This window comes from Apodemus sylvaticus, chromosome 12, assembly GCF_947179515.1.
Source record: "Apodemus sylvaticus chromosome 12, mApoSyl1.1, whole genome shotgun sequence".
Lineage (NCBI taxonomy): Eukaryota > Metazoa > Chordata > Mammalia > Rodentia > Muridae > Apodemus > Apodemus sylvaticus.
The window spans coordinates 31607018-31679106 of record NC_067483.1 but is presented as its reverse complement, the minus strand read 5'-3'; positions in this window follow the sequence as shown (position 1 = coordinate 31679106).

The following is a 72089-nucleotide window of genomic DNA, read 5'->3' as shown; positions in this document are numbered from 1 at the left end:
CTGAGGAAATTCAGCTTCTGAATCTGTATAGTGGGCTTTACTGAAGCTGAATGAGAGAGCTTAGGTGTGAAGTAAATGGCACCTTTGTTTTGGTCCCTGTCTTCTTCCAGATCTCATCAGTGGGTTCAGTTGCTGGGAAGTGCAGACATCAATGAGGCACCAGAGTAAGCTTTAATGGGTAGCTCTGCTTGACCTAGAATCACCTGGGTAGAGTATTGATGAGGTATTATCTACATTGGGTTGCCCAGTGGGCCAATTGTCTCAGTTAAGTTAATCAACATAGGAAGCCAAGACTACTGTGGGGGGACACTTTTTCCTGGACATGGGGTTCTGAGCTGTTTGAATGGGGCCTGCATAAGGAAGCAGGTGCACATGTGACTCATTCCTTTTGCTCTACTCTTGACTGTAGATGTGATGTCCCTAGCTGTGTGAAGCCTCTGCTGTGACTTCTCAACAATGATAGGTCCTGGACTTCTCAGTTGGCTTTTGTAAAAATAGAGCATGGGCAATCCTAGAAGTCTAGATTTCCCGGTCAGTCCTTCACGCTATCACAAGGGTTGCATGCACCTTGTAAGTCCACTTCCCCAGGATCAACCTCCACCAAAATCCAGCAGCACATTCACTCACTGTGGATGCATTGCTTCCTCTGAACTCATACTCAGCACATTAGAATTTCTCTGGGGCTGGTGGGATGTCTCAGTGAGTAAGAGCCCCTGGCTGAGCATTCAGGACATAAGTTTGAGTCCTCAGCATCCATGGTTTAGTAAGATGTTGGTCATGACTACCACACAGCAGTGTAGTGTGCATGGCTAGATTTCTGTAGTGCTATGTACATTGTTACAGTGCTGCAGTGCAGTGTGCATGACTACTGTGCAGCAGTACAATGTGCATGGCTACAGTGCTACAGAGCTGTGTGTGTGGTTACAGTGTGGCAGTGCAGTGTGCATGGCTACAGTGTGGCAGTGCAGTGTGCATGGCTACAGTGCTGCAGAGCTATGTGTATGGATACAGTGCTGCAGTGCAGTGTGCATGACTACTGTGCATCAGTACAATGTGCATGGCTACAGTGCTGCAGAGCTGTGTGTGTGGTTACAGTGTGGCAGTGCAGTGTACATGGCTACAGTGTGGCAGTGCAGTGTGCATGGCTACAGTGTAGTTGTGCTGTGTGCATGGATACAGTGTTATAGAGCTGTGTGCATGGCTACAGTGCTACATTGCAGTGTACATGGCTGCAGTGCTACAGTGCTGCAGTGCATGGCTACAATGCTGCAGAGCTGTGTGTATGGCTACAGTGCTGCAGTGCAATGTGCATGGCTGCAGTGCTGCAGTGCTGCAGAGCTGTGTGCATGACTGCAGTGCTTCAGTGCAGTGTGCATGGCTACAGTGCTGCAGTGCAATGTGCATGGCTGCAGTGCTGTAGAACTGTGTGCATGGCTACAGTGCCGCAGTGTGGTGTGCATGGCTATAGTGCAGCAGTGCTGTGTTTGTCGTTATGGAGACTGGTTTGCACTTGCTAGCTGCTAGCATAGCCCCAGGTTCAATGAAAGACCCTGTCCCAAGGGAATATGAGAGAATGTGTTAGAGAAGGACACATGGTGTTGTTTTCTGGGTTCTGCATGCATGGGTTCATACATTCTCATACATGTGCACACACACACAGGATTTGTTCAATTCATACATTTATGATACATGAATACATGTATAACACATGAGTAATAAACCCACCTGGGGTATCTGAAGACTCCAGCAAGTTTTTATTAAGTAGGGAATAAAGAGTAATTTGGTGCAAAGCATTCTTCTCCCTTTGCCAATATTTCTCAGCTTTTGTTAGCTCCATTGAGCATAAAATGTCCAGAACCTACCTGTACCCCACTGGTGGCTTCAAGATGGTGCCTCCGATGCTTCATGTGCCAGGAGTGTATAGTATATAACACTTTCTTCTCAAAACAGTCATGAGTATCTCGTTGTGATATGATGTATGCAAGATACTGATAAAGCACAGAGAGGGTGATTTGTATTTCTCCATCAATACTTTCTTAGCATGTGGCATTTTTCTCTTGCAAAATCTTTTTTTCAAATGCCACCTTCCAACTCTCAAAATAAATCCTCTTCACCTCAATGTCTACCTAGAGTCAATTCATAGACTTCTTTGAGAAGCTCTAGCCTTTGTCTACAGAAAACTTCTTTTCCAAAGATTTTTATTAAAAAAAAACAAATGTGTATATGTGTGTCTCTGTGTGGGGTTACAGACCCATGTGTACAGTTGTCTGTAGAATGATGAAACTCTCAGATGAAGGTGTCAGAGCATCTGGAGCTGAAGTTATGGGTGATTGTTGTGAGGTATTCACGAGAGAAGACTATTCAGACATGATTTCAAGCCAATAGAAAGTTTTTCATTATCCACTGGCAACTACAGTGGGTGCCTGGAACCCCGGTGCTGTCCACAGTCTTTCTTATGGTGGACTTTTAGGCACAAAACCACATCCTTGGTTGACATGTCTCAGCATGAATAGTTAGCTAGACACAGACCTACAGAGACCAAGAAGAAAAATTAGTACATTTAGAGACTTTCCTAAAACTACGAACTTCGATGGACTAGGCCTTTATTTTGGCATATGGTGCTGTTTTGGTCCTGAGTTCAGTGGTCCATCATGGTATCAGTTGTGCTAAGGTCTGAGTGTCTCTACCAGTTGTGAAACATACTTATTTGGCCCTGGGAACCAAACTCAAGTCCTCTGGAAGAGCAGGATGGTGCTCTTAGTCACTAAGCCATCTCTCCAGCCCCTGCATCACATTTTCTGATCTTGCAGTATTTTACACTTGTCCTTTTTTATTTGTATATTGCTCTTTTCCCCCTTAAAGTAGACTGTCAAGTCTCTGAGTGAAAACCATACCTTCTCCCTCTTTCTATTGCGCAAATTACACACTTTTGCATTAACGATTCTGACCGGTTGCATGGAACATCTCATGATTTTTCTCTCGGTTTCTGGTGGTTTCTGACAGTTCCTGGCTTGTGACTGCATCCTTCCAATCTGCCTCTGTTACTATAAGACTGTAATCTTATGTGTATCTCTGAGTGTCCTCTATTCTTTTTGCAAGAACGTCAGTCATTGTACTTGCAATCCATTCTAATCCATCATTTAATGGTCACATTTCTTAAGTCTGCAAACACTCTTTTTCTAAACAGGGACGCGTCCACTTTGAGAGTCCAGGCAGACAGAGGGTTCCAAATGTCGGGAACCATAATTCAACCCAGCATAGTAGTGAAAGGCTGGGCTGTAGTATGACACCCTCCATCATAACTGGCCAGACACCTGCCTCTGCACAGACCTAGTGACATAATATCATAACCAGCTTAGACATTGGTGGTTATTTATTTTTTCCTTAGAGTCCTCTAAAACTGAAATTACAAAATCATGCTAAGGGCCATTCTAAAATGATCCTATATACCACCTCTGTTTATTTATCTAATGGGAAACTTGTGGCCAAAGGCTAAATATACCATCAAATATTATATATATATATATATATATATATATATATATATATATATATATATATATATTCTTTCTGGCTATCTAAAAAGATTGACTTCAAAAGGACTTGCATTGCCAGATGAGAATCTGACTTTGTATTTTACTTGAGATGACAGTCATTTTTGAAACATTACCAGTTCATTGTTTTTTATATATCATTTTTGTATTTGGGATGATTTTGTGTTTGGGAAGACTGATAATAATTTTTGCAAATATTAATAATTTTTTCCTTCCACGAAAATCTACTGAGAATTCACAATAATGATTTATCACTTTAATGATTTATATCTAATGTGAATAAAATTAACATGTATAGAGAAGGTGAATATGATTAAAATCTGAATTTTATGTATTATATTTCTTTGTGTGTGTGCATGCACATGTATGTGTGTGTGTGTGCACGCACACACACAGGCATGCCAGAGACAATCTCAGGTCTTCATTCTCAGGTGCCAGTCTACCTTGTCTTTGAGACACTGGCCTGGGACTCCCCAGTTGGATAAGCTGACCATAGTGCCCCAGAGATCCTGCTGTCTCTGCCTCCCTAGCCCTGGCAACTGCTGACTGTTACTTTCACCTAGGAACTCAGGCCTTCATGCTAGTGCAAGAAGCACTTAACTGACTGAGGCAACACCCAACCAAGGATAACCATATTTTTAGAACAATATGATATGGCTCTTCAGAATCCTGTGTGTCCCTCTGGATTATTCTTTCTGATCTCTGTGCTGTCTAGGAGATATACAAGGCTTATTCTATTTTGCCACCACCAAGACTATGTGTGTTTTTCCAAATTCAATAAAAATATGCCAGCATGATTGTAGATTCCTAAATAATTATGCAGAGGTTCTGTGTAACTTTACTCAGATCCCCATAAATTATAGCACTACAGAAACTGGTACTACGACGTCACAGACAAGATTCTGATCTTGATATTATCCACTGTCTTTGCTCTGATTTCAGCAGTTATTTATTCTTGTGTGTGTGTTTATATGTGCACGTGTGTATATGTGTATAATGTCTCGGTGTGCATGTATATATTCTGCTTTATTACATATGTAAGTTTTTGAATCTATTACCACAGACAACATAAAAAGCAGCTCCACCACCACAAAGGACTCTAGTATTGCTGTCGGCATGTACATATGTAGCATATATGTACCTGGAGGCAAGGGATCAACACTGAGAGTCTTTCTCAGTCACTCTCTACCCTTTATTTTATTAAGATGATACTCACTAAATGAACCTGGAGCTCACACATAGGCTAGATTGGCTGGGGAATGAGCTCTTGGGATCTGCCTATCTTCAACCCACTGCAGACAGATGTGTGCCACTGTATCAGCTTTGCATGTGGACTCTTGTGAACTGCACTTAAGCCATCTCATCTTCCCATCTCCCTGCATATGCATTTGGAATTTAAATTTTCTCTGCAAATTGTTCTGAACCAGTCTGCTCATGAAACCCTAGGATGTGTTCCACCTGGGGTGGGTAGTATCCCCTGGGAATCCAGGTGAACAGTTATGCAATGTTACAAAGTTAAGTTGGACGGTACTGGAGGAAGCCCATGACCTTGTCCTCCTTAGCTTCAGACAGTGACTAACTGAGCTAACTGGCCAGAGATAAGGACTTCATTTCAAATAACAAATTAACAGTTTCCCATAACTTCAATAATGCATGGCTGTGATCCCATGAAATTGCATCTCTGACAAACTGGCTGCACTAGAATTTACTCTATGTAAAATGATTGTGCTAATTACTTTCTCTTTATGCTTTTATAATCGTCTTGCTGGCAATAACATTTGCAGTGTAGTCATGTGCTAATGAGGAGAGCTGTCCAAGCTCAAGCTACAGGTCATTAGTAAATAGCTTCCGGGGTCAAAGGGTAATTTTCCCCATGTGCATTTGGAGGAGCTGGTGGAGGGCATGTGTATTCTTGCCTTTGAAGCCTTAGGTGATAGAAAGATCTGGAGATTTATAGAAGAGAGTTGGCCAAGGCTGGGCATTTTTATAAGCTCTTTGGCTTTTTCCTATAGATAAGGGTATCAGATACACTAAATTTTCTTCTAGTTTTTCATGTCCTGTCTCATTTTCCCTTTTATTCTTCCCCTTGAGACAGGATAGAAAGACAGGAACATGGAAAAGAAAAGGAGCCCTTTACTTGGGGTCAGTTTGAAACATCTACAAGCTGAGAGGCACACATTTCAGCACAGTTAACATTTGCTGTGAAGGCTGTCCTTATAAAATATCTCTTCCATATACAGGTATGCTAGGTTGACACAGCAATGAAGGTTAAGGCTTGGATGTACATGGCCTTGACTCTGGTCTCATTGCACTTCCAGACATACCTTGCAAAGCACAAGCAAGAATGTTACCTTTGTTCACAGCGATTCCCTACTTTCCTGCATGTCTACTATCCAGTCTTTCACCTTACCAATTGTAACCTAGACTGGCATCTTAGGAACTACTCTCAGATCTCATTTAGAATTTTTATAGACTCTTTGAAGATGCTAGCTTCAAAACCACCAAAACCCCATAGATCTCCACTGTAATGGCAATAAAGTCTACCTAGATCCTATATATGCCCAACCCAAAAGCAGTAAGTCCACCCTAATCCCATACAAGACAACTGTAGACAAGGAAGTATGACTCTTGACAGAAGCCCACACCCATCATCTTTTTTTCTATATTCTTTGTTTACATTCCACATACTTTCCCCTTTCCCAGTTCCCCTTTCCCCATAAGTCCCATAAGCCTTCTTCTCTCACTCATTCCCCAATCACCCCTCCCATTTCTCTGTCTTGGTACTCCCCTACAATGCTGGATCAAGCCTTTCCAGGACCAGGACCCTCTCCTCCTTCTTCTTGGGAATCATTTGATATGCTAATTGTGTCTTGGGTATTCAGAGCTTCTGGGCTAATTAATATCCACTTATCAGTGATTGCATTCCATGTGTATTCTTTTGTGATTGGGTTACCTTACTTAGGATGGTATTTTCCAGTTCCAACCATTTGCCTAAAAATTTCATGAATTCATTGTTTTTAATTGCTGAGTAGTATTCCATTGTGTAAATATACCATATTTTCTGTATCCATTCCTCCATTGAGGGACAACTGGGTTGGTTCCAGCTTCTGGCTATTATAAATAAGGATGTTATGAACATAGTGGAACATGTGTCCTTATTGCATGCCGGGGAATCCTCTGGGTACATGCCCAAGAGTGGTATAGCTGGGTCCTCCAGAAGTGTCATGTCCAGTTTTCTGAGGAACAGCCAGACTGATTTCCAAAGTGGTTGTACCAATTTGCAATCCCACCAGCAGTGGAGGAGTTTTCCTCTTTCTCCACATCCTCGCCAACACCTGATGTCTCCTGAGTTTTTAACCTTAGCCATTCTGACTGGTGTGAGGTGAAATCTCAGGGTTGTTTTGATTTGCATTTCCCTAATGACTAATGATGTTGAACATTTCTAAAGGTGCTTCTTAGCCATCTGAATTTCTTTAGGTGAAAATTCTTTGTTTAGCTCTGTACTCCATTTTTTAGTAGGGTTATTTGTTGACTGGGGTCTAACTTGTTGACTTCTTTGTATATATTGGATATTAACCCTCTGTCAGATGTAGGTTGGTGAAGATCTTTTCCCAATTTGTTGGTTGCTGTTTTGTCCTTTTGACAGTGTCCTTTGCCTTACAGAAACTTTGTAATTTTATGAGGTCCCATTTGTCAATTGTTGATCTTAGAGCATAAGCTATTGGTGTTCTGTTCAGGAACGTTTCCCCTGTGCCTATGTCCTCAAGGGTCTTTCCCCAGTTTCTTTTCTATTAGTTTCAGTGTCTGGTTTTATGTGGAGGTCCTTGATCCACTTGGAGTTGAGCTTAGTACAAGGAGATAAGAATGGATCAATTCACATTCTTCTGCATTCTGACCTCCTATTGAACCAGCACCATTTGTTGAAAAGGCTTTCTTTTTTCCACTGGATGTTTTCAGCTTCTTTGTCTAAGATCAAGTGATCATAGGTTCATTTCTGGGTCTTCAATCCTATTCCATTGATCCACTTGCTTTTCACTGTACCAATACCATGCAGTTTTTAACACCATTTCTCTGTAGTATTGCTTGTGGTCTGGGATACTGATTCCCCCAGAAGTTCTTTTACTGTTGAGAATAGATCAAGTGACCATAGGTTCATTTCTGGGTCTTCAATCCTATTCTTTTACTGTTGAGAATAGTTTTTAGCTATCCTGGGTTTTTTATTATTCTAGATGAATTTGAGAATTGCTCTTTCTAAATCTATGAAGAACTGAGTAGGGATTTTGATGGGGATTGTTTTGAATCTGTAGATTGCTTTTGGCAAGATGGCCATTTTAACTATATTTCAGTCGACTCTCTTTCTTAAAGTCTGTATCACATTAGAGATGTTTTTTAGTGATCCCTAGCTCTGCCTCATGCTGGCTTTTTCTGACATTATTTTTCTTGTCCTGGATACTAAGAATCTGGTTTTACCTGTCAAAGTCACTAAAGATTCAGAGACCTCTCAGGTTGCTGAGTGTGACAGTGGAATACTATGCCTTTGTTCTGAGTCCACATTTACACTGTTCACATACGTGCATATGTGTGTGTGTGTGTTGGTGTGGGTTTTCTGTGTGGGTCCTGTTATACTGCAGCTACTACTGCTCCAGATTGATGGACTGGTCTGTACAGTGGCTCACAACTTTTTTGGGCCATGGAATCGAATGAGTGCAAGGGATGTTGGGAAGCTAGCTGTTAACACAAACATAACTCTCACCTCAAAGTGATGGAGCCAAATCTGAGGACCACGGCTCATGTACATTGCTTTAGGTCTCACCATGAAAGAGGTCACTTGATATTTTATTAGTTACAAAACAACAGAAAAAGTCCTAAAGTTATAAATTAAGACATTTACCAAATATATTGGTGGGAACTGCAGGCAGGTAGGTCACGGCAAAATGGAAGAAAATGCTTTGGGTCTCTGATGTTCTGTGACAGTATTTTTAGCATTTGGATTTGTGAATGCTAATGGTCTTTTAAGAACACATTGTAAGATTTTGATAGTCACAGGATATTAGGCTAGTCACAAGTGTGGGCAATGTGCCTCTTAAGGGACTAAAAATAACCAAAGATAATTGGGCTCTCACCTGCAACATTTTAGTTCTATTATCTTGAAGATCAGCCATTTGGTCTTGTAGGACCTTTAACAAAGGCACAGCTTCACTCTCTCCTTCCTTCCCTTTTCTTTCCTCTCTTTTCTTTATTTTCTTTTGGGAACTTCAGTTTAGACACAATCTCTGAAGCACCATTGCAAACCAATCCATTGGTCTTTATGCCATGTGACAACTACTTTGCCATCCATCCATCCATCCATCCATCCATGTATACAGATGAGAAATTTCATTACAATCCCTTAAATCCCAAGTGCAACTTTGTTATTTTGATGAAAATGTTGTATATATTTTTTATAGTTTCAACAAAGACTCTTCTAAGAATAGAGCTACAAAGTAAATGCTAAGAAGATTCTATTTTTGCTATATTTTGGAGTTTAAATTATTTGGTGTTTTTGAAAACTCATATCACAATGGCAGTTACCCTTGAGGAATGTGAGTTGCTGACACAGCACTTTTGTATCAGTTGGATGCATTTGGTACTGACAGTCATTATCTATTGGCAATTCTGAGCACAGGTGTTGATGGTTTCCTCCTATTTCTGTTTTAGTTGTTCTGAAATCTTGGAAATAAAAATAATATCATTCATACACATTTACTCATACATTTATTTGAAACATTATTTATATATAACTAAATTGTGTGTATGCACCTGTGTATATATACATATGTGTATATATACACACATATACATATACACATATGTGTGTGTATATATACACATACATATGTACATACACACATACATATATGGATATGGATACGTATATATCATGTGAGTGCAGTGATGAAAGGAGCCAGGAGAGGGTGTTAGATTTACCCTGAAGCTGAAATATGAGCTGGGTGATGTGCTGGGAATTGAGCTGAGATGTTCTACAAGAATATTGTACAGTCTTAACCACCGAGTAATATCTCCAGCCCTCTACTCATATATTCATATACATTTATCCAAAAGTAAAGAAAAGTATGTTGTCATTTATGTATGTTGTCAGTGAGGCAAAATAGATCTAAAAATATTCAAAATTAGAGGAGGTGCTGGATTTTATAGAATCTAGAACACTGTCTTAGAAAAATCTATATTTTCCCCCTCCACTCCAATCTTCTTTCTCGATTTAGTCTGAAAGCTTGTGTTGTCTCCCTCCAGCACCTCTGGCTTTTGAGAGCTTTTTGGTTAAATGAAAATATGATCCCACTAACATGCTCTCTCTCCCTCTCGCTCCCCCCCATGTGTGTGTGTGTGTGTGTGTGTGTGTGTGTGTGTGTGTGTGTGTAGACACAAGGGCTCATGTCTGTGTGTCAAAGGTCATCCTTGGATAGTGTCCATCAGGATCTTTATTTCTGAGACCTTTTACTCAAGGCTCTCTTATTTGGCTAGACTGGCTGACCAGTGAGCTCCAGGGGTCTGCCCATCTCTGCCTTCCCTCAGCCTGGGTTACAAATGCGCTCTATTTCTGTCTGTATTTTTTATTAATTTTAATGTGAGTTCTGGGGGGGGGGTCAAACTCAAGTTCTTGTGCTTGTACAGCAAGCACTTTACTAACAACCATCTTCCCAGTCTCATCTTCAGGTATTAATCCATGGCCTTCTCCTATATCAAATCATATTGTAATATAACAGGGTGGCTCTTTCATTTTGTGTAATATATATAATTTTGTGTTATACATAAACTTTTTCTTCTGAAAAGTGGATGTTTCCTTACAGACTATTGTGTTTTGGGGTTTCTGTTGCTATGACTAAACACCATGACCAAATGGTGAATTGGGGAGAAAAGGGTTTATTCAGCTTACACTTCCACATTGCTATTCATCATCAAAGGAAGTCAGGGCAGAAACTCAAACAGGGCAGAAACCTAGAGGCAGGAGCCAATGCTGAGGCCTTGAAGGGGTGCTGACTTGTTTACCGTTGCTTGCTCAGCCTGTGTTCTATAGAACACAGTGCCACTATCCCAAGGATGGCACCATTCAAGGGGCTTGTCCCTCTCCCATCAATCACTGATTAACTAGCGAGTATCTCTTCTAAAGGGGTCCATGCAAGAAAAAGTGTAAGGATGTAGTTTAAATCCAGGCTTCGGAATGGCGTCCCATCTGTTCTGTGCTATGACATCTCCTCTTTACCCCATCTTCCTATTATCCCAGATGCACACAACAGGCTATTACCAAGGTATATTCTCGAATTTTCTACCATCACAACTGTAGTCCTTGGAAGTTGTGTATGACTGCAGTTAGCTGCTCACGCATAAACCTTGAGTGACAACCCTTGAGAATGCACCTCCCCCCCACTGCCTGAGCAGTCAAGCAGAATTTTATGATAATTAAATTATGAGCTAGATACCCAATAGATAATAAACTCTTGGATGTCAGTTTTTATGCCTTCTGATTCTTGAGACCTGTATCTAGAAAGATGTTGATCATACAATTGAGGCATGTTGTTTGAAGGTTCCCCAAATGGTAAATATGAATACATTATTTCAGGATGCAATGCTTGTGTGGGCATGTTACCACTCCTTGGACTTAGGATGTGACCAGTAGAGACTAAAATGAGGGATAGAGAGATGGCTCAGTTGGTAAAGTGCTTGTCACACAAGGACCTGAGTTAGATTCTCAGAACCTACATAAAAAAGCTAGGAACAGTGGGATGTACTTAGAAACAGTTGTTGAAGAGGCACTCACAGAAAGATTCCTGGCACCCACTGGATAGCCAGTACAGCCTAATTGATGAATTCTGGTCAATGAGACTGTCTCATATTCCATTTCCCTGTGCATTTGACTCTAGATGGGACATGACTAGCTTCTCTAAATTCCTGTCTTGAATTGCCTATAGTGATGGACTGTGAGTTGGAATTGTGAGCTTAAATAAACCTTTTGTCCTCTAACAGGGATGTGTGTGTGTACATATAATGTGTGTATGTGTGTATCTTGATCAATATATACACACCCAAATCCCATACATTATCTGCACACAACAGAAATGAAGCTTGTCTGAGTTCAAATTTCTTTACTACATGCTGTGAGACTCATGTTTTGGCCTCAGTTTCTTTACTTACAGTGGTAGCTCATGGGAAAACTCTTGAGATATTTTATTAGTCATAGTTTCTACAATGCTATTATGCTATCATTATGGAAGTTTTCACATGGACATTTACTTCTTATCATGGATGCTCCTGCAGAAAATTAAACTGAGATTCAGGTTTTTGGAGAGAGCTCAGTTGCTAAGTGTTTATTTTCTAGCCACGCAGAAAGGCTGGGGTTCTGATCCCCAGAGCCCATATAATTTGTGAGTGGGCAGGATGGCTGGCCTGCCATTTCAGGCTTAGGAGGCAATAACAGTCAATCTTCAATGTAAGCAAAACAGTAAGCTTTAGATATCAGTAAGCTTTGAGTTTCAGAGATCGGCCTCAATAAATAAGGTAAGAGTGTTGGAAGATGATCTTCAACATTATCTTGAGGTCTCCACATGCATGCGCATCTACATACATGCAAAACATTTCTCACATACATACCATATACAGATGTATACATACCATATACAGATGTATACATACCATATACGGATGAGAAATGGAAAAAGGCAAAAACCAAAAATAAGAAACTGAGAGACACCTTGAGGCAAACAGGACATTTATCCTGGCTTCTTCCTTCTTTCCATCTTATCTGTTGAGTGAGAAATAGTTTCTTGTGTAAGAACAGGTTATATTTAACCACCAGCTTTCAACTTTGTTTCTTTGATGAGGTATGGACATTTTGTCAACCTTTTCCTCAGCCCCTCAGCTTCATTTCTGATGTGAGCGATTACTCTGTCAAGCATGTTGAGAGCTGAACTAGTCTTTCCTTTCTTCTGTAGCCACACAGAATTTACTTTTATTTTACAAGAATGAAGTGACCTTAATTTGCAGAGGTTTTCATAGCTATTTGAGCCCAAAGCTTCTTTAAGCCACCCTCTCTTGTACTGCATAGCTGTCATTTGACAATTCTGATGGCACATTCGATGCATTATGCCCTCAGCGGTTCAGACTTCTTGCTTGGATTGAGGTTGGAAAATAAGGTGCAATGTCACCATAGGTGTCCTTTAATGGGCAATCTCATTCTTGGGCCAGTTTTATTGGTGCTGTGCTCTGTAGATTTTTGGCCTTCCTTCCTTTCTTGCTTCCTTCTTTCTTTCTGTCCTTCCTTCCTTCCTTTTCCTTCCTTCCCATTTGTGTGTATGTGGCATACATACATGTGATATATGTATATGTGGGTGTGGTTTCACAAACAGAGGCCAGAGGAGGACACTTTAAGTGTGGCCTGCTTTATCACCCTATAGTGCCAGTTATGTAGGAGCCTAAGTCAGGCAGATCACAAATTTAAGGACTTCCTAGACTACAACATGAGTTCAAGGCCAACCTGCGTAAAGTAATGAGACTCCATCTCAAAACATGAGACAGGCCATCTCAATGAACCTGATGTGCTAAGCTATCTGGTTAACAGTCCCAGGAATCCATCTGTTTCCACCTTTTTATTGCTAGGATTATGAGAGCAAACCATGATGCCTGGCTCATTCTACATGGGGTTTGAGGGTGTAAGGTGACAAACACTTTGTTGACCTTGAGACTCATTTTCTCTCTTTTCTCCTCCTCCTTCTTCCTCTTCTTCCTCTTCCTCTTCTTCTTCCTCTTCTTCTTCTTCCTCCTCCTCCTCTTCTTCTTCTTCTTCCTCTTCTTCTTCTTCTTCTTCTTCTTCTTCTTCTTCTTCTTCTTCTTCTTCTTCTTCTTCTTCTTCTTCTTCTTCTTCTTCTTCTTCTTCTTCTTCATTGTCTTTGTCTTTTTCATCTCCTCCTCTTCTTCCCCTTCCTCTCTTTGTTTCTTTGTTTCTTTCTTTGTTTCTTTGTTTGTTTGTTTGTTTGTTTCTCTCTTTTCTTTCTGTCTTTCTGTTTCTATAGTTTAGAATATCTTGCAAAATAGATCCAGGAAGACAAATATGATTGGTACCTTGTCCAGTTGTCATCAAAGAAGCTTCTTTTGGTAGCAGGTAGGAGCAGATGCAGAGACCCACAGCCAGAAGTTATGGACACACACACACACACACACACACACACACACACACACACACACAGAGAGAGAGAGAGAGAGAGAGAGAGAGAGAGAGAGAGAGACTAAATTACAGGTAGGTCTCCATTGGGTTCCTTTTGGAACTTCCTTTGAAAGACAGAAGAATTCTAGGAGTCAAAGTAGATAGAAGATACTAGGAGAACATGGTCCACTGAATCAACTAAGCAGGATACATTTGGGTTCATAGAGACTAAAACTGCAATAAAGGGGCCTGCATTGGTCTGCATCAGGTTCTTGCATATATATTGCAGGTGTTGACTTGACATTTTTTTTCAGGACTGCTAACTATGGGAGCAGGTATGTCTCTGACTCATCTGTCTGAGCTTGGAACTCCTTTTCTCTTGTTAGGTTACCTTGTTCAGCTTTGGTGTGAGGGCTCTTGCCTTGCTTATAGTATTTTGTCTTTTTGTGCTTGTCTGTCATGTCTTGGATGCCTTCTCTTTTCTGATGTGAGATGCAGGGGGAGTAGATTTGGGGAAGAGGGTTGATAGTAGGAAGCTGGGAAGAATGGAGTAAGGTATGAGAGAAGAATGCTTTTCCAATTAAAAATATAAAACTAAAAAAAAAAAACCAAACAAACAACTTACTACCCAGTCTAGGCTGAGCTTGACTTAGGGAATACATGAATATCAGTAGTTTCTTGTAAACAACTAAACCAAACTCCTAGGAATGCTTTCTTTATGCTTTGTACCTTCATGAGGATTTAGAAGGGGCTTTGATTGGATTTTATGTTTTATCAGAATAACCACTGGGAGATGATGGCATAAACGGGAAGGAGGAACTATGGGGATTCAGGCGAAAGAAAAGAGTGGTTGGAGATGATCAGGAAACCTTTCATGGAAAATATGGTTTTTGTTTTTGTTTGTTTGTTTTTGAATAGTCAGTGCAACTTAAACAGATGAAACTGAAGGGATGGTTCCAAATGCCAGTTCTTACAGGGCAAAAGAGTGGGTGTTGGTTGACTGAAGAGATGGCTCAGAGGTTAGAGTATTTGCTGACCTGGCAAAGGACCCACATTTGGCAGCTCAAAACTGCCTGTAACTCCAGTTTCAGTGGATCTGACACCCTCTTCTGGTCTCCATAGATTACTTCAGACATATGTACATACAGAGAAAGAGGTGTACACACGTACATCTTAAAGAACGTGGCACCATAAAAATGGTTTGGTTTAATGGTAAGTTTCAACCACTGGACTTCTGCCAGGTTTAAATGTTAACTTGTCACAACCTAGAATAATCCGGGGAGTAAGTCTCAGTTGAGGAATTATCTAGATTAGGTTGGCCTATGTGCATGTCTGTGGGGGACTAATTTGGCTGTTAATTGACCCAGTCCATAGCACCATTCCTAGAACTATATAAGAATGGAGCCAGATAAATGATCAAGTAGGCAGGAGATAACATGGGTTCATTATTTTTTCTATTCTTGACTGTGAATATTACTTATTGGCTTCCTGCCTTTGACTTCCTCCTCAGTGATGGACTCTATCCTTGAATTGCAAGTGACACAATTCTTTTCTTCTCTAGGCTGCCTTTTGTGGGGTAGGGGCCTGGGCTGGGTATTTAACCACAGAAATAGAAGTGAAACTAGACCATGACTCACAGGAATAACCTTTGGAGAGCTAATCCGGTGTTACACTAAGGTTTTTAGAACAGCATACTCTAATGTAAAGACAGGGGTTCAGTACTGTGATAGCTTTATGCCTCAGGGTACATTTTGAAGACATCTTTTAATCTCTGTTTTAATTGTTATAAAGTAGAATACTTTGCAAGGTTGTACTTAGAATAAGAGAGGTGAATACATCAATAAGAATAAGTCAATGGTGATTGGTATCACTTGTTGAGCACAGAGGCATTGGTCCTGGGAAGGTGCTGGTACTAAATAGAACTGGCTATTTGTTGTTTAAATTATTAATTGTAACTACAACTGTACTGAAGGATGAGGAAACTGTCAGGCATGTGTTATTTTATTTACATCACTGAAATGCATGGGATATTTATCATGACTGATGTATCAACTATAATTGGTCAAAACAGATGGAGAACTTAGTGAGATTTTACTTGAAAGAGATCACATGCTTTGCATCTTAGTTCCTGTGACCCTGGCGACTTGAACACTGCCGTAGTAAAAGCTAACTTGATGCAGCTTAGACTCACAGGTTGCCTTAGAGAGGAAGTCTCAATTGAGGAATTTCCTAGATTAGATTGACTGTGGGTTTGTCTATGGGGTATTGTCTTGATTGTTAATGTAGGAGGGTCCAGTCTACTGTGGGTAGTACCATTCCCTAGACAGGTGATTTTGGACTGTATTAAAAAAACTACCCTAAGATTGAGTCAGTAGATGAACCAGAGAATGAGTCAGCAAGCAGCATTTCTTTGTGATTTTTTTTGCTTCAGATTCCTGCCTAGATATCCTTCCCTGACTTTCCTCAATGACAAACTGATCTGGAAGCAAAAGCCAAGTAAGTCTTTCTTCCCCATCTCTTTTGGTCAGAGGGGTTTACCACAGCCACAGAAATAAAAGGACAACCAATGCTGTTGTAGTTGGATGTGAAATGTCCCCATAGACTTATGTGTTAGAATGCATGGTTTCTCCAGTTAGTGGGACTTTTTGAGAAGTTTGTGTAACCCTTAGATGGTGGAGCCTTGATACAGGAAGTGGGTCGTTAGGCCCATGCATTGAGCTTTTGTATAGCCTAGCTTCATTTCCCTTTCTCTCTCTGCTTCTGACTGAACACATGACTAGCTACTCTCTCTCCTTTCTACTAAAGTACCTTCCTTGCTCAGACCAAGATGGCAAGCTGTAACTGGGAACAAACCTTTTCTTCCTTAAAGTACTTCTTGTCAGGCATTTTCTCCAAGTCATGAGAAAAGTAACCACTGCTCAGAGCTTCTTTATCCATTTCATTATCCACTTAGAAACCTTATCTCTGGATATCTTCTAGGGCATTAAGTCTGCATCTTAAGGAATTCCTCTTTCTTCTTTCTCATTGACTTCAAAACCTACTAGTTTTTACTGTTTTCTTTTTCTCTATATGCACACACTTAGATGTATATGTATAGTCTGTTTCTTTATTATCCTTTTATTTATTTAATTTGTCAATTGGCCTATCTGTAGCAGAACAACTGAACTTGATTTTCACTTTTTCTGGAAGGAGGATGATTCTTTCAAATCCAATACTTGTAAGAACAACTTCAAATGTTTTTCCCACCATAGACAGATGCTGACTAAACCCCTTTGCCTGTAGCCTGTTAATTCTTCATGTAACATATCATGCAGGTACAGAAATTATCTACACTATATGGATTTTAGCAGAAAACTAGAAAACAGAGGCAGAAAGTAGATGGCACTATCAGGAAGATGGGAAGCCCAGGTGTAAACCCAAGGCTTCCAGTTGTAAAGTTGCTCAATCACTACATTTACATAAGGTTCAACTGCTATTTTCCTGAAAATCTCATATTTTTGTACCCTCTGAAGATATCCAACCAGAAATCCTTCAATATGATCATTAGAGGAATGAGTATTCATAATCTATCTCTTTCTCTAGATGATGATATCTCTGATCAATTCAAATATAACTCATATACTATTTATTATTATCATCATCATTATTTTGATATATACTCTTATGTATCTCATGCAACCCTGGAACTCATTATGCATGAGAATGACTTGAACTTCTAATCCTCCTGTCTCCACCCCTCCAGGCACACATCACCACATCTAGTCCTGGGGATGGAACCCAGGGCTTGGTGCATGCGAGGCAAGTACTCTATCAATTTAGCTACATCCCTAGCATTTGCAGAGCTTCATAGAAGTCATGATCTAACTGAAGCACTATGAGGCATTGGTATATAGAATAATTGAATTCAAATACACAAATGAGTGCTTAATTATCTAGTGTGACTGAAGTGTGGTAGCACTGGGCCAGGGGAGTCCACAGTACTTTGGGCTTTAAGTTAGCACTCACAGTTTGGCTTCCCCGATCTCAGCCTTGAAGAGTGTGTGGGGATGAATGTATGGAGAGGAGGGGTGGTTAGCAGGAGTTAAGTTGCAACCAAGACTGAATGGATGGTGCCAGGAGTTTTTGCAGAGAAAACTTGACAATCATTAACTTCCTCAGCATGCAAATTTCCTCCTGTGAGCAATTTCTTTGATGTCACTTCTCACCATACAGTAAAATAGCAACAAGATTCCCAGAGTATAGATCTAGAAATGATAGGAACAGAATTCAGAAAGACAGAGCAACTGTGGAAAACATTCTGCACAGAAGGGCAAAGCCTTCCTGCTTTTCCCTACACTATGAAGACCGAGGCCTGGCTTATGGCCCACCTCCCTTTTGAGTTGCTGGGAGATTCTGCAAGTGTAGCATCAATTCTGCCTTGCTGTGACCTCCCTCTGCTTCAGGCTGTATTTGCCCCTAATGGTGACTTTCTGCTTAAAGAAGAATCTGATGTGATTTTTGTTTTGTTTTTTTGTTTTTTAAGGCTGATAAGGATATATGTCAAATCTTCCAGCTTCCTAGCTGTTTTCTCCTTTCGGGGTGAGAGAACTGTGTCTTTTTTGGTAACTCTTTTTGTTTCTGTGACAAAATACCCTGAAAGGCACCATAAGAGAGGAAGGCTTCATCTTGGCTCAAAGTTTTTCTATACAGTCCATATTGGTTGGAAAGGGCAGTAAGAGAGTGAGGTGTCTCTCTTTACCTGCTTTTCAAATGTGCACTGTATGTATGTATATGAGTATGTGTGTGTTGTATATGTAGTATGGGGTATGTATGTAGAGTGTGTGTATGTGTGTTATATGTGTTGTGTTGTGTGTGTGTTGTGTGTGTTCTGTGTGTATGTGTATATGTGTTTGTGTGTAAGTCAGAGAAAACCTTGTGGGCTTTGTTTTCTTCTTCTACTCTGTGCATTGGATTGAACTCAGATTGTTAATCTTGACTTCAAGCACCTTTACCCACTACATCATCTTGGCAAAAAGTTAGTCTAAATTAAAGTTTTGAATCATTTCATATGTGCATGTAATATACTGTAATCATATTGACCCTCTTCTGCCCCCATTGCCCTTGCCCACTCATTCAAACATTCTTCTTTTCCCAACCGTTACTCCCTTCCATATTCTAACATATTTGAAGGTATGGCCATTGTGATGCTTAGCTTTAATTGTCAACTTGACACGACCTAGAGTAATCTGGGGAAAGGTTCAATGAGGGATTGTCTTCAGTGGGTTGTCCAACTGGAGACTGTCTTAAGTTAACTGATGTCCAGCCCACTATGGGAAACACTGTTCTCTAGACAGTGGGTACTGGACTGTTTGAATGTTCAACTGAGCACAAGCCACAAGCAAGTGAATGGTCCTCTGTGCATTTCTCTCTCTGCTCATGACGGTGGGTGTTGAGGTGGCTAGCTGTTCAAAGTTCCTGGTTGACTTCTCTACAATGATGAAATGTTACCTGGAACTGTGAGCTGAAATAAACCACTTCCCCAGGGGTTTTTTGTTTGTTTGTTTGTTTGTTTGTTTGTTTTTCAGCATGTCTTGGCACAGCAACAGAAAGGAAACCAGGGATCGGCGGCGGCGGCGGCGGCAGCGGCAGCAGCGGCAGCAGTGGCTGCTCCAGCTGAAGGGCCATCAGCAGTGGAACCAAGGCGTCACAGGGACCAGTTAGGCCCTGCGCCCACGACCACTGACCTTCGCTGACCAGCCGGGCAGCAAGCAGCTGCAGTTGTGCGGCGCCTTTCCTGCACAGAGGCCACTTCAGAACTCGGCCTCCCACCAGTCAGGAGAGGAGGATCCATCTTGGTTCCGGACTCCGGGGATCGGACAGACTGAGGTACACAAACATAATCCGAGGCCAACACCGCGGTGGTCTGAGCCCGACGGGCGTTGGCCTGCACCCAGGCCCTGGGCGGGTCGGGGGGCCATCGGGGTGCCAACCCAACCAGGAGGTTTTTTGCCCAGGCCTGCGAGCGCGCCGCCGCCATTTTGCCTGCAGGACGACAGAGAGCTCAGGCGGGCAGACCTGTAACAGGCATAGCCTAAGGCTAACAAAGCGGGGGTCCAGGCCCCAAAAGGCACAGGACTGACCCCAAGAACTGGGCGACTTGGTGGGCCATCTGTGAGTCAACCCGCCCAGGTGATTGTTAGCAAAGCAGACTCTCCCGGCGCTTTCAGGGAGCGCGGGCGCACACGCCCGCCATCCTAGTCACCTGGCAAACCCAATTAACAGTCAAAGCCGTAGGGGAACTTTGCTCAGACCTTGGCCTCCCAGGCTTTTGCCTGGACTCAGGGACTGGGCGGCCAGGCTAACCTTGTGTGCGATAGCCCGGTTGGCAGATCGGCTGCCCAGCGGAGTGAGCGGAACTCAGGGGAGGTCACAGTAGCATACACCGTCGGCACTCCCTGGGAGTGCACACGGGCTCCATCTGCTCCACAGACACAATCTGGGGCAAGGCCTCAGGCAGAAGCCCTTAGCTCTACTCTCTCCGCTTCCGGATCCAGATCAGTCTGGGCGGCAGCATTACATCTCCAAGTCCTGCAAGTGGCTAGCTGGGCTTCCGGGCGGCCAGCTGGGAGAAGTCAGTGTGCTCCAGTGAATCCAGCGGGCCCCAGCGGGAGCTTTCGGGTGCCTGCTTTGGGATCTGAACAGCCTGGGCAGCAGCACACTGTCTACAAGCAGTGCAGGAGGTAAGCTGTGCACCAGAGGCCAACTGGGAAGGGGCAGCTTGCACTGGTGAGTCCAGCACTGACAAGATAAACTAACACCAGTGAGATCTAGATGGCAAAAGGCAAACGCAGGAACGTCACTAACAGAAATCAAGGCAATATGGCAACATCTGAACCCAATTCTCCTCTACCAACATGTCCGGGATACCCCATCACACCAGTAAAACAAGATTTGGATTTAAAATCACTGGTCATGATGCTGGTACAGGAACACATGAAGGTCATACATAAAGAAATTCAGGAGACAATGGATCAAAAGGTAGAAGCCCTTGCAAGGGAAACACAAAAATCATTGAAAGAAATCCAGGAGAATACAAAAGCCAACAAGGAGGAAATGCAAAAAACACTTAAAGAAATACAGGAGAACTTTGCTCAACAGGCTGAGGTCATGAAAGACGAAACACAAAAATCTCTTAAAGAAATACAGGAGAACTTTGGTCAACAGGCTGAGCTCATGAAAGAGAAAACACAAAAATCTCTTAAAGAATTACAGGAAAACACAAACATGCAAGTGAAGGAGCTAAGCAAAACCATCCAGGATCTAAAATCAGAAGTAGAAACAACTAAGAAAACTCAAAGGGAGACAACTTTGGAGATAGAAAGCCTTGGGAAGAAATCAGGGGACAGAGATACAAATATCAACAACAGAATACAAGAGATAGAAGAAAGAATCTCAGATGCTGAAGATTCCATAGAAACCATGGACTCAACAGTTAAAGAAAATGCAAAATGCAAAAAGCTTGTAACCCAAAATATCCAGGAAATCCAGGACACAATGAGAAGACCAAACCTAAGGATTATAGGCATAGAGGAGAGTGAAGATTTACAACTTAAAGGGCCAGCAAATATCTTCAATAAAATTATGGAAGAAAACTTCCCTAACCTAAAGAGAGAGATGCCCATGAATATACAAGAAGCCTACAGAACTCCAAACAGACTGGACCAGAACAGAAATACTTCCCGTCACATAATAATCAAAACACCAAATGTTCTAAACAAAGAAAGAATACTAAAGGCAGTAAGAGAAAAAGGCCAAGTAACATATAAAGGAAGACCTATCAGAATCACAGCAGACTTTTCACCTGAGACTATGAAGGCTAGAAGGTCCTGGGCAGATCTCATGCAGACTCTAAGAGAACACAAATGCCAACCAAAACTACTATATCCAGCAAAACTCTCAATCACCATAGATGGAGAAACTAAGATATTTCATGACAAAACCAAGTTTACCCAATATCTATCCACAAACCCGGCCCTAAAAAGGATAATAGGAGGACAACACCAATACAAGGAGGGAAACTTCACCCTGGAAAAAGCAAGATAGTAACCTTTCATCAAACCCAAAAGAAGTTAAGCATTCAAATTTAAAAAATAACGTCAAAAATGATAGGAAGTAACAATCACTATTCCTTAATATCTCTTAACATCAATGGACTTAATGCCCCAATAAAAAGACACAGACTAACTGAATGGATACGTAAACAGGACCCTACATTTTGCTGCTTACAGGAAACACACCTCAGGGTCAAAGACAAACACTACCTTAGAGTAAAAGGCTGGAAGACAATTTTACAAGCAAATGGTCTCAGGAAACAAGCTGGAGTAGCCATTTTAATATCAGATAAAATTGACTTTCAACCCAAAGTCATCAAAAGAGACCCTGAGGGACACTTCTTGCTGGTCAAAGGAAAAATACAAAAAGAAGAACTGACAATCCTGAACATCTATGCCCCAAATGTAAGGGCACCCTCTTTTGTAAAAGAAACTTTATTAAAACTAAAAGCACACATTGCACCTAACACAATAATTGTGGGTGACTTCAACACTGCACTTTCCTCAATGGACCGATCAGGAAAACAGAAACTAAACAGGGACACAATGAAACTAATTGAAGCTTTGGACCAATTAGATTTAACAGATATATATAGAACATTCTATCCTAAAACAAAAGAATATACCTTTTTCTCAGCACCTCATGGTACCTTCTCCAAAATCGACCATATAATTGGTCACAAGGCAGACCTCAACAAATATAAGAAGATCGAACTAATCCCATGCCTCCTATCTGATCACTATGGAGTAAAAGTGGTCTTCAATAGCAACAGAAACAACAGAAAGCCCACATACACGTGGAAACTGAACAATACTCTACTCAATGATACCTTGGTCAAGGAAGAAATAAAGAAAGAAATTAAAGACTTTTTAGAACACAATGAAAATGAAAACACAACATACCCAAATCTATGGGACACAATGAAAGCAGTGCTAAGAGGAAAACTCATAGCCTTGAGTGCCTCCAAAAAGAAAATGGAGAGAACATACATTACCAGCTTAATGACACACCTGAAAGCCCTGGAACAAAAAGAAGCTATTTCGCCCAGGAGGAGTAGAAGGCAGGAAATCATCAAACTCAGGGCCGAAATCAATCAAGTAGAAACAAAGAGAACCATACAAAAAATCAACAATACCAGGAGCTGGTTCTTTGAGAAAATCAACAAGATAGATAAACCCTTAGCCAGAATGACCAAAGGGCACAGAGAAAGTATCCAAATTAACAAACTTAGAAATGAAAAGGGAGATATAACAACGGAAACTGAGGAAATCCAAAAAATCATCAGATCCTACTACAAGAGCCTATACTCAACACAACTGGAGAATCTGGAGGAAATGGACAATTTCCTTGACAGATACCAAATACCAAAATTAAATCAGGACCAACTAGACCATCTAAACAGTCCCATAATGCCTAAAGAAATAGAAGGAGTCATAGAAAGTCTTCCAACCAAAAAAAGCACAGGACCAGATGGCTTCAGTGCAGAATTCTACCAGACCTTCAAAGAAGAGTTAACACCAATACTCTTCAAACTATTCCACAAAATAGAAACAGAAGGAACACTACCCAATTCCTTCTACGAAGCCACAATTACGCTGATACCAAAGCCACACAAAGATCCAACAAAGAAAGAGAACTTCAGACCAATTTCCCTTATGAACATCGATGCAAAAATACTCAATAAAATTCTTGCCAACCGAATCCAAGAACACATCAAAACGATCATCCACCATGATCAAGTAGGCTTTATCCCAGGAATGCAGGGTTGGTTCAATATACGGAAATCCATCAATACAATCCACTACATAAACAAACTCAAAGAACAAAACCACATGGTCATTTCATTGGATGCTGAAAAAGCATTTGACAAAATTCAGCATCCCTTCATGCTTAAAGTCTTGGAGAGAACAGGAATTCAAGGCCCATACCTAAACATAGTAAAAGCAATATACAGCAAACCGGTAGCCAGCATCAAACTAAATGGAGAGAAACTTGAAGCAATCCCACTGAAATCAGGGACCAGACAAGGCTGCCCCCTTTCTCCTTATCTTTTCAATATTGTACTTGAGGTACTAGCTCGGGCAATTCGACAACATAAGGAGGTCAAAGGGATACAAATTGGAAAGGAAGAAGTCAAACTATCATTATTTGCAGACGACATGATCGTCTACCTAAGTGACCCAAAGAACTCCACTAGAGAGCTCCTACAGCTGATAAACAACTTCAGCAAAGTGGCAGGTTATAAAGTCAACTCAAGCAAATCAGTGGCCTTCCTATACTCAAAGGATAAGCAGGCTGAGAAAGAAATTAGGGAAATGACCCCCTTCACAATAGCCACAAACAGTATAAAGTATCTTGGGGTGACTCTTACCAAACATGTGAAAGATCTGTATGACAAGAACTTCAAGACTCTGAAGAAGGAAATGGAAGAAGACCTCAAAAAATGGGAAAACCTCCCATGCTCATGGATCGGCAGAATCAATATAGTTAAAATGGCCATTTTGCCTAAAGCACTATACAGATTCAATGCAATACCCATCAAAATCCCAACTCAATTCTTCACAGAGCTAGAAAGAGCAATTATCAAATTCATCTGGAACAACAAAAAACCCAGGATAGCTAAAACTATTCTCAGCAACAAAAGGAAATCTGGGGGAATCAGTATCCCTGACCTCAAGCAATACTACAGAGCAATAGTGTTAAAAACTGCATGGTATTGGTACAGTGACAGACAGGAGGATCAATGGAACAGGATTGAAGATCCAGAAATGAACCCACACACCTATGGCCACTTGATCCTCGACAAAGAGTGGGGAGTGGGGGGCTAGAAAAGGGGAAATCATTTGAAATGTAAATAAATTATATCGAATAATAAAAAAAAAAAAAAAAAAAAAAAAAGAGAGCAACTGATGCTCCTCCCACACAGGCAGCTGTATCTCACCCTTTACACACAGCCAATCGACGTCACTGTTATCTACACTACTGACAGCCACAGTTCTACAGAGCCGTCATTCTGTTTATCCTAAAGTTCATCACTTACTCACAGCAAGGTTTTTGGAAACATTTCAAATAAATAAGTAAATATGTAAAAAAAAAAAAAAAAAAAAAAAAAAAAAAAAAAAAGGAAACCAGGATATACACATGGCCCAGCGTGGAAGAAAGAACCTGACCTTGTTCAAGTAGCATGAGAATCTGTCAGTACTGGAGAATCTCATGCTTCTACTTGACTGTCTGGGGATGCCAGAAGATAGAGTCTTTCTGGCATGAGATTAGAAACCATTGGATTCACTAGAGATTGCTGTGCTCCATGAGAGAGAGGCTCAGCCAGCCCAACAGAAGCCAGACTTAAACAATGAGCAGAGGAAGTAGAAGACACACACACACACACACACACACACACACACACACAGACACTCACACGTCCATGTCATTGTGTCCTCTGTCATCCCCTGGATAGTCAAGCAGAAGCATAAGACTTTCCATCGCACAAAAAGTATTGGTAGATTCTCATGGTACTTGAATAAGGTTGTGTTGCGGAAAATATAAAATAGTACTGCCCCGCCAGGCCTCTGAACCAAGTCCCGGCGGTCCTGCTCACTGCGGTTCTCACTGAGTCAGCCTCTTCCAGCTAGCTCTCACAGCATCGCAGCTGTGTTTCCTCTCTGCCATAGACTGTAAACCGTGGGAGTCCCGCACTCTGCCCTGAATCCAAATACCCAGTAAAGCATGACTCTTAAACTTAAATAGTTAATCAGATATATTTATGTATATGAAACTCCCAATTGCATAATGCCAATTTACACTGATAAAGGTCTTATCCCAATTTTCTAGCCTTATGTTAAGTTTTTGTCTGAAGCCATCTGGATACTCACTTCTCTTTCTTCTTACTGGTCAGTGCAATCATCTGCCCCTCCCTCTCCCCTAGCTCCTCCTCCTCTCTCCCTTCCAATCACTGGCCTCTCATTGCTTCCATGTGAATGGATAGGAAATATCTTGCAACAAGGTTGTGTGGTTGTGTTCTGCTTATTATGGTTTCCTTTACATTGCTATGCCAAGACAGACAATACAAAAAACAAAAAAAAAATACCAAAAAACTTAGGGAAGAAAGTGGTTTATTTCAGCTAGAGTTCCAGGTTACAGTATACACACACACACACACACACACACACACACACACACACACACAGAAAGAGAGAGAGAGAGAGAGAGAGAGAGAGAGAGAATGATTAATTTTTTTAAAAAGGCTATGAGTTTGAAAGAGAGAAAGGAGATGTAAATGGGAGGTTTGGAGTGAGGAAGAGGAGAGGTTATTACAATCTCAAAAAATAAAAGAAATAATTAAGAGAAAGAATGGCGATTAACAGAGTAATTATATATATAATATTTCCCACAAATACAGACATTGTGATATATAAAAGGGTTTCAGTGAATGAATGAATGAATGAATGGCCACCAAGGCACTTGGTGCTGAGACCATGCGACTCAGGTACAAGGTGTGCATACTGTGAAGATCTAGACACAGTAAGACTGGCAGAGCTCCTGCTGCTCAGAGTTGTCGGTCACTTCTCATCTAACCCACAGAAGCATGAGTGCCCCTCTTTGTTTGAGACAGGTGTTATAGGGCCCAGGTAGGGGTCCCTCATCTCTGCCTCCCAGATGCTGGGATTGCAGGAGGGCACCACACCCACCCTCAAGGGCACTGGGGATCTGAACCCTGGTCCTTACATTTACATGGCAAGTGCTTTAAGAACGGAATCATTTTTTCCCAGATCGTCAAATGCACCATTCTTAGTGAACATTTTGGTGTGTTTTGACAAATGTGTACTAAAGTACACCACAGTAAACATTACAGAATATTTTTTGTATCTACACAATGTTCTCGTGTCCTTTTGTAGCCACGGCTGACCTCCCTGCCCTAGGGAATTGCTAATGCTTGCTGTCACTGTAGATTAATCTGCCCGTTTTAGCATTTCACACAAATGGGATCACACACTCTGTATTCTTTTATGTCTGGCTTCTTGTTCGAATGCTTAACAAGTTCTCAGGTTACAGATTGCACATGAGTCCAAGGCAAGTAACTTAAGGATGTAGGCTATTTTGATTTATGGCATTTATCTCAGAGACTTAAGTATGATTGATATTTATTATACAGGTTGTTCCGAAATGACTTTTAATTTTTAATAACACACAGTCAAAGGCTGAGGCTGTGAAGACGAGAGTTTCTTTGAGAGGAAACAAGGCAGGTGCAGCCTGTTGCAGGCATGGGTCACAGCAGTGTGTGTGTGTGTGTGTGTGTGTGTGTGTGTGTGTGTGTGTAAAAGTAGAGATGTAAGTATTTCAGAAAGGCTAGGAGGGGACTCAGTATAGTGGCTGACCAGGAGGTCAGGGTTTGTGGGTGGGAAAGGGATGGGTACTTTGAAGTTACCGCAGGCTCTCCCGGGCTTTGTAGGCTGTGTGAAGGGAACAGGTTCAGGCCAGCTTTTCCTTTTTAGGCCTCTGTATCCAGCTGATAAGGTGTTTCTGTTCTTAGTGTTGGAAATGTGGGGTCATTGCAAAGAGCAGGGGATGGTCATAGAGGACGCCCGCAACTGCATGTGGGGAAAAATGGTGTGCAATATCTTCTTTATGACATTGAAATGAGGTCTGCTTTTTAGTCATACCCCAGGGTCATGCCTGCTGCTGCTGCTACAGCTACACTTGACTCACCTAGATGCATATATCCATCTTTTATCATGACATTAACCTTAAAGAATAACTTCATTTTTAATCCGTGATGTCCCTTGTTAGATGAGAGTATATTTTATACTTCTTATTAAATGGCAAAAGTTATTTCTGAAGGTGAATATTGCATAGCTTCACGACTAGAGGAATAAAAACTGAAGGGAGTTGGTGGGAGAAATAAGCCTTTTGTTTTACGATGCTCCGGGAACTGATTGTGGGTATAAAAGTATAAAACAACTCATACATCCACCAGAGCTTATTGTATTATCAGGTGATACACCTGTCTCTCTGATAAATAGGACTCAGTAGAACAGTTAATAAAAGCACGAGAGTTATTGGGCACAGAAGCACAACAGCATAGAGCCACTCAGAGGCAGCCGACAGTAGTTTTCTTTGTCATAAGAAAACCAGGAGATAGCTGAAGGTCTCATCTTCTGAACTGCGGTAGGATGTGTGCCCTACATGGAATCCTTCAGTACCTCAGTCTCAGGAGCTTCAGGATACTCATGACATCACACAGAAGTAAAGATGACACTCTGAATGGTGTGTGTGTGTGTGTGTGTGTGTGTGAAGTTTCAAATCCAGGACAAGTGGCTGAGGTACCTATTTAACATATTAATCTGTCCTTTAGATTCTCCCAGCATCCCTCAGTTCCTAGCTATCACAGGGTATGGCTGGCATCCCCCACCCTCTACTCTGAACTCTCCAGTCCAGGGGTCTGGGCTGCCCTTTCTTCAGAGAGTCTTCTGTATATAATCCAGACAAGTTTGTTACTCCCACCTTTTCTGGTACCTATAGCCTCCTGGATGCTGTACTTGATTCCCCCCTCCTCTCCGCCCACCTGGCTCAGGGCCCTCACCACTCTGGACTCTCCCAGATGTGTCTGCCTCTGACTATGCTCCACCACATATCTATGATAAACTTTCTTCCCCACCATACCTAAGAGCAGTCATGTCCTTTCCTTTTTCTTTCTTTCCTTCATTCAGTGTATGTGTGTGTGCGTGTGTGTGTGTGTGTGTGTGTGTGTGTGTGTTTGTGTGTGTGTGCTGCAGGTAGATATTCAGAGTGCAGATGCATGGAGGATGTCTTCCCTGATTGATTTCTACCTTATTTTTATTAAAAGGTCTGTTTTAAAGCAAATATATGGCTATGACTGCATATCTATAAATGTCCTTTATAAGATTGTCTTGGCCATGGTGTCTGTTCACAGCAGTAAAACCCTAAGACTCTAGGTGACTCTGAGTTATGTCAATTTAGACAACTGACCAATGTAGGGACCACATTTCAACTCATAACACCGCCTCTTCTTCCTCTTCCTCTCCATCTTCCCCCCTTTCCTCCTTCTTCTCTTTCTTCTTTCCCTCCTCCTTCTCTTCCTTTCTCTCCTCCTTTTCCTCCTCTTTCATTGTCTCCTCTTCCCTCTCCTTCTCCCCCTCTCCCTCCTCCTGTCCCCCTCCTCCCCTTAGCATCGCCCTCACTGTGTACCCATGCAGGCCTTGAACTTGTGCTCTCTTTGACTCAGCCTCCTTGCTGCTAGGTTTGCAGTTCCTACTGTACTCGGCAACTCGACCCTTCTTGAATAAGTAGTGGTTTTTTTTTTTTTCCTGTTTTTGGATAATCAGTTTATAGTGTGGCTCAGATGGGTAGCATGTCAAAAGGAACTAACAGCAGCATTTTCAGTAAAAGCAGCAGAGTTCTTTATGTCAAGATAATCAGACTGCCAGGGATGCCTGAGTATTCCCCAACCCAAGCCCTTGTCAGCTTCCTAGATAAGACTCCCAGGGCCCATTTTGTTTTTCTAAGATGGGGAGCTTTTGTTCTTGATAGCTCTCCCTGCCCACACTCAAATCCCAACTCCCCACAACGAATCCTTTTATTTTGCTTTAAATGTTTTTTCTTTTTCTTTTTTATTAACCAAGGTGATTCTTGCGAGTTCTAGGGAATAAGCCTGTCTAGTTTACTGTAATTGAAAGGGGGATAGCCTTGCAATTTCCTTTCTCATGTTAAAATCATGATGCCTTCAGGGCAGTTCTGAGAGAATACACCCAGTTCTCTCTCCCCTTCACACTCAGTGGGGATTATGATGTTATAGCCAGCATGCTCCCTCTTATCATAGGCAACTGAAGCTGGCTCTGCAATTTAAGAAGGGGGGGCGCATAGTAAAAGAAATTATAGTTATATGTAATTGCATAGCTAAACATAAATGCATTTTAATTTAAAACATAGAATTTTACACTATATAGAAGAAGAAACCTAAGTTTTATAATATGGTCTATCAGCTTTTGTATTTAAGTGTGGTGCTTAATTTTGATTGCCAGCTTCATTCAATTTCTAGGCACCTAGAAGACATATGGAGATATGCGAAGGTATTCCTAGAAAGACTTGCCTGAGCTGGCAAGACCCATCCTGAATGTGGGTGCCACCATCCCATGAGCAGAGTTCCAGCACTCAATTAAAAAGGAGACAGTGAGCTGAGCCCCGGCATCCCTCTTTCCCTGTTTCCTGACTGTGGATGCCATGTGACCAGCTGCGTCACACTCCTGCTGCCGTGCCTTCCCGCCATCATTTCCTCTCAAACCGTGAGCCAAATAAAACCCATGACAAAAACGTCTTCTCACTGCAACAAGAAAGGCAACGAACACACGAAGACGATGTGACCTCGTGGTTTTTAGTTAAAACCGACAGTTCTTGCGTATCTTCAGTTGTCTTCTCTATGGACAATTTCTGGCTTCACATTGAATCCAAGACCTCTCAGCTCCTCCTTCCTCATCTTCCTGTGCTTCTTCTGACGCTGTGTAAGCTCCTGACTAAGCTAGAATTTCATTTCCAGCTTATGATCTCCATGAGCCTATTCGCTGCAGTTTTCCTTCTATATGTCATAACAGGTAGATTACATTTCTTCTGAATTATTCTAAATGAATGCATGTCCTCTTTATCTTCAACATTAAAGGCATCCATAATTTACCTTAAACTTTTTTTCACATTTTTTGATACCTAGATTACCTTTTGATTAGGTGTCCAGGTCTTCATTGGTTTTCAGTAAAAGCAGCAGAGGTCTTCCTGGTGAGATAAATCCCAGGCTCCTTGGTGGCTTCAAAGATAAATCCCTGGGGCCCATCTTGCTTTTCTGAGATGAACATCATTTACTCTTTGATAGGTCACCCTGTCCATAATCAGGTCTCAAGTTTCCCAAACTATTCCATTGATAACATTCATATCTCATTATTCATTATTTACAAATTGAACTATAAACAGATCTAGAGTTAATATTGCACACTACCAGTACATCACGAATTTTGATGATGTACCCCGTGAAAACTGGAGAAAGCTGTACAAGAGGTACATAGGACACTTGGTACTATTTCTGCAACTGCTTTGAGCCAATTATTTTAAAAATAAAAGGAAGACATTGAAGACTTGTGTGAAGGCATGTGAGCTCAGTATTCTCCTAATTCTATACCAGGTATTACACAGTTACCATATACATACTCGATCCAACAGTTTTAAATCTTTACCTTTATTTAGTTGTAAAGAATCATTTGAGCATTTAATTTAATTTCTGAGAAACAACTTTATTTCTCTATTCACTAGAGCAAAGAAGTATTCAATAACAGAATTATATGCAGTAAAAATAATTCTGCAATTATAGTCCTAAGAATAGGTTGTATACATAAATTCATAAACAAGGAAAAATTCATTCAGTGTATGGACAAGTGGGGAATGACTTCTCTCACATTCTTTATGTTAAGCTGTGGACAGTTACAGTGTTTGGTTGTTCCTAGGGAGATGTGAACAAATGTCTCATTACTCAGGACAGACTAAAGTAACTCCTCCATCAAAGTCCAACTTCTACACCACAGACTTTATTGTATTTCATACAGAAGTGAGAGTGAGGGGAGACCTACAGAAGTATCAGTGCTTCAGTGGCAACTATATCTCTGAAGGCCTACCCTAGCAGGAATCATCTTTGCATGACTTATAGGCAAGTAGCCTAGTGAGTTGAACAATTCCCTCTTCTAAGCAATTGTTGCTGCTTATATAACCTGGGGGGCGGGGATTCTTGTGAATTGTATAAGTTTCAGGAGTTCTTAGGACTTGCAATTCTTGTTGACTTTCCAATTTTTAATAAGCTGCCTTCTTCCTTTAGAAGGGAATGCTTTAACGTCAACGAAATTGCTCCACAGTACCATACACCCCCATCCCCATGTTTTCTAAAGGAGATAGAAATGTATCCAAAAATGTGATTGCATGTAAGTAGGTTAAGAAAACTACCAACCAAGTGTGTATCCCTTCACAGCAATTCAAACCTTCTCACAGCTGAGGAAATTAAAGTGCCAAGAGCTTCTGTGGCCTCCAAGAGGCACAGTGATTCAGAGGCAGCCCTGCAGCAAGAGAGAGCAAGATCTTCCTGTCTCTGAGGTTACAATATTCCCTTTTCGCTATCATTTTGTTAAGGTCACAGACAAACAGGACAGCAGGATGTGGTGCTCTCTGATCAAATTAGATTTGTAGGCAGGGTAATAACAACACTGTTTTTTAGCTTGGGGAAATTTGTAATTTTTCTTTTCCCCAAAAGGTATGCCCTCTCTTCCTTGATCTTAAAAAAATGTTATTAGGGTTGGAAAAAGTAGACACTCTAGGAAGCTCTCTCTTCTCATCACACTGGAAAAGGACTTGAAGCAGTTTCGATGCCTGTCGGGGCTCAACATCAATTACTCTGGTCTCCTTCCACTGAACATTACACTTCCCCAGCTGAGATCGATGGCTTCCTGTGAGGTTTCACTCCTATTTTGTTTCAGAAGGGTTTACACTGTCAGTGTCTTCAGGCTGACAGCTTCCCCCTCTGCGGACTGTGGGAAGAAAAGTGATGATACAGGGAGTGAGAGCTGGGCCTGTGCTTGAAAATGCAGACGCTGTTCTTCTCCAAAGCAACTTTGTGAAAACCTGCTCTGGCAGGATGGCTCAGCTAGTGAAGTGCTTGCCAGGCAAACATGGGGACCTGAGTTTGACTCTTAGAACCCAGGAACAGAATCTAGGACCCAGATGTGTATTTGTAGTCCCAGAGTTGGGAGGCAGAGACAGGAGGATCCCTGGAGCACACTGGCCAACAACCAGCCCAGCTTAAGCAGTGAGCATCAGGTTCATAGAGAAACAACAGAAAAGGACAGCAGCAGCAGCGGCAGCAGCAGCAACACCAGCAACAACAAAAGCAACAACAACATTAGCAACAGTAAGAACAACAGCAGCAACATCTGCAGCAGCAACAACAGCAAAACATCTGCAACATCAGCAACAACAAGAACAATGAGAACAGGAGCAACAATAACAGCAACAGCATGAAGAGGGACCGAGGAAGTCACCTGACACTGATAATTGACGATATGCTTGTGCATGCGCGCGCGCGTGCGCGCGCGCGCGCGCGCGCACACACACACACATACAGAATAACATTTTGCCTTAAAAACAACAGCACAAGGTAATTTTATCAACAGCAGCATGTTCACACCCCCCTGGCTGTTTTTGGTCTTTCCAGACTTGCTTCTACAAGGACCAATTTGTCCCGCAGTGCATAGCAGCCCGGCTCCAACTCATCCTATGAGTGTTCAGGGAATTTGGATAGAGAACACTTTCCCATGGTTCTAACTGTTCACTCCAAGAAACAGGTATGGCTCCTGGTGAATAAGTCACTATACCTTATGTAAAATCCACAGGCTCTGAAATTGCCCCTAAGTCTTTTATGCCAAATAGCAGGTGGGTACTTTATTTCTCATTCAGTTAAAGAATTAAACAGTACGAGAAACCATTTCTCAGCCAAACCTGAAGGTGAAGTTTATTGGCAAGAATTCCAGACCTCTAGGGTACAGAAGCATCACCCCAGCTGAAGAGACCACTGACTCTTAGGGTCATGGGTGTTCATTGGGGTTTAGGTGTCCTACCCACTCACTTTTCCTTGATACCCTCTATATTGGAATCAAGGTGTCTCTGTGCACCTTCTATAGCAGGGGTTGGGGCTTTGTCTCTGTAACTGTTGATTGTCCAGGGTAAGAGTAGACTTCCCAAGCCCCTCTGATCCTTGGTGTATAACAGGTACAGAGCAATCAACTGCATGTGGGGAAATGGTCTGTTTCAGAGCAGTGAGAACTTAATGGTTGGGGGCAAGATGTCAGAAAGAAATGGAAACTTACTACCTACTTCTGGGAGCAAGAAGCCACAACAGTTTAAATTGGGGTTTATGGTCCTCCTTCTTCCATGCTAGAGGTCCACAGTGCTCCTTGGTGGTGGTGAAGTTTGGAGGAAGCGCTGAGACACCTGTGATGCAAAAACACTTCTCACCTCTATTTTATTGGAGACTTTTGAAACCATTCAGCACCTCCCAGAATTAATATTTCATAGAAATTAGTTTAGGAAATACTTGTTTTCAATGAACTTCATGAAAAGTGGTTTTATTCCTCTTTGACCATTTTCCTGGGGCAGATACTTTAGTCAGAGAATGGGACAAACACTTCTGGGCTTATTTTCCTGATCACTTCTTTACCTCATTCCCAGAGGAAGGGGTGGGGGTCACTTCTTTTTACTGGACCAAGATGTAGCCACTAGTTTTGGGATCTGCTTGTTTGAATGTTTTCTGGTTAATTAGACACTACATTTAATTTCGTGTGCTGATTGACCCATCTGAGATTTCCTTCCTTAAATTACCTTTTAGGGCTGCGGGGAAGGGCTGTGAGTAAAGTGCTGGCCATGCAAACCTGTGCACTTGAGTTCAGTCCTCAGAGTAGGCTTGCTGTAATCTGTGCTGGGGAGGTGGAGGCAGGGGGATCCCCGTGGTCACTGGCCAGCAAGCCTAGTTGAATTGGAACACTAAAAGGAATGGGGGAGATTCTGTCTCATAAAGAAGATGGAGAGTGACTGTGGAAGAACGTTTGATGCTGGCATCCACAGATATGACTGAACACACACTCCTCCCATATATGAGCACATAGACCCCAGTGTGTGTGTGTGCACGCACACACACACTATGGAGCGATAGTAAAAGCATGACCTAATACAACTAGGCTTAGACACGTATGTGCCTGGGGACATTAGCAGTATCTGAGGGGGCAGAGAGCATGTCGGGAGTCATAGACAGTGTGAGTTACCTAATGGGGGGTGCTAGGAACTGAACTCAGATTCTCTACAGGGCCAGTGCTTTTAACCACTGAGCCATCTCTCCAGCCTCACAAAACCCATTTATATCACACCACTGTTGGGAGATAGTCATGAGATGGATACTGTCTATCAGGTCTTATTCTGTGAGGTTATGTTGGGCAGAAGGGGTGGAAGTGGAGACTGCAGTTTGATAGACTCTTCATAATAGCACCCAAGATAAAAAAGACAATCCCACCTTTGCTTTGTATTTGATAGCTCACATCATTTCAAAGAGTTGATGATAATAGCGTACCGTTGTTGATATTTTAAATGTCTTATGGCACAGAAGGGGGGGGGTGATGGGAAAAGGAAACCAAGAAAATGTTTGATATATAGTCGTCCCTCAATAATACCTTGACTCCCTGAAAAAAATTAAGACATTACAAAGAGCCAGCTCTTGTGCCCCAGAAGGGTCCTTTCCTAAATTGGGAAAGTTCATTTAGAGAAGCGCTGGTTCCACCGGGGTGAACTTGCCGCGCACCGGGAAAGGTGGTTTTAATTAAAGCGCCAGTGCTTCATCATCGGAACTTTGTTTATTGCTTCATGGGTCTGATTTATGGAGATCAGGGGATGAATAAATTTTTAAATGTGAAAGTCGAGTTGGAAAAATTAGAGGGGAAAATTAATTTTAAAGTGTAACCACTAGCATAAACACATTTGCTTCTGTCTGGAACCAAATATAAACTTGGCTTTCGCAAGTGAAGAAGCCACGGCTGTTGCCACGTTGAGCTTGCAGATCTGCATGTCTGACAGCACGGTCCTTGAACATCTGCATGACAGGCATTTCCAGCTGACTCAGACCATTTATAGGATGTGAAAACCCTTAGGAGAAAAGTTAGCACCCATCTAGCACCTCAGACAGAAGCCATCCTCACAACTTTTAGTAAGACTTGACCAGTTAGGTTTTATAGATTTTATTTATTGTTAGGTTACAGGCCTGGTATGTTTGTGTTTCTGTGTTCATGAATACATGTGTGCACATAGGCGCACATGCATGTGTGCATGTGTATGGAGGAGGAGGAGGAGGAGGAGAAGAAGGAGGAAGAGGAAGTTAGTTTACACTAGGTGTCTACTTTATGAAATAGTGAATTTCTTTCTCAGCTATTAGGCCAGACTGCCTTGGCCAGCAAGGGATCTGCTTATGTCTGCTTTCTTTGATCTGGGATTATATGTGCGCACTGTTGTGCCTGGCTTTTAGTGGACACGAGGGCTCTAACTCAGGTCTTCAAGCTTGTATGGCATGCACTTTCCTGAAGAAACCACCTCTTCAGCTCAATCAACTTCGAGTGTTTGCTGATTTTCTGATTTTCTGTGTTTAAAATTTCAAACAATCTTTGGATTTACTAAAAATTGAGTGCTTGCTTGATGTCTATTCTTAGCTACTCTCTGAGTCTTAAGCAAAAGTATCATGCATGTAAATTACACAAAGAAGGTCAGATGTGGATATGGTGGTGTACACCTTTAATCTCAGCATTCAGTAGGATGAGGCAGGTAGATTTTTGTGAGTTTAAGAGCAGCCTGGTGTACACAGGGAATTCTCAGACACCCAGGATGGCATAGTGAGACCCTGTTTCAGAACAACAAAATAAATAAAAAACAAGGGGCTCGAGAAATACTCAGTTAAATGCACTTGCTGCTTTTGCAGAGGACTGAGGTTCAGGTCCCAGCACCCACATGGTGGCTCATAGCCATCCTTAATTACAATCTAAGAGGATCCAATTCACTTTTCTGAGATCTGTGGGTACCAAGCATGCGCATGCAGTCAAAACATCTACACACTTAAAATTAAATGAATAAGTCTTTAAAAACCTGAAACTATATAAAAGCCTAATCCAAACCCAAAACAAGACCAAAATCAGAGAAAACAAACTCTATAGCTTACAACCTTAGAGAAAGTGACTATGTGTGCATGTACACAATACATATGTGGTTATGATGTGATGTGATATGATGTGTGTGTGTGTGTGTGTGTGTGTTTGCACACATGCATGTGTGCATGTGTGGAGAGTGCTATTTTATTTATTTTTTCAAATGAAATTTTTATTATTTTTATACACTCCGTATTTTATTCTCCACCCTGCCAACCGCTGTACACCCTCAGACTGTTCTACATCCCATACCTTCTCCCCTTTCCCTGTCTTTATGTGGATGTCCCTACCCCCACCACACCTGACCTCTAAACTCCCTGGGGCCTCCAGTCTCTTGAGGGTTAGGTGCATCATCTCTGAATGAACACAGACCCGCATTCCTCTGTTTTATGTGCGCTAGGGGACCCATATCAGCTGGTATATGCTGTCTAGTGTTGGGGAGATCCTGGGGGGGGGGTCCAGATTAATTGAGACTGCTTGTCTACCTACAGGGTCACCCTTAGCTTCTTTCAGCCTTCCCAAATTCAACATCAGGGGTCAGCTGCTTCTGTCCATTGGTTGGGTGCAAATATCTGCATCTGACTCTTTCAGCTGCTTGTTGGGTCTTCCAGAGTGCTGTCACGCTAGGTCCCTTTTTGTGAGCACTCCATAGCCTCAGTGACAGTGTCAGGTCTTGGGACCTCCCCTTGTACTCATCTTCCAAGGGCTCATGAGGATCGATCCTTTGGGATCGCTCTCTCACTCAGGTACCCATGACTTTAGGTTTTGTAGTATTAGTTACATCTTGAGAAGTGACATATGTGTTTCCTTTGTGACTAATGTGCCTGTGAGGATAAGGACAAAGTATTTTTCCCCCTTACTATTCCTAGCTCAGGTCTACCACACATACTTATGTTCTATACATTTTTATAGAGTAAATTAATGGTTTCATTCAAACTTCCTTCCTGAGCAATTTCACCGCTGCTCAGTTGCAGGACAGTTTACCCAGCAGAACAGTCATGAGTCAGCATTTCTATGGCTCCGCTCTGGAGTTTTCTGCAAACACCATCAGAAGAAGCATGCAGAAGCAAGTCTTCTACCCACCTTCATCGCAGCCTGCCTGTGTCCCTTTATCACGGCTGTTCTTATAACTGCCTCAGCCTTTATTGGAAAATCTCGAAGTGACCCCATCAATCTTTAGCTCCTTTCTTTAATCTGCTGGCAGTGGTCACATTTGCTTATTAAAGTACGAGAGAATAATGAGTCCTTTATGGGTCTTAGAGTCATGGAAATGTTGAGCTTCATGGCACCTTGGAAATTAACTTGAATGAACATTTCATCCACGGACCAGGAAACGGTATGACCCGAGAGTAGGGGACGGGCTCCTCAGGGTTACACAGTGGGCCTGTCACAGACTAAAATTAGCTGTAGCTTTCCTATTCCAGACTTGTTGTTTCTTTTAGTTTGTGTAAATGCGCTCAATGCCACAATCATGCGCGCACACACACAAACACAGATACACAGACATACACATGGAGACACATACACATGTGCATATATGGAGATAAACACACAGAAACACAGAGGTACACATGCACACACAGTTTTCTAGTTTTAGAATTTCCTTTTTCTCCCATTCTTTCTTCTGTTCTTCCCTCCCTCCTTCCTTCCCTTCCTCCCTCTATTTTTCTCTCCCTCCCTCCCTCCCCTCTCCCTCCCTCCCTCCCTTTCTTTTTCTCTCCTTCCCTTTTTATCTTCTCCCTTCCTTTCTCCTTCCCTTCCTCTCCCCTTTATTTTTTCTTCCCTCTCCCCCTCTCTCTTCCTTCTTCTATTCCTCCTTCCTTCTTTCCTTCTTTAGCTAGTTCTTGGTGTATGCTCTGGTAAGTCTGGTCCAGCCTAACCCAACCAGCCTTGAATTTGTGGCAATCCTCCTGTCTTAGCCTTCTGAGTACTGGGATTATAACTATGCCTTATCATATCTGGCTAGAGTTTGTGTTCATGAAACAGAAAATTGAACAAAACTTAGCAATTTGTTCTACCATCTGAATTTATAATGGTATTGAGTTCTTCCATGATTTCATGTACCCAAATAGGGCTTCTAAGGGAATGTCTTATTTGTAACAAGCATGGGGTGGGGGACTCTTCATTATATGAGACGATCTGAAGCCCTGTAGTTCATTTAGCAACATTAGTTCCTTCTCACTAATCCTGGGTATTGTAACAAACTTATGTCTCTTCTTGTCTAGTTACATTGCCAGATACCCTCTTGAGACTTGTACTGTCCCACAGAGAGTCATTTTGTGATCCCAGGAGCATCTTCATCTATGGAGTCCTGTCCTTCTCATCCCCATGGGCTCTGCTAATCAGGTCTATTCAACATCTCTGTAGTTTTGTCTTCCAGAGAACATGATGCAAATACAATCATACTACATGTCCATTCAGAGTGACTTCCATGCAAACATGGCCTTTATGTTAAGCATGCATGGAGAACAACAGCCCACAGTGCTATCTTTAAAGCTTGGGGCTAACCTTGTAGATCTTCTGGAATGTATTTGGCATACCGTAATCCTGATGATTTTGTATATGGTGTGAGGTCTGGATCAGAGTTTGTTTCTTTCTTGCACATGGCCATCTGACTTTTCTAATACTACTGGATGAAGCAAGCACCTGTATTTCTCTGATATAATGTCATGCCATGTGTACAGAGCTCAGCTGTTCATATCTGTATTCATCTATATCTAGGCTGCTGTATTACACAGAGCCCTGGGCAAGGCTGGAGGCAGATGTTAATCTCTGTCTAATTGCATTTCTGTTTCTGTGATTAAACACCCTGACAAAAAGTAATTTAGGAGAGAAAGTTTACTTTAATTCATAATTCCAGGTTATAATCTGTCACAGCAGGTAAATGGAAGAAGCAGCAATTTAAAACTACTCATCAGTTTACGTGGGTTTTGTTTTGGCTCAGAGTGTGAGGGCACAGTCCATCATGGTAAAGAAGTCATGGTACCAGGAGTGTAAGGCATCTGGTCACGTTGTATCCACAGCTGGGAAGCAGAGTGATGAATGCAATGATGGAGCCCTGAGAGACCAAATATTTGGGTTCAGACTCCACTTTAGAGAATCTGACTTAAGTTTGAACTCAAGATCAGCACCTACCATTAGTTTCCAAGTTAACCCCCAACAAAACCAGAGCCTAACTCTAGTTTCTAGGTTGACCCCAACAAAACCTGCATCTCCAGGTTAATCTCCCCCAACAAATCTATCATTTCCTGTTACCCCTCCCAACAAGCCTGCCCTCTACCTAACAACCACCAATTAGGAAGAAATCAGTGGTTAAGTTTCTTGTTTGGCTCCTAGTACCAGCCACCAGCCAATAATGCTAAAGACCAAAGTAGCATACCAATTAGATGTTTGCCAGGGTAGAAACACACACCTCTCATTTGCTGCTTTCTTTCTTTTTTTTCTTTTTCTTTTTTTTAATTGCTCTGAGCCACTTTTTGTTGGTGGATTTTTTCAAATTGAATATCGTCTTCATTTACATTGCCAATGGTAAAACCTTTCCCCATATCCCCCTCCCCTAAGACACCCAGCCCCTCCCCACTCCTGCTTCTCCCTGCCTCCACATATATGCCCCTCTGCCCAACACACTACCATTTCCTAGTCCCCTGCTAGGTTTCCCTTTGTTGGGGCCTCTGTTGAGCGCTTACCTGACCAAGAATCATTCCTCCCACTGATGCCCAACAAGGCCTTCCTCTGCCACATTTTTGGCTAGAACAATGTGTGCCTCTTGGATGGTGGTTCAGTCCCTAGGAGTCTGGGTGGCTGAAATCATTGCTTTTCCCATGGAGATGTAAACCCCTTCAGCTCTTCTGGACTATCCTCCAGCTCCTCCATTGGGGACCCCATGCCAAGTCCAATAGTTGGTTGCTAGCATCTGCCTCTGTTTTTGTAAGGCACTGGCAGGGCCCCTATGGAGACAACCATGGCATGCTTTCTATAAAACATTCTCTCTATGAATATTCAGAGCCTTTTCCTCCACTGGAACTGTCCTGCAGGGGGGAAGAAGTAAACAGGAAATAGTTCAAATAAAGACCCTGATAAGATTCATCACAGCACAGAAGCCCAACCCACCAACAGCACTACTCACATCTAGGATGGATCTTCTCAGCACAATTAACTGAATTTGACAATTCCTCACCATCCTGCCCAGAGATTTAGTAACAGAGCTAGTGTGTCTGGAGTAGCTTATGCTAGAAAGTTCCCAGGTGAGCTGCACACTTGATTCTTTGAATCCTCTGGGTCTGAGTGTTTACCACACAGAGGCCATGTTTGCACCGGAGTAGTTACAATTCACTGAGGACTCAGGGTACCCCCTTGTTCTAGGGAAAGGCGCAGATATCAGGGCAGCCATCTGACTCTATGAGGAGCATCTAGATACATGAATGTCTGAATCCTTCAAGTCACTAAACCTTCCAGACACGGGTGCAGCGCCTCACACATTCCCCACAGGTTTCCATGCTGAGAAGCCTTTACCCTTGTGTTGAAGTCCAGAAAGGAGCTATACTCTTTTGTTTTTTTTCCAAACACAATCTTTATTTCATTCTTTTTTCTTTTGTCATCTCATGCATACACAGCATGCTTTGATCATTTTCTCCCCTATTATTGTCACTTATGCTTTTCCCATTCCCACTAAAATGTTTCCTTCCAACAGGCCTACCTTTCTGTGTTTGTGTCCCATGGCATTTAATTGCATGAGTATATTTGTGTTAGGTGTATTTGTGTATGTGTGTGTGTGTCTGAGTGTATTTTTCTCTCTGTATGTATGTATGTATGTATGTATGTATATCTGTGTGTGTTTCTCTCTCTGTGTGCATGTGTATTTATGTGTATGTGTGTATTTGTTTGTATGTATATATGTACATATGATAGGGCAGAAAACAACCTCAGATGTTGTTCCTAAAGAGACATTGTGATGGTTGATGTTTTTAAAACCTGATTTTTAATCTATTTATTTACTTAACATGTATGAAAATTTGAATAGATAATAGACTTCTTTTTTCTTTTTATTTTCATAGTTTCTTCCTTTCTGTCTGTCTGCCTGTCTGTCTTTAAAAGTTAGGGTTTGGTATTAACCTGGGACTCACCAAGTAATCTAGATGGCCTCCCATTCAGGCCTCAGGGACCCCACCATTTCTACCTTCTCAGTGTGGGATGATTACAAGTATACATTGTCATGCTCAGTTTTCTGGACATTTAACTCAGGTCCCCATGCTACAAGGAAACACTCCCTCCTAAGCCATCTCCACAGCCCATGCCTTTGAATTTCCCATATAAAACTTCCCATGGAATGATTTAGTTTCCAGCACGCCCGGTACAATGTAGATCTCAGGATCCTAGGTGACAATGCAGCTGAATCCAGGAGTGAGGAAATCGTCAGTAAGATGGCTTCAGGGAATCTTGGTCTGAATAGTTTTCTACAAGGCATACAGCCATAGTATGTCCTCCATACCTGCTTCTAATGTCCCAGGAACTAAGGGACTTTGTATTGAGACAGAAGGCTATGGAATATAATACCAGATTATAAAGTAGGTAAAGGAACAGCAGAGACCCAAAGCCTAGGCCTAAAGCCGACACTCAGTTTGATAGGAGCAAACTGTGGAGTTTTGCTGAGTATGGATGGAGCTGTTTATTGAATTACATAGATTGGCCTGGTGTTCCTGGTACCCGTTGTCTCTGTTTGTCCTCCCTCCCCTGCCATTTCACCCACCTACGCTATACAAACTCCTCTGCTATCATTCAATTGTCAAAGTTTAGCAATTTCTCCCAAGCTTTCCATTAACCTCTCTGTCATCAGGACTTAAGGAAGAAATTTCATTATGGAGGAAGGTGAGGAGGGCACCTTTTATTTACTTAACACTAAAAACTTTTCCAAAACCACAAATTATATTCCTCTCATCCAAACAGTGGCTGAGCACTTAATTAATCCACAAGGCCATTCTGCTCCTTTGAGCTGGGCAAAACCTCCTGGAAGGTCACCATCCAACAGAACACGGCTCTCTCTTATCTCTGTCGGAAGCCCACTTTACTGATTAATCCATCATCCACTCCCAGTATCTGCCTATCCTCTATCCACAGCTATGAAGCACCCTATCACTTAACTCAGTGCATTTATTTTTTTTCAAGTTTTTATTTTTAAGTATGTGTATATGTGAGAGTAGCTTTATGTGCATATGTGTGCAAGTACCCATGGAGACCAGAAGAGGGTGCCATGTTCCCTAGAGCTGATGTTAAAGAAATTGTAAGCTCCCCAATGTGGCTGCTAGGATTAGAACTCAGGTCCTCTGCAAGAGCAGTATGTGCTCTTACCTGCTGAGTCAGCCCCCCACCCCCATACCTCTTAATGTCTTCTTTCTTAGACCATTTTCTGAAGGAGCTCTCTTTCAAATGCTAACAACCATAGATTAGCTTTAATAGCCTCACTCATTAATTGTCTGACCAGAGTAAAAATATGTCCTTGGAGACAGATTTTTACTTCTAGAAGCCTCTGATAATGTCAAGGTGTTGTGCAGTAGTCCACAGTGGACCCCAGAATACAGATTATTCTTTCTCTGGTGCTGGACTCCATTCTGAGTATTGTAATCTTGGTATGTCAATTTTGACATTTCAGTGAGTAGGCGCTGCCCAGTTTTTTAGGTAGAGGATTATTAATGGTCTATATGAGGAGGCACAGAAATACCATGGGACAGCATTTACATCTATTTCATCAAGATGATGGGTGACAATTTGTCACAGATTTAAGTGCCCTCCTGCTGGGGTGAAATCAGAGACGGTAGGGACAAAATTAAACCAGATGGCTACTGAAGCCCCTGTTCACTTTCAGGGACTATGAATGATTGCATTTCACAACTGGAAGAATCATTTCAGATAACCTACTTTAAAAATGTGTGTGTGTGTGTGTGTTTGATATGTGCACACACATGTTCATTCATATGTGTAGGTGTGAGTGCACATGTACCACAGAGAACATGGAGGTCAGAGGACAACATCTGATGTCTGCACAATCAGTGAGCTCTAGGTTCAGCAAGAGATCCTCCCTCAAAAGAAATAGTGATGGAGAAAGGCAGTGTTTATTTCATTTTTACTCCCTACCAGGATATACTTCTCTTTCTTCTTAAATTATTTCTTTCCAATTTACTGTCATTTATTCAGTGCTATTTTTCTGGGAAATAGGTCTAGTGACATGTGAGGAGCATTAACTCCTCACAAAATGGAAAAGGACCACTGTGAAGTAGAAAGGAAGGGCAAGTTCTGATTGCTGGAAGTCTAGGATTCTGCACATGAGAGTTAGAGGGAGGACCAAGCAGATCAGACTATTTGTGGGAGAACTACCTTTTTCAAAGTGAGGGCTGAGTGGTCCAATGAGGTCTGTTGCCATGACATCCAATGATTCCCTATTCAGTGTGATGGAATCCCCATTTGTGTCCTTAAAAAATTAAAGCAGTTTTATGGATATTAAATGTTTAAGTGGCTCCAGCAGCTAGAAAGAAAAATTGCCTTATGAATAAAACAGACCGACGGCTGATTGCTTGCATGGGAAGTATTTGAAAAACGTGTTCACGGAGTTTCAAGCCTGGCAGCCTTTGTTTTATGGTGTGCGCTGATAGGGGGAAATGGATGAATGAATATATAAATGATCGTAGGCAAACTACAGAATATAAAAAATTGTGAGAGAGGAATTAAACTTACTTCAACACAGTTTCCCCCCTGAACACTTATTATAAGCTTGACACCACGCAGGGCCTCTTGGAGCATGTACAAACTGCCTCTGGTGCGAGCCAGTGCCTTCCCTTCTTCATGTATTAGCCGGACTGACACCACTATTGACATCCCAATATTTTCATACAATACTTAAACATTTAAAGGCCAGGTTGTTACTATGTCCATTTAGTAAGATAATAGAAATAAGGTCCCTCTGGGCATTGTGATCATTCCAATCATTGGTGCTTGGCCAGATTTGCAGTAGTAGCAGAGCACTTCCTTCTGTGGGGTGGGCCCAAGATCTAGTCAATAAGAAAGAAGTCGGTTACTCACATAACATCATTATCACTACTGCACCCATAAGCGTCTCTTGCTATGTTGCTCACAGCTGAGGAAGACTACTGACAACTCATCATCATGATTACCACTACCAGCATCTCCACAGCAGCCTGTAAAACATCTACGGGTACTAGCTAGCCAGCATGAGGAAGGATGCTTCCTGTTCAGGGACAGATTGATTTCTCCCTGTTCTTCAAGCAATGCATGTGGTATTTACAGCAATAGGGTCTTACCATCAGGTTCAGGTAGGCAACTAAGAACAATGACAAAAGCCTGGGTTGTTTGGGGGCATTTCCCAGATGCCTCACCAATATCTTCACGTGCAGTGTCTCATTCCTAGTGCAAGGTTTTTTTTTAGTAGCTTCTAGCTTCTAGAATGAGCACAATCCACTATGCGGGCTCAAAGGAAGATTTTTGTATAGACAAATGACAAATATATATCCCTGTATTTTATAAACTTCATAAAGATAAATTTTAAAAAACTCCAAACATTCTACCCCTGTTTTAGTGAAGCTCTCAGATTGCATCTCAGAAGCTTCTCTGTGCCGTGGATGTTGGTCAATGAAGAAATCCACAAATGGGCAAAGTGCAGGGGACAAGTGACTGAGCATTACTCAGCCACAAATGGAGCATCTCTATCACACTCCCCACTAAGGCTCAGGGATGCCATGGAAGAAGGGCTGGGAAGATTGTAAGAGCCAGAGGTCAAGAAGGACCAGCGCTAAACAACTGAACATGGCAGGACCTCCCCACTCATTAGCTCAGTGATGTTGTGGCTGCCTGCACAGTGTCCTAACATGGAGTGGGAATGAAGTTCACAGGTCCCTACCCCTAACAGAGCTGATGGCTCTGGAAGAGGGAAAGTCAATGTTCTGTAATGCCGTGACCCCTGGGAGCTCAACCACGCTCCAGTGGATAGGCTCAGACCAAAAAGTACATAGCACAAAATGAATATGATGGGTTATTAAAATGAAACAGGACATAAAGTTGGGGTGGGTAGAGAGGTGGGGAAGATCTTGGAGGAGTTAAAGACAGTAGTGAATATGATCAAAACACATTGTGTGGAACCCTCAGAGAATTAATAAAACATTTATGTTTTAAACAAGAAAATAAAATTCCATCAGTAATTTAAAAAATCAGTTTCTTATGGACTGGACCAAGAAACAAATGTAGCAAAGGTCTGCCTTGTCCTGCCTCAGTAGGAGAAGAAGTGGCTAATTCTGCAGTACTTGATGTAGCTGGGTCAAGGGATATCCATGGGGCTCCACCCTCTCAGAGACAAAGGTTGTGGGGGATGAGGGAGGGACTCTGTGGGGGAGACAAGGAAGGGCGACAGTATTTGGGATGTAAATAAATAATAAATAAATAACCAATAATAAATAAAATAGTTTCTTATATTTTTTACTTCTTTGGGAATTGTATTTATGTATACAATGTATTTTGATCACATTCATCATTCCTCCTAACTCCTTTTAGATTCACAGCCTTCTATACACATTTCCTGCCAACTTTATTTCCTTAAAAAAAAAACCCAATCAGTTCTACCCATGTATGCATACCGGTGAACACATCTACCAGAGCAGTCAACCTGTGGAGAACTACAACCTCTAGAAAGAGTAAACTGTATTTTGTCTGCCTATTTTTGACACTTTTGTAATTTACAAAATGAATTTTGATAAGCAAAAAACAGTCTTTTTGAGAAATGATTTATATGTTGTAAGTAATACCCTCTTTTCATGTGTACATTATATGTGCATATGCATGTATGTGTGTGTGTTTGCATGTAGATAGATGTATGTGTGTGCAAGTTGAATGAGTATTTGTACATGTGCATGCAGAGACCAGAGATCAACCTTAGGCCTCATTCCTCGGGCGTTGCTGGCCTTGTTTCTTCTGAGGCAGGGTCCCTCACTGACCTGGAACTCACCAAGTAGCTGGCTGGTCCGATCAGCTTGCTTCTGCTTCTCCAGGGCTGGGATGTCAGACATATACAACTTTGTCTGCTTCTTTAAAAACATGGTTTTATGCTTAAACTCAGGCCCACAGGCTTGAAAAGGAAGCACTTTACTGACTGAACTATTGCCTCCCACCTCGCCAGCTCAATTTTAAAATCTCCGAGTTCACAATCCAGTGAGCCTTGACAATAATTGTCAACTAAGAAGTCACCACAACAGTAAATTTGTTGAACATGTCTGTTATCCCCCAAAGTTCCACGGGGCCATTGTTTTCTAGCTCCTTTCCTCCATCTTTGGAACTTCATGGCTATGCCTTAGGCCTCTGTCCCAGTGGTTTTGCCTTCCTCAGAGTACTAATGGAATCATTTGGGGCATAGTCTTTGCTTGTTTTCTCTATTTAACTTAGAATAATGCTTTTGAGGAGTCATTCATGTCCTGTGTATACCACCAGAATATTCTTTCTCCTAATTACTAGATACTACTCTTGCACATGCATGGGACAGACATGTTTATCCATGTATGACTTAATGAACATTTTGACTGAGCATTTGTTTTCTTTCTAGTTCGTAGATGTTACTAACTGTCACATGCATATCTCTGTGTGGGTAATAGGATGCATTTCTCTCACCTATGTAAAGTTGTCCAGAATAGGGTTTCCCCACATCAACTCTCCATATGCTAACTTGGATACATAAGTTTCCTTTGTCTATGGCCATGATATGTAAGCTCTTAGCTCTCTAAATGTTCAGCTGTTGGAAGGGTAATGGACTTACTGTGAAAAGTCCACCTTGAAAAGGACCCCTATTGATTCTGTCCATGTTCTGCTGGAAAACACTAGACATATGGACAGACATTCCAGGATGCAAGGAGGCTGGGAAATTAGTTTTGAAATAATTCTCTACTATATTTAGGAGTCTTGAACTTGTATGTATGGATGTTTATATGTGGAGGTGTTTATGTGTTGTGTATGTAACATGAGATTGTGGAGGCCTGTTATCATTCCTCAGGTACCATCCACCTTGATTTTTGGTACAGAATCTCTTCCTGGCTTTGGACTGGCTGTAGATTAGGCAGGCTGGCTAGGGAGCCCCAGAAACACCCATACCATCTCCACTTCTCAAGCCCTCTGATTAGAAGCAAATTTCACTATGCCTGGCCTTTTACATGTGGAGTCAGGGCATGAAATTCATGTCTTCATGCTTTCAAGGGAATCACATTACTAAGTGTCTTCCTTGGGCCGGATTCGCAGATTTTTTTTGTTAGAACAATGCGTGTTGGTAACACAACTTATTTCTTCTCCCTTAAATATTTATTGAAAGTCTCTCAATTATCAACTGTTAAATGTTGAAGATGAAGGAGTAGTTTCTCTTACTTTCCCTAAGCCCTCTGTCTTCTGCATCCGTAACCTCTCTCCAAATTAGTCAGTATTTAACTTTTCAGCTTACAGCTAGATAGAGGGAAATCCAATGTTTCTATATCTAGAGAAAGGAAAGAAAAGAACAATAATAAAATAAAGAAGGATGGGGAACTGAATGTGCATTAGGAATATACAATAGCACATACCTGCAAGACAGTCAGAGAAATACGTCTCCAGAGTGGGAAAGACTTCACCTTGGCTGCTCAGCATTTTAGAACTTTGGGCAGGTGAATGGGGTGGAGTAAAAAAGAGATAAAATATGAGATGTGAGAGAAGAGGAATAGTAAAAGTGACACTCCCAGGGTCTTCCATGATCAAGGCTTGACAGAAAGACTTAGTTACTCTGCTTTGCTTAAAGTCCACCAAACCCAGACACTATTGCTGATGCTAAGAAGCGCATGCGGATAGGAGCCTGGTATAGCTCTCCCCTACGAGGCTCTGCCAAAGCCTGACCAATACAGATGCAGATGCTCTCAGACAACCATTGGAATGAGCACAGGGACCCCTCTGGAGGAGTTAGGGGAAGAACTGAAAGAGCTGAAGGGGTTTGCAATCCCATAGGAAGAACAACAATATCAACCAACCACACCCAACCAAAGAGCACACATGGAGGGACCCATGGCTCCAGCTGCATATGTAGCAGAGGACTGCCTAATCTGGCACCAATGGGATAGGTGGTGCTTGGTCCTGTGTAGGCTTGCTGCCCCAGCGTAGGGCAATGCTAGGGCAGTGAGGTGGGAGTGGGTGGATGGGAAAGCACCCTCATAGAGGAAGGGGTGAGGTGGGATGGGATAGAAGATTTGTGGAGGGGAACCTGGGAAGGGGACATTTGAAATGTAAAAAGATAAAATGACCAAAGAAAAAGAAGGAGGAGGAAGAAGAAGAAGAAAGAAGAAGAAGAAGAAGAAGAAGGAGAAGGAGAAGGAGAAGGAGAAGGAGAAGGAGAAGGAGAAGGAGAAGGAGAAGGAGAAGGAGAAGGAGAAGGAGAAGGAGAAGGAGAAGGAGAAGGAGAAGGAGAAGGAGAAAGGGAGAAGGAGAAGGAGGAGAAGAAGGAGAAGGAGAAGGAGAAGAAAAGAAGTCCACAGCTGACCTCCTGACCTCTATCCCAAGTTCATTTAGGATGCCTTGGAATGAAGCTTTATTTGGCTTGACTCTTTCAATGACTCCTGTTATTGATGGTGATTATATGATTTAATGTGTGAAACTGCATACTCCATGGTGGCAAAGTTTTTCATAAATAAATGGTGCCACCACCTATTGTGTGTTTTCTAAATATTAATAGACTCCAATAAATTAAGACATCAAGATCAAGTTACTTTTCTTCCTTCTGTAGAAAAATTTTAAGACTGCAAGTAAAGCTATTGGTTGTTTAAATGTGGGAATTTGTTGATTTGGCTAGGCTATTATGACACTATATCAGTCCAGATTCTGTGAGGGAAAATACCAGTAAAATGCTCAGGCAGGGTAGAATTTTATTCCGTTAACTAGATTCTTAGAAAAATCTCTCAAAATAGCTCTGGAAGCAAAAACCTGGAAGCCATTGTGGTGGCTGTGACCTGCTTCTGTTATGGCCATAGCTTCTGTCATCAAGAGAAGCACAAAGACATAAAGAGGATAACGGGTTTCAGACACTACTGTCTCACTGCTACTGAAGCCTGGGCATGGTGTCAGCCTCTACTGCATGCCCTCTGAACCTGGTAAGGTCTTTTACCCTTCCCAGAGCCCACATTTGCCCATATACCTTTGTGAACAAGTCTTGGAGATATAGTTGCCAGCCTTCTCATCTTCAATGTTGATTTTGTTTAATGAGTAGCAGGGCCTGGCTACTATGGACAATTCCTAACTGACATCATGTAGTCTAGTTGTGGGAGTTTTTCTTCTGAGAAACACTAGCCACAGGGACAAAGGATCCCACTCAGGTCTAGTTTGGTAAAACAATGAGATTAACTGCGATTGTCTGCAGGGGCCTGGGCAACTTATGGTGGCAACACCACCGAAGACCAGAAACATCTCTCCTCTACCAAGTATCAATCATCTCTAGAGCCTTGGGGATGAGAGGAAGTCATGGGAGTTCCTTCCTTTGTCCAGGACAGAGTGTTAAAGGACCCAAGTCTGTACAGGTGTCCTGCAGGAAATCCAAGATGCACAGAGTTCATGAGTTCAATGACCATGTCATACCCAGAGGACAGTGGTCATCAATGTTGGTCATCATCTTGATTTTCCCTGTTCTCGAACTTTTCTATTGACTCCCTTTCTGCCCATTGAAGAGAAGATTGTTATGCAAAAATACTATAGGAAGAAAATACATACAGATACTCTTCTTGTTCCAAATAGCACATGCTTATATTACTATTTGATAAAATTCTTATAAAAATATTTAATGCCATAGCCTTTCCTAAGTTACCATGGAGACACAGGAGACTTCCCATTCATCAGTTCATCTGGGCTCCTCATGTGTCTTTGGTATATCTCTTCCCTGTGTCCAGTTAGCCATCTACGAGGTCTAGCCATGTTACTGAGGCTTCTGCTGGGAGTAGAGAAATGCTCCACATCATAGCCTCCTTGATACAATTACTTGCTAAGTCCTTCTGTCTTCTTAGCATTATCGTACTTGGCCATTTTTCCTTCTTCATTCAGGGGTTCTGAGATATCCTTTCTATTGAGTCAAGAAGTGTGGCCCCAGTAACCAGTTCACCCACAGGAACCACTCGGCAAACAGGAAGAGAACAGTGAGTGGACATAGTACTAGCAACAGCTCCTCAAACCTTGCTCTTGGCAGGGAGATGAGCATGCCATGGAAGGAGGGGTCTCAAACTTGAACCATGAGGATATTCCAGAGTATTTACCAAACAAATAAAAGCAGGCTCTTGACTTGTTTCTGAAAAACATGTTTTGTTTTTTTTTTTTAATTTGTGGATTTTTATTCTAGACAAGGACTGATGGTCACTATGAGACAGAATTTATTGAAGATTATAGTAATAATACAAAAATAGTTATATAGAATAAAACTTTCTAAATTGTGCATTAATCAGAACAATAAAAAGTAATAAAATATGACTTAACTTGAATATGATGACATTGTTCATTGTAATGCTTTTTAGGTTTAAAATCATTTTATATCATTAATCTTATTTTAAGCCAAAATGATGTCACAAGTACAGAGGTCAGACAATTTTTAAAAAAATGTTTTAATGCTTTGGAATGACTAAAAGTATAGAAATTATAGTCCACTGATTTTTCCATGTTTATCATGGAATATTACTAGGAATGTACATTCTACATATTTACCTTTGATAGCACAAACCCTATCCATGTGCCTACAAATAATGGTGGTAAATAATTTAAAAGTCGAGTTTTGAGTGCCCAGTCTGTGCTGTTTATTCTATATACGTATGACGTCAAACCTCAAGCTATCCCACAGGTAGCATAGCCTATGTTCATATAATATTTGCAATGACCCAAATGTTAGTAAGTTGGGTCATTGGTTAGTAATTGGCCTTTGACTTTCTTTTCTTTCTTGTTTCTTACTAGTAGATTCCAGAGCTGCCATGGCTTATCTCACTCTAAGAAGTGATTATTGGGTGATGCTGACTAGCTAAGCTTAGGAGTCATTTTGAAAAGAAAATGTGGGGCTCTATGTAAAAGACTTACTGTTGAAGATGGAAGGATGGGGAGGTAATTCAGTTGGTAAAGCACTTGAAGTGGGAGGATACAGATCTGATTTCACTCTCAGTAGCCATATGGAAAACAGTTCTAGACATAGTGCATCTGTAGTTCTAGCACTGGGGAGGTGGGGCAGGAGACTCCTTGGGGCTCACTGGTCAGCTAGTCTAGCTACATTAGAGAGTTTTAGGTTCAATGAGAGACTCTATCTCAAGAAGGAAGATGGATAGCAATTATGGAAGACGCTTGATATTGACCTCAGGCCTGTAAGGCACATACTCACTCTCACACACACAGACATATACACAGACACACAGATACACAGACAGACACAGATACACAGACACAGACACACACACAGAGGGGGGCAGAAAGAGAATATGAATATTCTTGATGGGAACAGAACATTAAGCCAAGTGCAAGACCCTTTTAGCAAGGGTATTGGAGTGACTATGTAGCTCTTTTGACCCTGAAGCAGGCCTGGGTCTCAGCTCATGTGACAAGTACAGCATTCAGTGTAGATTAAAAAGAGAAAGTGGGTATCCTCATTCTGCAAGGAAACATTGTGCTGTAGTGTATAGAAGCTTCTTTGTTGTACTTCCCTGTGTTGTTTAGCTTCCTAGTCTTTAGTGTGTCTTCAGAAGTGATGTTTTGTGTGTGTGTGCATGTGTGTTGTGTGTTTATGCATATGTGTGTTTATACATGTGTGTGTGCATGTGTGTTGTGTGTTTATGCATATGTGTGTTTATACATGTGTGTGTTTATGCATGTGTGTGTTTATGCATGTGTGTGTTTATGCATGTGTGTATGCATGTGTGTGCATGTGTGTGTGCACATGGTGTGTGAGTGTGTGTGTAAGTGCATATGTGTTTATGCATGTGCATGCATGCGTGTGCATGTGTGTGCATGTGTGTAAGTGTGTGTGTGTGTGTGTGTGTATGTGTGTGTCTGTGTGTAAGTGTGTGTAGGCCAGAGAACAACCTTGACTGTCATTCCTCAGACGAGTTCCCCTTGTTTTGTTTTCTTTGAAACTGGGCCTCACTAAGTTTCCATGGCTGATCTGGAATTCACCATGTAGAGTGACTGGCCTTGAACTTACAGAGTGTCGTCCCCCCACCCATCCCACGTCAGGCTCTGAAGTGCTGGGTTTACAGATAGAGTTCCCCCATACCTGCCTTCACCTTGTTTTTTGAGGTAGGGTCTTTCACTGACCTGTACCTCATTAAGTCAATACAGCTGACTGACCAGGCAGGTTCAAGGATTCTTCTGTCTCCATAAAACCCAGAATTCTTTATAACCACAAATCCTCAAAACTGGCAAAACAAATACTTTACTGGATAAATCTTTTCTTTCTGAGGACGCACTGAACTAGTGACATTCCCTTGAGTGGTTGAACTCTATAATTAATGAGGAGGCTTTTGGTTCAAAACCAAGTGTGAGAATAAGGACCAAAGTTTGATTTTCTTGGGAGACCCCTGACCTAATATTAGATATATACCCAATGAAAGCACCCTGGAGAGATCAGAAACCACAGGACACCCTCAGAGCAGGCAGGTGACACCAAGAGCAGTGCTGATTTGGTCTCAGCTGGTTAGAAACAGGAGTTTAAAAGCATCACTTTTAGAAGCTTGAGGTCAGGCTTCCTATGCTGGTATATTCATGCTCTCTTTGATACTTCTTTATAAAGGGCGTTTGCCCTTCAACACTGTGAGCTTTCATAACAAAACTTCACTACAGAGAAGGGTAGTATTGAAAAGAAGCTTGTATTCAGGAAGCTACTAGCAGAGCAGGGCTCCTGTCCAATGACAGAGCGAGAGACTTGGGTTGCATCTCTCGAAATCCTCTGGGCTGGGCCGACAAGCCTGTCTGCCTAACAAGGTGTTGTGTCGAGGATCACACGAGAATGCATCTGTTAATGTGCTCTGTAAGTGATGAACCAGAGAAATACGAGGAACTGTACCACCGGCTCGCATTTTACAGAGGAGAAAATGCATCTCTGTGGGATGGGTCATCTGTCTTCCAATTCCCTTTGTTCTCCAAGGTCAAGCTTTATTGGTTGAGTCCCACTCAACAACTCTGGCTGGGCACTTAGTTATAACCCAGCTGCTATCATCCCACCACGCTGGTAGCAGGGCCCTGTTTATTTCCTGGGTGATGAATTGGACCTGCCGAATCCCTTGGCTTCCCCACTTCCTTCCCTTGAGTTAGAGGCTGGATGACTTACATTTATAGATTGGGCCAGCTATGAACACGGCGTGTGCTGGAAAATGAAATGAAGAATGGGTTCAGTTACTCTTGAGGTTTATTTTGTCAACCCGGCAATGAAGAACAGTTTCTCTAAACAAGTAGGTTTCTCCAGCAGCTGTCAATTTTAATCATGGTGTGACATGACATAAGGCCTGTCTATAAATGCCTGGGATTTGAGTCACATACCAGCAAGTGATCCCAGAATAACAGCATTTCTCCAATTATGAGCATTCTCTCTTTCTCTCTCCAATCATATAATGTTTCCTTTTTGCTTTCTGTATAGTCACATATGTGTATGTGTATGTGCACATGCATGTATGACTACAGTGCATAATGTTTGGTGGAATATGCTACTGTTAATTAGTTAAAAAGAAACAAGTATTTTTTTCATCTCATTAATTTTTGAAAGAGATACACACACATACACACACACACATATATATATACACACACATGCACATCACATACATACACATCACACACATATGTGTGTATATGTATATATGTATATGTATATATGTATATATGTATATATATATGTATATACATATGTGTGTATATGTATATGTGTACACATACATATATGGCATACTTACATGTCTGTCAACTCTCATCTCTTTTTCTATACCTTACCTGACTTTTTCTATATGTATGTCTGTGTGTCTTTCAGTTCTCTAGGTCTTAAGGTCACTCTTCATTGGTTGAGTCCCTCTCAGTGATGCTGCTGCTGGGCCCTCCCTATAACTCAGTGCTATCAGCATGTGGTCCGTAGCACTTCTCATCAGTGTGCATGATTCCCCCCCAAAACAATCATCAACTCATTCTTTGTTGCTGGAGTCAATTATTCAGATCTTTTCAAAAAAGGGTTTAGTCTACTCTGTTCTTAACTTCTCCATCTTGTTGTAAAGGATCCAAATAACACCAGCTTGGAAACCCTGACTTTGAGGATTTGATTCTTAATAGAAAACAACCGGCAGAATGGCGGCTTTCCCTAAATAACCTGATTTCTCCAGTAATCCCTGGAGTCTTATTTCTCTTTGATTTCCCTTTCCCTCTTGCTCTTATCTGCCTGGATAATCCCTGAGAGTATAAAAGCCTTCTCATCTGAAGTTGCTGCCATTTGGAACGAACAGCCTTCTTATCTCTCTACCATGAGCTGCTTCATGCCAAGACTCAGTTGAAATCCATCTTTTTTTCCGCTGTTATGACCTGGCTCCGGATTTCTTGTATAGTATTAGACAATGTGATGCTTATAAACCTTTCCTTTGAACTTGAAAGTTTTGGTCAGCATTGACAGCTACTAATAAGAATTTTATATCGCTCAGTCTATCAGGAGCTGGGCACGGTGGTGCATGCCTGGAACCTCTGAATGATGATGTAGTTTTTGCCACTCACAACTGGCCTCCATGTGCTCATTCAAGAGTGAAGATTTCAATTCTTCCCATATCCTAGCCTTAACTAGATGATACAGCTAGAAACCTGGATCGATATTTGACTAAAAGATGAGCTCACACCAGAGGCAGAGCAAAAGTTATGTGAGTGTGCTGAATTTCTCCAGCTCCATGCCATAAAAAGGGGCCAGCTGAAAACAGCCCGTATTATTATCCCATGTGAGATTCTGAACGTGGATTAGCTTGATCCTCTGCTCAGGATCTCAGCTGACTTGCAGTATTTACTGATGCTGCTCAATCCCATCTTAGCCTAGTTCTTCCACATTCACTGCTTGTTGGGAGAATTCAATTCTTTACAGCTAAGGACTGTCATCTCCGTCAAAGGCTAGCTGGCTCTCTGACTCTAGAAAGAACCCTGCTCCCTCTGAGTGAATGAATCCCACACAGGGAAATCATGTTCAGATTAACTCAAGTTTAAAGATTAATTATTCCTGAAAAAGTCCTGGTCATATAATGCCTCACTATCGCAGAGAGGTATGCCATCCTAGTCATGAGTCCTTCTCAAACATGAGATATCGGGCTCACAGAAGGTATGCCAAGAGATGATTGTAACTTTGGGTCTTATTTTAGAATTTTTACAATCAAATTTTATGAGCATAGCTTGCTCCTGGTAGTCAGATAGCCCCTGTGTCAAATCCTGTCCTCCTCCTGCACCTCTACACTATCACCAACTAACTAACCAACTAACTAACTAGCTAACTAACTAACTAACTCTCTCTCTTCCTCTCTCTGTCTCTGTATCTCTGTCTCTCTGTCTCTCTGTCCCTCTCCCCCCCCTCTCTCTCTCTCTCTCTTTCTCTCTCAGTTTCAAGTGGCATTGCCATCTGGTACCAACTCTTTTTAACTGGGAAGATTCTGATCTTACAGATTGGAAGTAATGTATACAACTCTCATGAGCCTGACATGGCATTGCCCTCTTTAGCTCACAGTAGAGTCTGGAAATGCTTTCAAAAAACCCACACGGCATCAGATCCTTAATTTCCTAGAATGTAGGGAAGTGGAGGGCTCATAAGACCATACACCCTCCCCAAGAAAATTTAGAAAATTTATGGTTACTAGGATTAAAAAAAAAACCCTTTTTTTTAAGTAGTGTAGTTACCCACAAATTATCCATCTTCCTGTGAGTAGCTCCTACTCCAACTCCTGTAAATCACCACTCATCCAGTCTCCTGTGAGTAACCTCTTGTACTGTTAGGTTTTGGTCAACTTGACACAAATCATCTGAGACAAGGAAACCTCAATTATAAAATTTCCTTTATCAAATTGGCCTGGAGGTAAGAATGTTGGGGGCATTTTCTTGATTAGTTATTGATGTGTGACTGTCCACTGTGGGTGGTGCCACCCCCTGGCAAGCGGTGCCAGGCAGTGAAATAGCCGGGTGTGGTGAAAGCAGGCTAAGGGAGCCAGGGCAGCGAAAAGCAATGTTCTTCCATGGCTCTTCATTTGTTTCTGCTTCCAGCTTCCTGCCCTGAGCTCCTGCCACAACATTCCTCAGTGATCAACTGTGGTCAGGTCAGGTTAGTCAAACACACCTTTTCTTCCTCAAATTGCTTTTGGTCACAGTGATAGTGACAGCAATGGAAAATAATCAAGGTATTCCTCATTCATGCTATTGTGAATAATCTTTCACTCATGCTCCTGTATATAGGTAATCCATCATCCACACCCCCACTCATGCCCCTGTATATAGGTAACCCACTATCCACACCCGGCAGTGATGTTCCTGTATGTAGGTAACCCACCATCCAACCCCCACTCATGTTGCTATGAATAACAATATAAGTTTTGTTCTTTGGTTTATCCTTGGGGTCCTGTCTGGGATGAATAAATGCTGGTGTACCTCCCCTGGAAGAGTTCACAGATTATTCTCTGTAAGCATAGATTTGATGACAAGAAGCAAGAGACCAGTACTGCTGATACAGGATTAGTTATCATGGGAGAAACTGTGTGTAGTCATATCTGGTGACAGGGGGAGTTCATACAAAAATGATTTATACAGATAGGTGTGTGTTTGTGCGTGTGCATGTGCGTGTGCGTGTGCGTGCGCGTGTGTGTGCGTGTGTGTGTGTGTGTGTGTGTGTGTGTGTGTATGTGTGTGTGTGTGTGTGTGTGTGTGTGTGTGTGTGTATGTGCATGCATCGGTTCAGAGGTTAGCATCTGGTGTTACTCCTCAGGACATGTCCTTTTTATTCTTTTAATTAAAAATAATATTCACTTATTTGTGAGGAGGAGATGGATGTAGAAGCCAGAGGACAGCTTGTAAGAGTTGGTTCTCTCCTTCTACCAAGGTTCTCAGGTTTGGTTGTAGGTACCTTTCCACAATGAGCAACATTGCCTTCACAATAATTTTTTTAATGAGACAGGGTCTCTCACTGGTCTGAACATCACCGATTTGGCTGGGCTGGCTAATAAGCAGGGATCCAATGCCAGTCTTTACATGTCACCACACTATCTCATGTGTGTGCTGAGGATAGAATTTGGGTCCCATGATGACATACCAAGCCCTTTATGGAGCAAACCATCCTCCTGTTTTCTGTCTTAGAGGACAATTTCTGTTTATAGAAGCACATACTCAACAATGACCTGGAGAACCACATTAAGAAGTCAATCACTGTTAAAGAGCTGCCTGCTTCCTTCCAACCCCTTTTCCTTGGGAAATGCCCACAACATTACAGTTTTCTTCTTTATGCTTACATTTTAGATTCTCCCCAGTTGACATTAGATCATGGAGAATTCCCCCCTTTTAGACAAGTTTTAAATCATTACCTTCATTTTAAATGGACACCTTCCAGGGTTGCAGATTTGTATTAGGTTGTGTGCTAATTTGCTTACTGTATCTCCTCCACTAGAACATAAGCTCCAGAAAGAAAGAACATTTTCCATGTCTGAATTGACTACACCTTGTTACACTTCACAGGGAAGATCCCATGACACAACATGGCATATGAGTGATGAGCCACAGATACTCGGGAGGGCTGTAGAGACCAACGTATTGTGTGAGCCAGTAAAGCCTTTTCTTATTGGTACATGAGGGTTAATCTCAGTCGTCAATTTTATTGGATCTGGAATTGACTGAAAGACATGCTTTGAGGCAAAGATGTAAAGGTTATTTCCAGGATTAATAGAGGGGAGAAGACCCTTCCCTGGGAGCAGCACACCAGAGTGCCAACGTCTAAAGACCGCTGAGAGAAAAAGCAAGGCTTCCCTTCCACTGCCTTTGCTGTTTGCCAGTGAGTACATTTACCCCTTTTCTATCCACTCTACTGCCGTCTTTCCCTGTTGTCAGATCCCATCCTTCACCCAAACCCAAGATGCTTTGGGACACTGACTGATGGAGAGAAGTCAGAGTCAAGTTGAGAACCAAACCAAAGTCATTTCTATAAAGCTGAGACATTTATAATTTGTCTTTCTGTTTATGTGTCTGTTGGGGGTCAGCAAGTGCACATGAGTGTGGGTGCTGAGAGAAAGAGAGTAGCAGATTCCCTGATTCCCTGGAGCTGGAGTTCTGTGAAGTTGTGAGCTGCCTCACTTGGATGCTGGGGACCAACTTCCAGTCTTCCTCAAGAGCATCAAGTGCTTAGCATTACCATCCAGCTCTAATAGCATGCTTGCTTAATTGCTACTAGATCTTTATTAAAGTTATCCATGAGCATCCCTCCTAGCTCTTACTTCTTGAAGTTCTGTGCTAATATTTACCACATTGAAATGAGGTTTCTAATTGCTCTGTTTTCTAAGCAGCTCCAGTGACCAAAATACAAAGATGATTTGGTTCTTTAGTCTTCTGCCAAAGTGGAATATGCCACCTTGGAAATTAAAAGGAAGTACTGGAAACCAACCTTGAAACTGCTTCTGGAAAGAACGGTCTATGTGCATAATTTTCAAACTCTGGGAAGATAGTGGTACATTTTATTAAGAAAATAATAGTTGATCATTATTAATAAACAGAGAAAAGGTGGAGGAATATTGTGTGTGTGTGTGTGTGTGTGTGTATTCACATGTATGTGGATATGTTTGTATGACCATTTGTCTGGAAGCCAGAGAATGACATCTGTGTCTGCCTTAGTTACCCTCAACCTTCCTTGCTTATGACTGGATAATTCAGCTTTGGCTAGACCAGCTGGCTCTGCTCATCTCTGCCTTGTCAGCAATAGGATCACATAGGCACACGGCTTTTCAAGTTTCTTTAAACTTTTTATTGTTTCTTCATGAATTTCACATGATGCGCACCAATCCCACTCATCTCTCTATCATCCCCCTGTGCTCACCCTTTACCCTTGCCACCTTCCCCTCAAAAGAGAAAAAGAAAAAAAAATCTCATTGTCGGAGTTTTAGTGTGTCACTACACTTCTTTGTTTGCAGATATTCATTGCAATGAGTCATTGGTCTGGTTCAAGGCCTCCGGCTTCTGCTACACTATCAACACTTAAACCTTCCTGAGACTCCTCTTAGATATTTTGTTGCTATCCTGTATCATGGAGATTCTTCAGTTTTGGACCTGTAGGACCGGCTCCTTCATGAACTCCAGAATGTACTCTAGAACTCATCAATAGGGTGGATGTTGGGGCAGGCTAACTTGAAGTCCTGGATCTGGGCCTGAGAGGTATCTGAGCTGGTAATCCTGTCAGATTTCTTATGCCACCATACTACCAGGGTAAATCCTCCTGTCTTTCTCTAGCTGGCCCAGTCAGTGCCACAACCAGCAAAGGGTAGAGCCAGCTCTCTTGCTCTCCTGCTCTCAGGGATGGCTCAACTGAGCCATGCCACCAAGGCATCTCTACTGTGCTGCCCCAGTGCGGCCTTAGTGAAGCAGCTTGTGAGAGATTGAGATAACTCTTCTGATTTCATGCCTCAGGTCTGGCTCAGCTGCAGACCACACAACCAGGGCCAGCTCTACTCTGTCACCAAGACAAGATGAGGGTCCACTCTTCTGAGTGTTGCAGCTGGTGAGAGACAGAGCCAGTTCTCTGACTTTCATGACCTTGGTTGGGGGCCAGGTTTCCTGCCTGCTGTAGGAGGCAAGGTGTGGGGCTGGGAGCATCTCTCCCTCACCCATGCCATAGCCTGGCAGACAAGTGGTAGTGCTTTTCAATTTTTTTAAAGTGTGGCTTTTCCATAATGAAACCTTGGTCTTCATGGTTGCACAGGCAAAGTAATATACCAATAGAGCTATCTGTCTAGCCTGATTAAGGAGAACTTGATCTTAAAAAAGAAAACATAACTAAAACTACAGAAAACAAGCGGAGTTCATTCATGGCTTCCGCTCAAGCCTTGAGCCTACAGTTTTGGAAAAGCCATGGGTTTGCTCTCTATCCAAAGAGGTTGACTACACTCATAGGCTGAAAGAACAGAACTGGGCATTTTATAGAGAAGGACAGAAGCTTCAGGAGGCATGAAGTTTGTATTTAAAGCAAGAATCATCATGTCTGTGCTTGACAGTACCTAAGCCAAATCTGGGGCGGTCCTCTCAGAAACCTGCCAGAAGGTGCACAAAAACCAACTTCTGAAAGGAAAGTCTGCCGACTGTTACATCTGTGAGTTCCATGCCTTTCTTAATTTAATGCACTAATATGTGGGTGTGTGCAAGGCATTATCTAGGGTCTTGAAATTCTTTAGTGTCAAGGGTTTTAAGGACTTTTGAATAAGCTGAATGAATGAAATTGTGTATGGCAGTGCATGGATGCTATCCCAGCAGATTAGAGGTAGAGACAGAAGAATAGATGTTTCAAACTACCTTAGCAAGTTTGAGGCCTGCCTGGAATGCAAGAGATGTGTATTTACAGCACTGAATTAATATACTGACAACATTTTAATTATGAAGATGATATTTTGTAAATAATTTTTATTGAGAAATTTATACTTCTCCACCATGAAATATGAACTGTCCCATTGTTATCCAACTCTCTCTCTCTCTCTCTCTCTCTCTCTCTCTTTCTCTCTCTCTCTCCATCCATCCATCCATGTATCTATCCATATCTATCTGTCTGTCTATCTGTAGGTTGGTTCGGCTGCCTGCCTGCCCATCTGTCCATCCATCCATCAGTCTGTCCGTCCGTCTGTCTGTCTAATATCTATCCATGTCTGTCTGTCTGTCTGTCTGCCTGCCTGCCTGCCTGCCTATCTATCTATCTATCTATCTATCTATCTATCTATCTATCTATCTATCTATCTATCTATTGCTCACTAAGTCCAAGTAATGTTCCCCATACTTGCACTGGTGTGGGGCCACCAGCTGCCATATTCACACACACACACACACACACACACACACACACGAATGACTCCTCCCACAACAGTTATCACTTGCCAGTGGTGCTTCAGTAAGAGCTTGTTCCAGGAGAGTGCCTCCCCCAACTATGGTGGCAGCAGCTTGGCTGGCTTGGTCTTGGGGAGACCTTGGCCAGGTAAACCAGAGCTGTGGTAAGTTCATGAGGACAGTCAGCGTGTTGTGTTCAGAGCTAGCATTTGCAAATTGATTTTCAAACCCTATAGTTTTATTTTTGCAATTTAACTCCAATAGTTGTGCAAATGAATTTCTTAAATCTGAGGTCTTAGTCCCTTTCTCTTAAGAAAGAAATTATCTTCAGAGTAGTTTGAATAGAGGACAATCTCTTTTGTTGCTATGCGCCTGTGGGAAGCTTTGAGAGAGAACAACATCTGCTATTACTATGTGCATGGTGGCAGCTTCGATGAACACTAGTTCCCACCTGTGTGATAGAATTGAAACGAAGGTTCATAGAGAATCTATTCCAAGCAGGAGCACAGTGTAGACTTCCCCAGGTTCTTGTTTTTCAGCCTCCCACATCTTTTCATGGCCTTTCCTTCTCAGATCTCATGTCTGATTATGCTTCATAGTGATGCTAAAATCTTAAAAGCATATGAGATTCTCCTATTCAACAACTGTCTAAATTACTAGTCCTTGTGGTTACTCATCTAGGAAAATATGGGAGTATTTCTAGGAAGGAAGTTTGGAAGAATTTCTTCATTCATATATTTGAAGTGAATTTTAGTAGGGGTGTGCTGAGCAGCAGTTAGCTAATTCTTGAAAACACTGGTGTTCCCATATGATACCACCAATCCTTATGAAGACCTTTGTTTCACAGCCATCTATGAAAAGTACTGATGCTGTTAGGATGTCTTACCTCTCATCACCAAATCTCTTAGAGTTATTTAGAGTCACATTTTCTATACTTATCCCACACTGAGACTCTTATTTGAGTCTTCAGAAGAGCCAATACAGTGGTTAATAACAATCCATATAACACAGTTGTTATTGCTCTGGCAAATCTGTCCTCAAACCATTATCATCTCTCTCGCTGGACTGTGATTAAACCACAACTTGTCCCCTGCATCTCCATGGCTCAGTATTGCACAGTTGTCTTCAGTGCTTGGAAGGAAGCCAGCCAGGGGATAATGTTCTTGCTTGGGGCAGACCAGCTGGCTGATGGCCCAGGGTGTTCACAGAATGACACCTGGGTAGTGCTCATCACCAACTTAACTCTTAGCGTTACTAGTTTAAGAAGTGGCTTTTGTCTCAACCCTTGGAAAAAGAAAAGTACCAATGACCAACTTGTGGAAAATGATGGATAGGCTGTGTGGAAAGTTTAGGACTGAGAGAGGAGCTTAATGAAAAGCAAGACTGCTAAGTGTCAAGGATGCAGAGGGAATTCTCAAGGTGTCTTTGTGTTAAAACAATGACTACAGTTTATCTACCAATAATAAAACAGACATCTAAAAAGAAAAAGATATCCTAGAGGATCTCAGACTACTTTGAAATGTTAGGTGCCAGAACATAATGAGGCAATGATTGCAGCAATTTGATGGAAAAGGTGATGCCCCAGTTCTACCACTAGTCAAAGTGTCAATCATTTGAAAACAAGAAGAAAGGGATTCATGGCTCAGGAATATGACCCTCATACATGTTTTTCTTTTTAAAGCAAAAACTACTCTAAGAGGGAAAAAATACCACACAATAGATCCAGTTAAAATGAAAAGGAACAGTAAAAAAAAAAAATATATATATATATATATAGGAGAAAAGGATTAAAACCTAAAGTATGATTCTATAATTTAGGAAAGAGAGTAAGATTTATACTTAATTTCAAAAGCTTATTTTGTGATAAATAATAAAGACAAAATCTTAAGTAATTTAATTAGATTAGAAGGCATATAAATTAGTACTGACAAACATATGCAAATTAAATCAATTATATAAAAATAGTTCATAAAAGTCTACGCAAATTAACTTGGAAGTCTAATTACAGCATATATAAATATAGATATATGTATACGTAATACACACTGTGATTATGTGCATATTTTGGCAAATTACCAAAGTCTGTCTGTAATGAGTTAGGGAGTATGAACACACCAATCACTTTAAAATAATTCAAAAGATTGCCTGAAGAATTAGATCTAAGAAAAGTTTCAGTCTAGATACTTTTGATAGTCTTTCAAGGGATAGATAAAGAATGCTTTTCAACTTTCCAGAGCCTACTGAAAGAAGCTGCTTGAAATAATTATTCATTTTTATACGGGTAGTATAAGCCTATTGGCCACAACTTGAAAATGCTGGAACAGAAATTATTTTTAAGTAACTGGAATTTTGTTTATATATAAAGCCAAAAGCTTAATAACATACTAGAAATTCAAATTCAGCATGCAACTACATGCATGCAACTAATAATTTACTATGACTGAATAGGATTTATTCTAGACAACTGAGCAGGGCAGTCCATTAAAATTTATTGTTATATCTCATGGCATTAAAAGGTTAAAGAGGAAGAAACTGTTTTCAAAAGTTTGTTGTATCAATTGAATATTACAAGTCACAAAATAAAAACAAAAGGATCACATTATTTTTTGTGACGGTTAATCTCTATTGTCAACTTGACTAGGTTTATAATCACTTAGATGACACAGTTCTGGGTGAGGTTGTGAGAGTATTTCCAGAAAGGCTTAACTGAGGAACATCTGCCTTGAATGTGGGTTGACACATCCAATAGACTGGTATCATGAGCTGGCTGTAACTGAAAAAGTCAGCAGAAGACTACTTCCTGACAGTGGACAGAGTCACTTCCCACTCTCACCACCATGCCTTCCCTCCACTGATAGAATATATCCTTTTAAAGATTATGAGCCCAGATGCATCCTTTTTTCTTTAAGTTGCTTTTTTTTTTTAAAAAAAATTGTTCTCTCACAGCAATAAGAAAAATATCCAATATAGATGTTCAGAATTAAAAGTTCTTCTTGGTGGATATTTCCTTTGACCAGCAAGAAGTGTCCTTCTGTATCTCTTTTGACAACTTTAGGTTGAAAGTCAATTTTATCTGATATTAGAATGTCTACTCTGGCTCCTTTCCTGAGACCATTGACTTGTAAAATTGTCTTCCAGCCTTTTACTCTAAGGTAGTTTTTGTCTTTGACATTGAGGAGCGTTTCCTGTATGCAGCAAAATGTAGGGTCCTGTTTCCTTATCCAGTCTGTTAGTCTATGTCTTTTTATTGGGGAGTTGAGTCCATTGACATTAAGAGATATTAAGGAATAGTGATTATTACTTCCTGTCATTTTTGATGTTATTTTTATATTTGAGTGGTTATCTTCTTTTGGGTTTGATGAAAGAAGGTAACTATCTTGCTTTTTCCAGGGTGTGGTTTCCCTCCTTGTATTGGAGTTTTCCTCCTATTATTCTTTGTAGAGCTGGGTTTGTAGAAAGAAATTGTGTAAATTTGGTTTTGTCATGGAATATCTTGGTTTCTCCATCTATTGTGATTGAGAGTTTTGCTGGGTATAGTAGTCTTGGCTGACATTTGTGTTCTCTTAGAGTCTTCATGAGATCTGGCCAAGATCTTCTAGCTTTCATGGTCTCTGGCGAGAAGTCTGGTGTGATTCTGATAGGTCTTCCTTTATATGTTACTTGGCTTTTTTTCTCTTGCTGCCTTTAATATTCTTTCTTTCTTTTTTTTTTTTTTTTAGTACATTTGGGGTTTTGATTATTATGTGACAGGAGGTATTTCTGCTCAGGTCCAGTCTGTAGGCTTCTTGTATATTCATGGGCATCCCTCTCTTTAAGTTGGGAAAGTTTTCTTCCATAATTTTTTTTGAAGATATTTCCTGGCCCTTTCAGCTGTAAATCTTCACTCTCATCTATACCTATAATCCTTAGGTTTGGTCTTCTCATTGTGTCCGGATTTCCTGGATGTTCTGGAATATAAGATTTTTGCATTTTGCATTTTCTTTGACTGTTGAGTCAATGGTTTCTATGGTATCTTTGGCATCTGAGATTCTTTCTTCTGTCTCTTGTATTCTGTTGTTGATATTTGCATCTATGTCCCCTGATTTCTTCCCAAGGTTTTCTATCTCCAAAGTTGTCTCCCTTTGTGATTTCTTAGTTGTTTCTACTTCTGATTTTAGATCCTGGATGGTTTTGCTTAGCTCCCTCAATTGCTTGTTTGTATTTTCCTGTAATTCTTTAAGAGATTTTTGTGTTTCCTCTTTCATGACTTCTGCTGTTTGACTCACTTTCTCTTGCATTTCGTTAAGTTTTTTGTGTGTTTCTTCTTTATTGGCTTCTATCTCTTAAGCCTTATTCTCCTGAGTTTCTTTAAGTGATTTTTGTGTTTCCATTATACAGGGTTCTAGCTTATTCATGTTCCCCTGTATTTCTTTAAGAGATTCATTTATGTCCTTTTTGTGTTCTTCTAGCAGCACCATGAACAGTGATTTTTAAATCCAAATCTTGTTTTTCTGGTGTGTTTGTGCAACCAGGACTTTCTGATGTTGGAGAGTTTGGTTCAGACGCTGCCATATTGCCTAGATTTCTGTTAGTAGCGTTCCTGCATTTGCCCTTTGCCATCTTGTTATCTCTGGCGTTAGTTGGCCTTATCTCTGGCTGGTGTTTGTGCCTCCTGTGAGGCTGTAGGGCTATTTCTGCAACACTGGATGGCTGGGTTTCCCCTGTTACAGACTGCTGATGTGCTGTCTTCCTCTTGGATGCCCTTGGAGCCCTAGTGTGCCTTGCCACAGATTGTCTGTGTGAACCAGGTGGTATCTGTTTGCTCCTTCAGGGAGTACTGATGGTGTATGCTACGGGACCCTTTCTGAGTGCTGGTCACTCTGCTGGGCAGCTGATCTCCCAGCTGGGTTGGTGCTCACAAGGCTAGCCTAGCTGCTGAGGCCCTGAGTCTAGGCAAAAGCCTGGCAGGCTAAGGCCGGAGCAGAGTTCCCCTCAGGCTATGACTGTTAATTGGTTCTGTCAGGTGAACAGGATGGAGGGCGTGAGAGAGCTCCCTGAAAGTGCTGGGACAGTCTGCTAGGCTAACAACCTCCTGGCCAGGTTGGCACACAGATGGCCCACTGAGCAGAGCAGTCCGAGGCCTGTCCGGCTTAACCCCGCCCCCCCCACCCCCCCACTAGAGCTCTCTGGTGTCTGTAGTCAAAATGGCGGTGCACACATGCGCACCTGGCAGAGCAAACAACCTCCTGGCCGGGTTGGCACACCAATGACCCAACCCAACAGCCCAGGGCCTGGGTGTAGGCCAATGCCTGTGAGGCTTAGACCCCTGTGATGTTGGCCTCATGTACCTCAGGCTGTCTGATTTCTCTGGTGCCCGAGATCCAAGATGATGGAGAGTCTCTTGTAACTGACTGGTGGGAGGGAGAGTTCTGATGTAGTTTCTGTGGGGTGAAAGGTGCTGTAAATCTGCCACCGCTTGCAGCCAGGCTGGCCAGCAAAGGTCAGTGGTAGCGGGCTCAAGTCCTGCCTGGACCCTTTCACCTTGGTTCCACTGCTGATAGCCCTTCCGCTGGACCAGCTGCTCTGCTGCAGCTGCCGCTGCCGCCGCCGCTACCACTGCCTGCCCCCCTGTGTCCAATACAAAAAAATAAAACCGCTAACACCTTGGGTGTTTGAAGCTGGTTTATAGAGGAAATGTTTTGAAGGAGTATGTTTATAGAGTTTGGCATTGTATACTAGAGAAGCATGAAGATTCTATAAGAAAAGGGTAATAGGCCATTCTAGTGGGAGTTAAGACTATAATGCTCAAATGCTCAAAGAAAGTGGATTGTGAAGACTGGGTTTCCAGGATCCACAGGGGAACAAGCCTCTATTGGAAATAGGGTTAGAAGCCATTTGTGTTACTAGCAAAAAACAACTAGCTGCATCTGCCTATTATGTGAAAACTTGAGTGAGGCTTTAATCAAAAGAATCGGACTAGATTTTAGTGAAGTAAATTTCAACACAAGGCTACATCTAGGCTGTGGCATGGTTATGACTCACTTGTTTTAGTCATGCATACAGTGCAAGAGGAGAAAGCTGTGAACAGTTTGCAGTCTGGTGAAGAAAGGAGCATAGGAGATTTTAAAGTTGCAGATAATGCTCACATGTAGAAAGCAGCTTTAGCTATTACAGTGATTAATGACATTGAGCGGAAAGCTCAGACTTCTTTCACAGGTAACAGGACAGTTGCCCCAGGGGCAAGTCTCACCTTTAAATTAGTAATTTGAAGGAGAAAGCCTGAGCTGACAATGTTGGTGAATGTGCTCCCTGATTTAAAAGAAAGTTCATCAGAGAACATTTCTCCCAGGTTAGGCATCAGGGCTCACAGAGGCTCCACTGTGACAGAAGGGAGGTGTCTCCAGCTTCCAGCAGAACTTGACAGCTTGTTCCACTGATAGTTTTGCAGGTACAAAATATCTAGGAGTGGAGGCTTTCACCAAGGTTCAAAAAATTGAGGAAACTGAACAATGTTCAGGCATGGTCAGGTTCACAGGAGCAAGGCCCCGAGTAGACATCTTGTGAAGCTGAGAGGGTAACATAGAAATTGCTTTGAAAAACCAAAGAGTCTGCAGACACAAGGATCACAGGACATCTGCCATGGAAAGATGCATGACATTTATGGAGCTGGCCAGAGAGAGATTGTCAATGTTAAAGGCAGAAGAACTGGAGCGGCCGGGCTACTGAAGTCTGCTGGAGACTGTGATGGCTGCTCTTGGTTGACCACTTGACTACTTCTGGAATTAACTAGAACACAGCAGCTGGCTACATCTGTGAGAGGTTTTTCTGGATTGGACAATTTAAGTGGGTGGGCAACATAAATCCAAATATTTTGGGGATGGAAAAATCTATCTTGAACCTGGTCCACATCTTCTGGTAGCAGCCTATATAAAGGGCATGGGAAAAGGATGTGTTCTTTGCAACCTTGCCCTCACTCTGGCTAGAAAGTCCATTCCTTTATTTGGGATAAAGTCTATTTCTTCAGCATTCTGGCACTTAGTGAAGACCAACTGAAACATCCAGCCTTGTGGACTGAATAAGGATGCATAGTTTGTGTATTATTGAATATTGAATACTGTATATTGTATTTGTCTTTTGTAAGAGCTATGGTTAAATTTTTTTCTTGAGTCTTAAAAGAGACATGAAGATGCATTCAAGTTCATTTTTTCCCTAGCATCTCAGAACCAACTAAACTTTCTCCTAGGTAATCCATTCTTTGGAACATTTGGGATGTGGTTTGAATGGGAATTGTCCTTTTTAGGTTCATGTATTTCCCACTTGATCCCCAGTTGGTGGTGTTGTGTGTGAGGGGTTTGGTACTGTTAGCAGTTGGGGTCTTGTTAGAGGAAGCACGTCACTGGAAACAGACTTTTGAGAGTTCATTGCTTTGCCTCATTTTCTGTACTTTCTTTGAACTTTCTGTGTGAGTATGAAAATGTGAGCAATGAGGTTCTGGCACCTGTCACAATGTTGTTCCCTCCTGTCATGAGGGACTCTATTTCTTTGAAACCATAAACCAAAAGAAAAAGAAACCTTTTCTTCTTTAACAACTTCTTCTTCTTTTTCTTCTTCTTCTTCTTCTTCTTCTTCTTCTTCTTCTTCTTCTTCTTCTTCTTCTTCTTCTTCTTCTTCATCATCATCATCATCATCATCATCATCATCATTTTATTTGGTCAGGTCATTCTGCCACAGCAAGAGAAAGGAAACTAGAGCATTTTGCTCTGTAGTGAATGACTACTGCTATGTTTAGTAAAACAATCTGAGACCTTTTCTATCATCATTCCTAACACCTAAATTCAAGTGATTATGTTTGCTTTTCCAGAGTTTCACTCATATGTCATTACATCACCTGTAAACAATAAACTTACTATATAATTTATAAACCCATGCCTTTTATTTCATATTGTTTTAGTTTCTAAACCCATGTCTTCATCTTGCTAGTTATGTGAGCAGCTAAGTCTCTGAAGCCTATATTCTCTCCCATAAAACTGAGAGAATAATATCTTGGGTGGGCCTTTATGAGGCTCAAATAAGACTATGTCTCCAAAATGTTCAACAAAGTGCTGGTGCACAGATAATTACTGAGAAAATGCTGGAATTCACCAGGCAGATGGTAAACCATCCATCTCAGGAAAAGTTAATCAACTCCTCAAATGAGTGTGTGTAGAATATGCACAAGTATATGTTTTGTGGTTTTGTTTATAAGTGAGAAAAATCATCAATAGCCACATGCCAAAATAGATGACAGATGGGATGAATTATTTATGCATTTAGATCATGTGATCTTTCCAGTCATTTTAAAGTGCATTATGTAGTCATTCATCTATTGCTATATAAAGCTTGACAGTACATCTAACCAAAGGACAAATAAAAGAAAATTTATAATTTTACTCTGGTAAAAATTTTATGAATATAATTATATGAATTTAACTAAAAAGATAAAATTACATGGATATATATTAAAATATTAGCAATGGTTCTTTGTAGTAGTATAAGCTTCAAACCATTATTTTTCTATTTTTGAGACAGCATCTATCTCTGTTTCTCTGGTTATACTGGAAACCAGTGTGCAGACCATCCTAGGCCCACACTCAGAGAGAGAGAGAGAGAGAGAGAGAGAGAGAGAGAGAGAGAGAGAGAGAGAGAGGTCTGTCTCTAGCTCATATATGCTGGGGTTAATGGATGCATCATTAAGGTTTTAATTTTAAAAACTGTGTATAGTGGTTTTATCTGCATGTATGTCTGTGTACACATATGTACCATGTGCCTAAGGAAGCCAAAAGAAGCTGTTAAATGCTCTGGAGGTGGAGGTACATTACAGATGGGTGTGATATGCCCTGTGGGTACTGGGAATTGTACTCAGGCCTTCTGGAAGAGCATTCAGTGCACTTAATCCCTGTGCCATCTCTCCAGCCCTTAGGCCACTGATTGTTGTTATTGTTTTATCATTTTGGGTTTCCAATACCTCTATGATAAATGGTAACTCATTGTATTAGTGGAAATGTTAAAGTAATTGCTTGGGGACTCCTCGTGCACATTGCAGCTGTTTGTCAGCCCACACAGTTCTCTCTCCTGACAGATTTAACCCAGCAGCAGAGCTTCTACAGTCAGCCTTTACACCTCAAGCCCTTTCCCCCCACGCCCTGGTTTTTTTTTTTTTTTTTTTTTTTAGATAATCTGTTTTCAAATTTTATTCAATTTACTATTATTGTGTATAAGATAGATATGTGGGAGAGTGGCACAGCATGCATGTAGAAATCAGAGGACAACTTTCAGGACTCATTTATCTCCTTTTACCTTGGGTTCCGGGATTAAACATAGGTAGGTCATCAGGCTTGCCTAGAAAACGGTAAAAGGCCCCCTCTCTTGATGAAAGCAATGCTGTTTGGCAAACTGAATCCTTCCACACATAGGAACTAGTTTTCTTTATGTATGTGATTATGTGCAGTAAGTATTGCTTTCACTTGGGAGGCATGCTGTCTTGGGGGAGGTTTGTCTATCTTAGTTCTTATTGTGGAGTCAGCACCATTTATAATGCTGGATGATCTAGGTACTCCTTGTGCGCTGTTTGCTGGGTGTGATGTTTAGTGCTGATTATCAACTTGACAGTCTCTAGAACCAACTAGGACACCTTCCTATGGACATATCTATAAGAGATTATTACATAGATTAGGTTCACCAAGGAGAGACCCACCTCCCTGTGTGTAGCAGTCATCCCTGGATGTAGTCTTAGACTCTATATGAAGGGGTAAGTCAGCTGGGCACTGCCATTCCCCTCCTTCCCCTTTCTGACTGTGGATGCCATGTGACCAGTTGCCTCTCTAATTGGTGAGAGGTGCAGTGTTTGATGTTCTTTCTTTTTTTTAAAAAAAATATTTTTATTTTCTATATTCTTTGTTTACATTCCAAATGATTTCCTCTTTCCCGGATCCCCCCTCCCCATATGTCCCATAAACCTTCTTCTCTCCATCCCTTCTCCAATCACCTCCCTCCTTTTTCTCTGTCCTTATATTCCCCTCCAATGCTAGATCAATCATTTCCAGGATCAGGACCCTCTCCATACTTCTTCATGGGAGTCATTTGTTATGCGATTTGTGCCTTGGGTATTCAGGGCTTCTGGGCTAATTAATATCCACTTATCAGAGATTGCATTCCATTTGTATTCTTTTGTGATTGGGTTACCTCACTTAGGATGATATTTTCCAGATCAAACAATTTGCCTAAAAATTTTGTGAATTCATTGTTTCTAATTGCTCTATTTCTTTCCTCTTAAACATCTCTGTTGAGAGCTTGGCTGAGGGGTGTCACCAGTTCTTACAGGTGCAGATAAGAGGATCTCCCTGGTCACCTGCTCTGTCACTGCTACAAAAGAGGTGAAAAGAAAAAGGGGCACGA